This window comes from Cnephaeus nilssonii, assembly GCF_951640355.1.
Source record: "Cnephaeus nilssonii genome assembly, chromosome: 15".
Taxonomy (NCBI): domain Eukaryota; kingdom Metazoa; phylum Chordata; class Mammalia; order Chiroptera; family Vespertilionidae; genus Cnephaeus; species Cnephaeus nilssonii.
In genome coordinates, this window is record NC_137086.1 from 67538354 (window position 1) to 67610442 (window position 72089).

Sequence of the window (72089 nt, forward strand, 5' to 3'; positions counted from 1 at the left end):
AAAAAGTAGTACATTTACACAATTGTACCTTTTGCAACAGCATGGATATACCTAGAGAGTAGTATGTTAAGTGAAATAAGCCAGTTAGAGAAAAACAAATACCATATGATTTCATTTATATGTGGAATTTAATGAACATAATAAACTAAGAAACAAAATAGAAACAGACTCATGGATACAGAGAACAGAATGACAGCTGTCAGAGTGGTAGAGGTGGAGGGAGGTGGGTGGAAAGGGTGAAGGGATTAAGAAAAAAACACATCATAGACAAACAATATGGTGATTACCAGAGGGAAAGGGAGAGGGGAGGTAGGAGAGAGTAAGGAGGAATACATGGTGATGGAGGGAGACTTGACTTAGGGTGGTGAACACACAATACATATGCAGATAATGTATTATTGAATTGTACTCCTAAACCTATATAGTTTTATTTACTAACTAGAGACCTGGTGCATGAAATTCATGCACAGGTAGGGTCCCCAAACCTGGAAGGCAATCAGGGCCTATCAGGTTCCCCACCTCCACACCTAGCCACATCCTGGCTTCCTCATTCCCTTGCTCTCTTAGAGCCCCACCACCACCACTGGTCACCAGCCATGTTCCACACCACCCCCTGGTGGTCAGTGTATGTCATCATGAGCAATTGAACTCTCGGTCTCCCAGATAAACTCCCGAGGGGATAATTTGCATATTAGCCTTTTATTATATAGGTTGTAGCTCCAATAAATTAAATTTTAAAATGCATTTTTTAAAAGCACTAAAATTTCTCACAAAGATTCAACATCCACTATAGCAGCTATCTTCCTGTCACCAACAAAACAACAAAATAAATTACTCATTGTGTTGTGTGTTTTTTTTTTTTAATTTCTTGGTACAAAAGTGATTTGATCAACTTAAGACCCAACGAAAATGGCATTTTAATCTACTGCCTCCACTCTGCCTGTCAATGACATATGTGCATAGTGAAGAGGAAGACTTGCTTGGAGAACTCCAGCAGATAAAGACATTGACAGCACAAAGAAAACTGCCAGTAAGTACCCAGAGAAGAAATGACACAGCTGGACATAATGAAAGATATTATTCATGGAAATTTAAAAAACCCTCATCGATAATCATAAGCTAGACATTATAAAAGGAGTGTTTCAATCAAGGAGAATAATGGAGTTAACGTAAACAGAGGTGAGGATGAAAGATTCTATAAAGAAGTAGGAGAAAGCAGGCCAAGACAAAAGTGAACTAGAATTTAATATGCTGCATCATTGGAAATTTTGTTTTGACACAACTGGGAAAAATTACACATGAACGATGGACCCCAGGCAGGGGATTTTGGGAAAAATAAGAGCAGTAGGTACTGGATGAGCAAGGGAATGCGCAACCAAAACCAGAGAGAAGCTAGCTGGAATGTAAATCCTCAGAGTTGCCAAGAAATTTAATCAGAGGAATAGCTGAGGAGAGGAGTAGAGAGATACTTAGAGACTGAACGCTGAGGAGCCCTGTGGCTCTCCGTGTGTCTCCCCGGGGAAGTTAGAGGAAAGTAATGAGGTGTGGGCAGCGTAATTGAGAAGAGAGCAGGAGGGGACTGAGATACATGAATAACCAACGTAGGGTTAAGAGACCATTTGACAATTACGCTGTAGTAACTGGCTGGGGGTGATTGGAGCTGGGAAGAAAATGGGATGCATCGGGTATGTCCAGACGCAAAGCAAAGGAAACAGAAGAGGAGTAGAATTGGCATATGACAGATTTCAATTAAAATATATAATTAGGGTTTGTATTTTTATCAACTTTTTTATACCCCTAACAATTGTGTTCCTCCCGCTGAGTTAGATTTTAACTGTGAAATGCCATTCTGCTTCTTTGTGCTTTCATACACACTAGTACACACATGTGTATGTGTGCTCAGACTATGGACTCATATTGATATTCACATCCATGTGACATCTGTTCACTGTGTGGTTCAGTTCTAGCTCTGGGAATGAGATGATCTCTTCAAAAACACAGCTAGAAATATGGGTGCTTTTAAAGCAGCCTATCAAATAGGCCACTGTGTCCTGGTAATGCAAACAGAGTAATGAAGGAACATATAGAAGGGAAGCAATTAGTTTGCATGAACAGGAAATACCATACTGTTCCACTTAATTACATAATTTGTTTTAAAGGAGGTTGCTGTCTGTATCATTCCTGGGTTGTCATTTAAAGTAAGTTGAATATCTACAATGGTAGGTCCCGTCATTGCTGGTTCCACAGTGACTCCCCAGCTCATTTCTGTGAACCTGCCCCACGCTGAGGAGGAGGTCCCTTGGTGAACTCCCCCAGTCCCTCCTTTTGTGTGCGCCAGTGGTTTCCTGCCTAGAGTGGGAGTCCCACTAGCTTCCTCCTAATTTTGCAGTTAATGTGCCTCTCTTTGCCTTTTTTATTTAGAATTAAAGTATGATAGTATGATAGTAAGAGACAGGTTTTTTTTTTCTTTGCTAAAACTCCTATGATTTGTAGGAAGATTACAGGACAATTCAATTCACACACCTCATTAGATTGGGGAATGGCATAATTGCAAAGTTTGATCAAATTTTACTTTTTTATTTTATTTTATTTTGTGCTAGATAGCATTTGCATTGGAGAGGATTAAATAAAAAGTGCTGGATAAAAAGTAGAATTGCCTTCATTGTTCATGTGGCCTCCAATACATGAACTCTTATTAGTACTGTATATGCTTTTCCATTATTTTGATTATTTAGATTGCATTCAGTAGATTCTATATATTTAAATACACACACACACACACACACACACACACACACACATATATATATATATATATATATTATTTCAGAGAAGGGAGAGGGATAGAGAGATAGAAACATCAATGATGAGAGAGAATCTATGATCGGCTGTCTCCTGTACACCCACTACTAGGGATCGAGCCCGTAATCCAGGCATGTGCCCTGGTATGGAACTGTGACCTCCTGGTTCATAGTTGATGGTCAACCACTGAGCCATGCTGGCAAGGCAATACTATCGCTTTTTTAATTTAATTGGAAGTATATATATTTTTTACATTTAATTATTATTTTGCATTACTCTCGGGTGTACAGCATAGTGGTTAATAGATAGTCATATACTTTGCAAAGTGATCCCCCAATATTTCCAGTGCTCACCTGGAACTATGTATATAGTTATTACAATATTATTGACAATATTCCTTATGCTGTCTTTACATTACCATGACTGTTCAGTAACTACCAATCTGTACTTCTCCATCCCTTCCTTTCTCACCCAGTGGATAAAAAAGCTGTGGCAACATGGCTTTTGAATCGTTCCTTCGACATCTCAGGACAGAACTTTATGCAATAGGTGACTTCCCACTTAAAAGTGTCAGTTGATGATAAATTGATGCTTCTAACTACATTTTCTTCTGAAGCGAGCGTGGTGCTGCTACTTCAGGTGGTGGGTGTGAGGGAAGTTGTTGCACAAATAGGCAATGGGTTTAATATTAGCAACGCAAATTCCGCTTGAGCCATCTTACAAACAGAAGGGGCAAATGATGGGCTGCTCTCTCTGTGCAGCTGAACTAACCAGAAAACAAAACAAACCATTTATCTTGTTTGGTCAATAAACTTTGTACCTTTTAAAGGGTAGTGTCATTGGGACATTTTGTCCTCCTGGACTTATAACCATTACAAAAGCTACTCGGTAAGTGATGACATGGCCCAGCACCCCACCTCTTTGTATGTGCTGTGTCCCACAGACATGGGGACAGTGTTGGGCAAGAGGACCGAGCTCAAGGATGGCATGTCAATTGCCTTAAAACAACAGCTGCTAAGAAATAAGTTCCCATGTGACTGGGAAAAATACTTCTTATTTATCTGTGTATGGTTGTTTTCCATTACACATCCTATCTAATAAAAGAGTAATATGCAAATTAACCATCACTCTGCTACACCCACAAGCCATGCCCACAAGCCAATCAGGAGAGATTATGCAAATTAACCCAACCAAGATGGCTGCAGCCATGGAGTGAGCAGGAGGCTTGGGTTTCCCCAGCAATGGAGGAAGCCAAGCTTTCCGCATACCCTGGCAGGCCCAGGCCTCAACTCCAGGCTACAAAGTTTCAATTACAGAAGATAAATAAATCCCAACAAAAATGGCTGCCTCCATGGAACGAGCAGAAGGCTTGGCTCTGCTCAAGGCTACAAAGTTTCAATTATAGAAGATAAATAAATCGCAGATACCAGGGCCTCCACTTGGGTCGCCGGGGGGCGTGGCCAGCCTGCAAACCACCATAGGCACCTCGCCCAGGCCACCCCACACTCCAAGGGGACCCCCACCCTGATCTGGGACACCCTTCAGGGCAAACCAGCCGGCTCCCACCCGTACACCAGGCCTCTATCCTATCTAATAAAAGAGTAATATGCAAATTGACCATCACTCCAACACACAAGATGGCTGCCCCTAAGTGGTCAAAGATCCTGCCCCCATGTGGACACAAGATGGCTGCCACAAGATGGCCAGCAGGGTAAGGCAGTTGGGAGGGACCAGGCCCACCAGGGAGGGCAGTTGTGGGTGATCAGGCCAGCAGGGGAGGGCAGTTGGGGGCAATCAAGCCTGCAGGGGAGGGCAGTTAGGGGCAATCAGGCTGGCAGGGGAGAAGTTAGGCATCAATCAGGCTGTCAGGGGAGTGGTTAGAGGGTGATCAGGCTGGCAGGCAGAAGCGGTTAGGGGCAATCAGGAAGGCAGGCAGGCGAGCAGTTGGGAGCCAGCACTCCTGGATTGTGAGAGGGATGTCCAACTGCCTGCTTAGGCCCGATCGCACTGGGGGAATTGGGCCTAAACAGGCAGTTGGACATCCCTCGAGGGGTCCCAGATTGGAGAGGGTGCAGGTTGGGCTGAGGGACACCCCTCCCCATGCACGAATTTTGTGCAATGGGCCTCTAGTAGGTAGATATAATAGAAAAATAATTTGGATAGATGATGTTTAAATGTATTAAGCCATATTACACATTAAAAATATTTTCCTTTGCTAATTGAAAGAGAAATGGGACAAATGTGTTGAAGAAGAGAATGGAGTGCACAGCCACAGATGTGTGTGTAGTTTCTGGGCCTCCCACCACTGGGTGTCCCACAGACTGGGCTGGTGAGGCTCGGGCCTGGAGCCTTGCTTTCAGCTGTCATCCTTGCCTCCTGGGCTTGGGCAGGCCAGGCCAGCCCTCTGCAGCCTGGCTTCCTCTTTGCAAAGTGGACAGATGTCTGCCCAGTCTACACTGCTGGCTGGTGAGGACTGAGCAGGGACACTCTCAAGGGAACACTTGGAAACTGTGGCCACGCTGCCAGGCTCTGACTCCAGGACTCACCAGGGGACTTTCCTGGACCTAATTTCTTGATCTGGAAACTCACGACAGTAAAGTCACCTACTTAAAGGGCTATTATGAGGGTAATAAGAGATAATGTGTGTGAAGCATTTAGCAAGCTATTTAATCTATTGCCATAACCTGACAAATTTTTCTGTTATTAATCCTTTTGTATAAGCGTTTAAAGTTACTAGGAAAGTAGTGTAAGTGAATTGCAACCATTTGTGTTTCTTTGAAATGCACATTGTACACACTGGGATGGCTTTTATGGGTCTTACAATGTTTCTGCAGTTAAGTCACATATTTCAGCAAAGATGATCCTCATTCTTCAGGGTGTTACTTGGCAAGTACTGTTTTTCTTTACAGATGGAGAGCTCGCTGCCTTGATACACTGCCGTTCACCTGACTTAGATGACTTCATGTTTCAAAAAGGCATTACAGAAGCAGCAAGCACCTTCTCGCTTCCTTGTTGCCTTTGTTACACTCTCTCTGACTCTTGGCTAACTCAGGCAGCCTCCTATCCATGCCAAGGCGAAAACTGTGGTGAAGATGTAAAACAAGTATCTGCTCAATTTTTAACCAGATTTCCTCCATTTAAAAATTATGATTTATGGTTACAAGTGCTCAGTTTAATATGCATTAAGAATTCAAATGCTGTTGCAATAATTTTTTAGTAAAAGCTGCTTTTTAGGACTACCTTTGCACATTTTCTTCACAAGCCGTAATTCTTCATCTACGGAGTAATTTATTTCTTCTGGTTTTAATATGTTACAGATGAATGGCTGTACGTCTTTCCTGTTAGAGCCTTGCAGGACAGGCCACATTCGCACTCGGCTGGGGCGACAGCAGATACCTGTGGTGCTCTTCATGGTTCACGTGCTGCTAATTTAAATGGGAAGTCGCACATATTTCATGGAAACACTTGGTAAAGCCAGTGTTCACAGAAGGGTGCAAATGATGGACTGTTCTCTGCGTGCAGCTGAACTGCTTTAAATGTGTCAGAGAGGGTTATGGATCATTTCACTCACCCATCAACGCTGGTCCACTGTGTGTACAAATCACAGCACAGTGTCATCCAACAGAACATTCCTGACAACACTAGAACATTTATAGTGCTGCCATTTTAATTGGAGTTCTGCAGCCTGTTTAAACAGCACCACTTCTTTAACACTTTCCTTCCAGAACTGTTTCTAGAGCTGTGGGCTGAGGTTGTGGGTTGCCGGGATGCGGGATCACTATTCAGCCATGGGGGAGGGTGTTAGGGAAGATCTCACTTCCTTTCGTGTGAGAGCCACTCATGTTCAGTGCTGTGTGTATGTCTCTCTATATCAAATAGATTGGATCTTGGACACAATCACCCATAACATTTCAAATAGGCAGCATTGGTGCCCAATAAATAAATTGGACAAGTTGGCTAGAAATGTTCTTTGATTACTAAATTTCTTTTCCTTCTGCCTTTGACTACTTTTAACTAAGAAAACTTAAGAATTTAGTTACTATAAAATTCTGTTTCTGCTTCTGAGATTCCATAGTTGTTAATTTTTACCTTCCATTATATTTTTTCTTGTTAATGGATTTATTGGGGTGACACTGCTTAACAAATTTATAAGGTTTCAGGTGTACAATTCTACAGCACATCATCTATACACTGTATTAGATGTATTCACCACCCAAAGTCAAGTCTCTTTCACCATCTATCCCCCCTATATATTTGTTAATTTTATTTAATCAGAATGAAGTGATTTAGGAGCTACTGAAAATAACTGTATTGGGGTCTGTTTCCCCAGTTTCAATTATATGTGTATTTCTGGACAACATGACTTATTACTTACGTTTATTTCAACTGGTTGCCTAGTGATACTAGTAGTTGCTTTATATTGAAGTTGGTTAAAGGTTGTGGCTTACAAATTAAAGCTCATTGTTAATGCTAGAATCCAAGTCAAGTTGAAAATAAATTTTCATTACAAATTTACACTAAAAAGTCCATGTACAATAAATTGGCAGCCTTCTTGGGATTCTACACAAACCTTAATCCAGATCTTGAAACATACTATTTTGTTGGGATAAATTGAGTCAGAAGTAAAAATACAAATGTTGAGAGATTAAATGCTATGTAATATTAAATGCTATGTAATTCTCAAAACCAGAAATCACCTCCTCAGGCAAAAAGTAAAAGTAAGCAACGGGCATCTTTCCTCATTCTTTGAAGTTATCTTTGTCTTAGCCACTGTGTTATTTACTGGAATAAACAAGAGGAAAATAAGCTTAAGAGTGTTTTATTTGTATAATATCTTTATCAAATTTGATGTTTACTGAATAGAAAATATGTAAACTGATGATTAGTATTTTCCTGTTTTCTTTTGGTATGACTATTCAGCATTAACATGCCAATAATATTAATATGATAAAAATTAGAAAAGTAATGCCATTCTGCAGCCTCAAGAGAGATTCTGGTGGCATGAGATCTGAAATGCACAGGGTTTTTGTTTTTTTGTTTTGTTTTTTAATTGATTTTTTTTAAGAGAAAGAGGAAGGGTGAGGGAGAGAGAAATAGAAACATTAATGAGAAACATCAACATGGATCACTGCCTATCGCATGCCCCTTGCTGGGGATAGAGCCCGCAACCTGGACATGTGCCCTGACCAGGAATCCAACAGACGACCTCTTGGTACATGGGTCCACACTCAACCACTGAGCCACACCAGCTGAGCTGCACAAGTTCTTTAAATGAGATGCAAATAAATGGATTCATCATGAAGGAGAGACAAGAGCCCTGAAACAAAACATTAGGACATGTCCACCAGTTAACAAAATGTTAAGTTAAAAATACTCTGCTATTGCCTAGCCAGTTTTGCTCAATGGTCAAATGTCAACCTATAAACCATGGTCATGGTTTGGTTCCAAGTCACGGCACATCCCCAGGTGAGAGCTCGATCCCCAGTGGAGGCTGTGCAGGAGGCAGCCAATCAATGATTCTCTCTCATCATTAATGTTTCTATATCTCTCTCTCCCTTCCTCTCTAAAATAAATAAAAAATATGTTTTAAAAATACTTTGCTACATGAAATATGAAAAAGAAATAGTTTCTTGTGTGATTAAAATAATTAGGATAAATACTGATTTTTTAAACAATTTTTGTTTTAGACAAATGGTACAATAATTTAGTATAGCTTAGAGTCAAAAGACAACTATTCTCAAACCTATCTAAAGAACACATTCTCCCAAATACATGAGAACTCAACTGTTAGTGCCACAAAAGTATCAGGGACATTAGCACTTAGTATTCTCTTACTGACTTGAATCAGCAGGGTCCTGAAGTAAAGAGGATTCCTCAGAGGTAGCTGAGATGAGGAGAGTATATGACGTGTAGGTGGGATCCAGGGAACGAAGGATGGATTTGCTGCCCTTGATCTGCTCTCTCCCCTCGGGGCCAGAAAAAGAAAGAGGCTCACACTGTGGGAGCTTGTGCAGGAGGCTGCTCCCAACCACTCCAGGGCCAGGCTCTGCTTCCACCCCTCCAGTCCAACTGGTGCCTCCCTTTTGCAGCACCTCACTGCAAGCCAGAAACTGTCCATAAAGGTTGGCTTCTAACACAATTCAAGGCAAGCGTGAGGTACAGGTCTGTCAGGAGAGAGAAGGGGCTCGGGAAATAATAAACCCCATAGCAAAGCAACATAGTTTGATTATTTCTGGTACATAAACCAAATAAGAAAAACCAAAGCAATATTACATTCAGGTTTTTGTTATCTGTCTATCTGCTTTTATCCCCCAAACAAGTAACAAAACCCCACTTGGACAGTGGGCACATCAGAGCCTATGTCGTTTCACACCTGGAGTTCCTCATCCGCACCATAGAACACACAATTAACTTTAGGTCATTTTCTCAAGCCTCCTGAGGCACATAACTGATAACATCTAAAGGAATGGGAGGGAAAATTATTTATTACATATGATGGATGCTGTAGGCATTAAGACTTGATTTGCTGAGAGAACCCAGGGGAGAAATGCCAGAGATCCCATGATGTTCTCTGGTCTTCTTGGTGGAGCCCTAATATGTAGATGACTCCCTCATTGAGAGAGGTCCCCTCCTCGCACTACCAGAGTCTCTCATTGATGAAAACACACCATGGCTTTGCCACATCTTGTGAAATAAATGTTTTCCATAGGAAGACCTTACTCCCTTATGTCCAGTACATAGCAAAGGGCAGCATGTATTTGATGGATGAGTAAATGAGTGAATGAATTAAGACATTGACACCTGGGATGGTTAAGTTACTTAATAAGGCAACTCTCATCTGTACAGTGTAAGCAATCTGAAAGAAAACTTTGTACAATTAACTTGTTTTAAAGATTTACTAAGTCAATCTGGGAAGGTATTTAAAACTTCAAGTGGAGCAGCACAACCTCTCTTCAACACCATTCCCCTCATGTGTTTTCAGGCTTCTTTTCCTGTTCTGCATTCCATTTATTTCCTTCCTGTGTCTTGAGTCAATTATTTTTCTTAAATTTCCTAACTTTGAGTGTCATTTGAACTCATATATATGGGCCACTTTCCAAATCCTTCTAAACATAAGGGGTCAAATTTAATAAAATGCATGGCCCCATCTGTGTTTTCATATCAGACTTCTGGGGAAATTGACATGTGAAGTAATGGCTGTCGGGAAACATGTTCCTGTTAGGGTGAGAAACGGAGAGGACCATGTGAGGGGACCAAGGCCTAGCAGTCGGTGTGTTCCTGTTGGGCTCTCCTCTTTGGATGGCCCTGTGGAGGTGCTCAAAGGCAGCTAACCCTCCCCATTGAATCAGAAAAGGGCATAAATTCAAGCCCTGCATGTGTAGACTGCATTGTACCCTTTCTGTGAGCATCTCTGAATGCTACTCTATTGTAAGCATTTAATTTCATTCTGTAATTCAGTTGCCAAAGTCTTTGTCCTTGCTTCCTAGCATATGCCCCAGAGGCCTGTTTCATGCACCCAGATGCCATTAAATATGTTTATTACACTTAAACATAGAAATTACTACCTAAACCTGCATAGATGCTGTAATACAGTTTAAAATTTAATAAGCTACTCCCTTAAGGAAGCACTGTGTTGGTTTCTCCAGGACATCAAGTCCTAGGCTCCATGATGTCAAGAACTAATTAAGCAGACAGAAAGTAGCACCTGTAGCTTAATCCTGTGATAAATCTGCATGAACCTCAGACACTGGGCATCTCTCTTTGAATTCACATTGGCATGACAAAACAAGTTCTGAAAGAAATGCTTATTGTACAACTGTAGTTTAAATACAGATACTAAAATCACTATTTCAATAAACAGAAGTTGCAGATAACTCATGCAAGTATAAGAAAAGAAAGGTCTGTGAACTATAAAACTGTGAATGTTATTCTGAGAAAGAATGTGCAATAAGCAGATTAGAACTGGCGGAATTCCTAAGCAGTGAGAAAATCTCTCACTTGTTTCCCATTGATATGCCACAAAAGAACCAAACTTGGAAAGCAGTGTGGTTTGGGGGAAATGACTGAATAGAACCCCGGGGGCATGCTGTCTTTAGGAGTTGGCATGTTGTTCAGGTTTGTCCAATTATCAATAAGTGAGAGGGATTAGCTGTTGGTAATAGTGCAATGGATAAAAGGCTTGGGTCATAAGCAGTGAATTTAGAAAAGCGACAATGCACTTAGGGGGTGGGGGGAAGCTTTTCCAAATTAGCAATAAATTGAGCTGATTAGGTTAACTGTTTAGTTTCTAAAGTAGATAAATCTTAGTGATATAAATCATGCCCTGAGTGGTATGTCAAGGTTCATCTAACTTTCATTTCCAAATTGAAAAATAATCATTTAGGCCTTCATCTAACAGGCAACAAAAAACCCCTGGTAAAACTTAAAATGCCCTTGGAAATGGCAGAAAATGACCTTGAGGAAAGAAAAGGAAAAGGACGAAAGTAGAAAAGTAAATCTCTGAATGGATAATTGAAAGTTTAGATTCAGATTAATGATTTTCTTTGTTTAGATGCCAGTGCTTGTATTCACATGAAAATCTGTCCTTAAAAGTACAGTTACAACACATCAATCCCTAAGTGCTGCATACCAGAGATAAATGAAAACTCATTGTGCCAAAAAATGTTGATTTATGGCTGGCTGGAGCTGACCACTAGCTTTTCTATCACCATGTTGGGGTATCAGTTTAACAAGAAAAAATGTGCAAAGATAATTAAGAAAACCAGAAAATTGTGCATTTAGAATCATTTTGAGATGTTTCTAATCATTCTTTATATTCAATCCCATTAACAAAACATTAAAGGGGAAAAAAAGTAAAGAAAATTTTGCTTTATTCCTGTCATTTAAAATTAACCTGTATTCACAGTACTTCAAGGGATCATATTAGCTTCTTGGAGATGATTCAAACTTGATTTTGGGGGGCATGCTCAAAAGCCCTCTAACTTCATTGATGTCCAAAATTATATCTAAAAGATAGTCTACTGAACAATCTAGATACCTAAGGCTATCCAAGAAATGTTACTTTTTTAGAGATGTCTAAATGCTCAGAGAAAGCGCACAGCTAATATTTGTAAAAGCTGAGCAATAGAAAAGCCAACTATATCACATTATGTGAGACCTGACATCATGTGTTTATAATTAACCAGTAAAGTCCACCAGGCATTCTCTCTTTTGTACTGTGTAAGACATAACAGTAGTTGAAAATCCAATTCACAAGCTGCCTGAATAAGTAATTTGTGGGAGGACTGAGTAGAAAAATGTTAGTATTATAATATATTTTTATTTAAAAATGCCAACTTTTCTGCAAGCTGGCCCCTTGGCAAAGCTAGTTTCACTTCAGTACGTAGGAAATGATATTTCATGTTAAGTTAAATCTCCAAATGACACCACAGTATGGAAATGTTTAATGGATCTTTTGTTGGTAAAAGTGGTGGGTTTAGTCAGCTGCCTCTTAACTCATCTTTTTTTATTGTGTCTGTGATGAGTGTGCCTAGTAGGAAGATAAAAAAGATACTTTGGTCTACTTTGTCTATGAGATTTGATCTTAAAAAAAAAAAAGCAAAGTAAGGCAGATGGGGATTCTGTTTTATGGATAATCTTCTGGTGTCACACAGTTTCAGTATGTTGAAATTCAGTATATTTGTGCTAGAAAAAGAAATACATATTAATCAACCTGATATCAAAAATTATGCCCCCACACACATTTCACCTTACCTTTAGTAAAATAACCACTTTTTTGCATGTTATTTTTTATTGGACAATCTCCTTTTGACCATCTCAGCTATAACTAAGCTTTTTTTGGAAAGAGTAGATAATTATCCTATCTAATAAAGAGGGAATATGCTAATTGACTGCCACACCCTCAAAGATGGCGGCACTCAGTCCCCTCAGCCCTCCTCCCCGGGGCGGCAGGCCCTCTGCACGACCGGGCCCACCCCTAGATAGGTCTGGTCGCTCCGTGTGCCTGCCTCTGGAGTACCCCAGTCATCTCAGCACCCCAGCCACCCAGGGCTGGCCCGAGGCACAGGCAAGCCTCGGATGTCAGCTGCCCAGCAGTCCAGGGCCGCCCGAGGCTCAGGTAACCAGGGCCAGCTGAGGCTTGTGCTGCTGGCCGTGGCAGCAGCAGAGGTGTGATGGGGGCGTCACCTTTCCCTGATCACCGGGTCACCTCCCATACCTGAGGGCTCCAGCACTGTGAGAGGGGCAGGCCGGGCTGAGGGACCCCCCCCCCCTCCAGTGCATGAATTTTTATGCACCGGGCCTCTAGTATGTATATAAAGTTTGAAATTTGAGCTAATGGTTTAGTATATTTTAGTTATATAGTTTGGGATATGGCAAGCATTGGCTAACACCTCATGTTTATTAGCAAGCATTTTATGAATAGAATGAGACTTCCACAAATATAATGGAAGTCTTATAAATTCTCTTATAAAACAAATAGATATTTGGTATTGGGATAAACAAACTTAAAGTAATGGAATCATTTTTTCTATGTGAAAATTCTCCACCCAAACACTGAAGCCAATTGTTCCAGAAGCAATGCAAAGTCCACACATTTAAGAACTCACCTGTGTATTCAACAGGCATTTTTGTGGGCCAGGTGCATGGTGAGCATGAGGTGACCTGATGCATGAACCCTGAAACCCCATGGACCATGATTCTGCTAATTAAATGACAACTATGTGCCATGCGTAGCACTAGACACAACACACATTATCTAAGCCTCATAGGTACCCTATAAAAAAGGTACAACTGAGGTCTAGAAAGCTCAAGTAACTTGCCTATGTTCAAAGTTATTAATAAAAAATGCTGCGGAACTATGACCAAGCTCATATGCTTTTTTACTACCACTGAAGAATAAGACAAAATCCCTGGTTTCACGAAGGGGGAACAGAAGTGTCAAAGATGGCTCAGAGCCACGTGAAGATTGCTCTAACCGCAGATAGTCCTAGGGCTTCCTGGTAATAGCATGATGCAGGGAGAGACTGAAGAGGGTGTTCGGACTGAGAGCTGAAGAATGTGTAGGACTTTTCCAGGAGTGAGAAGCTAGGAGACATCCTTACAGATATACCAGCAAGTGTGAAGGTGTTGGTTTCTCTGAGATGCAGACATTATTACAGGAAAACAATTTAGTTAAGACATACCTTCTGAGAGGTCAGATAATATCATGACTTTTGTTTACATAATCTCCCACAATAAAAATCCATTTCAAAATAAATACTGCTCATGTGAGATAAGTAGATATACATGCATTGCAACTTCACTCTCGCATACTTCTATCCCTATTTTTATTTCTGAGATACATAAAATTACACATAAGTAAATTCTCCTTTCCATATGTGATATATCCAGTATCTTTTCATGAGTTTAGAGAGCTCACTTAAGCAGTTTTTGTTGTTGCTGCATATTATTTTAAGAAACATTATTATTATTTACTAAGAAATGGTAATATAGTTTAAGATAGTCTATGAGCCTTATAAGCTAAGGATTCACACCCACTAAATTAAATCTGAATAATCTGGGTTATATTAATATCATTACTCGTCTCACCTTATGAATAAACTAATTTTGTTTCAAAGGTTCAGCTCTTCTGAAGAACTTGACAATCACAGTCCTCTTTATTTCATTTCCTTTTTTGGCAGGATGTGTGTAATTGTGATTGCTTACACATGTGAACAAATAGAGGCCCTCCTTTTCTATATGATGCTTGGGATGTGTAACAGAAACAACCCAAACAGGATTCCTTAAAAATTAAGTTTAGCTTTCCATTAAAGATTAATATAGAAACAATCACAGATCATAAATAAAGAGCTCAGTGAGTTTTCACAAAGTGGGAGGGCCATCCATCTGAGGACAAAGAGCACTGCCAACACCCTGGAAGCCCCGCATGCACCCTCCACATTTCTATCTCCAAAGATACCTTCTCTTACCCATGTTTTCTTTGTCAGTTTTTATACTTCATGTAAATGGAATCATACAACATGTAATCTTTGTGGTTTCCTCAACCCTATAGCATGTGTTGTTTATGAACATTTTAAAGATAAAAATTGAAATATGAGAAACACCAATCAGAAAGGATATATGCACCCCTATGTTCATAGCAGCACATAAGTGTCCATCAGCAATTGAGTGGATTAAAAAACTGTGGTACATCTACACAATGGAATACTATGCTGCTGTAAAAAGCAAGGAACTCCTACCATTTGCAACAGCATGGATGGACTTGGAGAGCATTATGCTAAGTGAAATAAGTCAGTCAGAGAAAGATAAATACCACATTATCTCACTCATTTGAGGAATATAATGAACAACATAAACTGATGAACAAAAATAGATCCAGAGGGAAGGTAGGGGAGGGTGGTGGTAAGGGGGAGAGATCAGCCAAAGGACTTTTATGCATGTATATAAGCATAACCAATGGACACAGACCCTAGGGGGGCGAGGGCATGAGCAGGGGTGGGGGGCAAGGGAGGGATAAGGACACATATGTAATACCTTAATCAATAAAGAAAATTAAAAAAATTGAAATATGTGCAATAACAAATGAAACAACATAAATGAATCCTCATGTTCTCATCACCCAGCTATTAATTTCAACAATTAAAATGAATTGTCAGTCTTGTGTCTCTCATACCTATTCTCATTACCCTTTTCCACATGATTTTAAAAAATCATACATATTTTAATGAAACAATATTTTGCATATTTTACTAAAAACTTATTTAAAATATTTATTGAGTTTATTGGAGTGACATTGGTTAATAAAATTATATAGTTTTCTTTTTTATTGATTTTAAAGAGAGAAGAAGGGAGAGAGAAAGATACAGAGAGAAGGAAACACGGGTTTGTTGTTGCACTTTATGCATTCATTGGTTGGATTCTTCTGTGTGCCCTCACAGGGGATCAAACCCAAAATCTAGCTTCTTAGGACAATGCTCCAATCACTGAGCTTAGGACAATGCTCTAACCACTTAGCAAGCTGGCCAGGGCCTACAATTACATAGGCTTGAAGTCTACAATTATATAATCGATCATATGTATACTGTACTGTGTGTTCACCACCCAAACTGAAGTCTCCTACCATCAGCATTTATCTTCCCTTTACACTCTTCTATGTCCTCCAACCCCACTTTCCCACATATTATCACCATACTGTTTGTGTCCATGAGGTTGTGTGTTTTGTGTATTTGTTTTTTTTTTTCACATAATTCCTTTGCCTTTTTCACAAAACAACCCAAACTCTCATCCCTTCTGTCAGTCTGGTTTTTGTATCTATGAGTCTGTTTCTATTTCATTTGTTTGTTTATTTTGTTCATTATATTCCACAAATAAGTGAAATCATATGATATTTTTCTTTCTCTGACTTCCTTATTTCACTTAGCACAGTACTCTCCAGGTCCAACCATGCTGTAGCATAAGGTAAGCTGTCCTTCATTTTTATAGCCAAGTAGTATTCCATTGTGTAAATGTGCCACAGCTTTTTGATCCACTCATCTTGTGATGGGCCCTTGGGTTACTTCCAAATCTTGGCTATCGTAAATAATGCTGAAGTAAACATAGGTGTGTATATATTCTTTTCAGTTAATATTTCAGGTTTCTTTGGATATATTCCCAAAAGTGGAATTACTGGGTCATAAAGCAGTTTCAATTTTAATTTTTTGAAGAAACTCCATATTGTTTTCCAAAGTGGCTGCATCAATCTGCATTTCCACCCACAGGGAATGAAGGTTCCCTTTTCTCACATCCTTGCCAAAATTGTTGCTTGTTGATGTATTGATGAGAGCCAATCTGACAGGTGTGAGGTGATATAACATTGCATTTTTTGAAATCTTTATTGTTGAGAGTATTACAGATGTTCCCCTTTTTACCCATATTGCCCCCCTCAACACAGTTCCCACCCCACCCAAGGCCTTCACCACCCCCTATTATCTCTGTATATAGGTAATTTATATCTATATATATATATATAAAAGCCTAAGTGAAAGTCTGACCGTTCAACCATCCGACCAGTAGCTATGATGCGCAATGACCACCAGGAGGCAGACACTCAATGCAGAAGCTGCCAAGCTGTGGTGACTTGGCAGCTGCAGTTCTCAGGTGAGGCACCCAGAACCAGAGAAGAGGGAGCCCAATTCTGGGGTGCGTCACCCAAGAACCACCCTCTCACAATCCAGGACACCTTGGGAGATGTTGGAGAACTGGTTTTGGCCCGATTCCCGCAGGCAAGGCTGAGGAACCCCACTGGTGCACGAATCCGTGCACCGGGCCTCTAGTTTATATATGTAAAAGCCTAAGCAACCCGCCAGTAGCTATGACACACACTGACCACCAGGGAACAGACACTCAATGCAGGAGCTGCCGAGTAACAGCAACTTTGCAGAGTGCCCTCTTGCACTCCTGGACCCCTCAGGGGATGTCAGACTGCTGGTTTTGGCCCGATCTCCACAGGCCAGGCTGAAAGACTCCACCAGTGCACAAATCCATGCAGATAATCCCTCTCACTGGTAATCTATCTATACTAATAAAAGGGTAATAAGCCAATTAGGGCAGACATCTTCTGGACGTCCTTCCAGACAAAGCCACAGTGACTGTGAGGGCCAAGGCATGGCTGCAAAGGGCCGAGGCTCAGGCTGGCAGTGGCAGCAACAGCAGGGAAATGGGGATGCCGCCTTCCCCTGATCCGCCAGGTCACCTCCCGCAGAGGGAGGCCAGACTGCAGCAGAGGCAGTTAGGGGCAATCAGGCCAGCAGGGGAGCAAATTAGGGGCGATCAGGCAGTCAGGCAGAGAGGTTAGGGGTGATCAGGCAGGCAGGCAGGTGAGCAGTTAGGAGCCAGCGGTTCTGGATTGGGAGAGGGATGTCCAATTGCTGGTTTAAGCCCAATCCCATGGTTTACACCCGACAGGGATCTGGCTTAAACTGACAGTCATACATCCCCCAAGGGGTCCCAGATTGGAGAGGGTGCAGGCAAGGCTGAGGGACCCCACCCCCCGTGCACAAATTTTGTGCACCGGGCCTCTAGTATCCTACTTAATAAAAGAGTAATATGCAAATTAACCATCACTCCACTATGCCCAACAGCCACGCCCACCAGCCAATCAGTACAAGTATGCAAATTAACCCCAACCAAGATGGCTACAGCCACAGAGAGCAGGAGGGAGGCTTGGGTTTCCCCAGCAATAGAGGAAGCCAAGCTTTCCGCCTGCCCTTGCTGGCCTAAGCCTCCACTCAAGGCTACAAAGTTTCAATTATAGAAGATAAATCCCAAGAAAAATGGCGGCAGCCACAGAGCTGGAGAGAGCAGGCTAGGGTTGCCCCAGGCGACCGAGGAAGCCAAGCTTTCAACCTGCCCTGGCCAGCCCAGGCCTCCGCTTAAGGCTACAAAGTTTCAATTATAGAAGGTAAACAAATCCAAACAGAAATGGCGGCAGCCACGGAGCGAGCAGAAGGCTTGGCTTTGCTCCAGGCTACAAAGTTTCAATTGTAGAAAATAAATATATCTCAGATACCAGGGCCTCCGCTTGGGTCACCGGGGGGCATGGTAAGCCTGCAAACCACCACAGGCCCTGCGCCCAGGCTGCCTCATTCCCCAAGGGAACCCCCACCCTGATCCGGGACACCCTTCAGGGCAAACCAGCTGGCCCCCACCCATGCACCAGGCCTCTATCCTATCTAATAAAAGAGTAATATGTAGATTGACCATCACTCCAACACAAAAGATCAAGATAGCTGCCCCCATGTGGTCAAAGATCCTGCCCTCATGTGGACACAAGATGGCCACCACAAGATTGCCAGCAGGGGAGGGCATTTGGGAGGGACCAGGCCTGCAATGGAGGGCAGTTGTGGTCAATCAATCATGCAGGGGAGGGCAGTTATGGGTGACCAGGTCAGCAGAGGAGGGAAGTTGGGGGCAAACAGGCTGGCAGGGGAGCAGTTAGACATCAATCAGGCTGGCAGGGCAGTGGTTAGGGGATGATCAGGCTGGCAGGCAAAAGTGGTTAGGGGAAATCAGGAAGGCAGGCAGGTGAGCAGTTGGGAGCCAGCAGTCCTGGATTGTGAGACGGATGTCCCACAGCCCTACATGGGCAGTGGGACATCCCTTGAGGGGTCCCCTGATTGGAGAGGGTGCAGGCCGGGCTGAGGGACACCTCCCCTCGTGCACTAATTTCGTGCACCGGGACTCTAGTATATATATAAAAGGCTAAGTGTCCATTTGTCCCACCGGTAGCTATGACGTGCACTGACCTCCAGGGGACAGATGCTCAACACAGGAGTTGCCATGATGCGCACTGGCCATTTAAAAATAAAAGGCAACACAGACCTGGCACCAGCATACCAACACTTAGCTTCCCCCAAGTGGGACACAGGCCTCACCACCACCCCAGAATGACACCCCACCAAATCGCAGCCAACTCTGCCAAGACCCCATGACACAAAACGCGGGCCACATCCCATCCCAGCCTGGAAATGGTCGCTGTGGGTGCTGGGTAATGATGTCACATAGCAACACCTAGCTTCCTCTCCCTAGCAACTAGCCTCCTTGGAGTTTCTTCATTCAACCCAGGAACCCGACTTGCTTTATAGACAGGTGCAAACATTTTACAGTTTAACCAAATGTTTGTGAAGTGTTTTCTCATGCCTCATCTCATTTGATCCTCACAGAAGTCCTAGAGTAGGTAGATAGGAGACTCAATAGAATCCTATTTTTTTTTTCATTAGCAAGATGCGAATACCAATATTAAAATATTTCTTCTAATTAATTTTCTTTCAATGTGCACTAAAACATGCACCGGGACACTAGTATGCATATAAGATCTTTGGTTAATCTCTTTCTGAATGCCCCTCACCCTTTCCCTCTGAGATTCATAACTCTGTTCCATGTTTTCATGCCTCTGATTCTATGCTATTGGTTTATTTTGTTCAATGGATTTCTTGTTCATTTATTTTAATTTTTATATTCAATTGTTGATAGATATGTATTTATTGTTCATATTTTTTTATCTTTTTCTTCTTTTTTCTCTTCTTAAAGAATACCCTTTAACATTTCATATAATATTGGTTTGGTGGTGATGAACTCCTTTAAGCGTTTTCTTGTCCGTGAAGCTCTTTATCTGACCTTCAATTCTAAATTATAGCATTGCAGGGTAGAGTAATTTTGGTTGTACGTTCTTGCTATTCATCACTCTGAATATGTCTTGCCACTCCCTTCTGACCTGCAAAGTTTCTGTTGAGAAATCAGCTGATAGTCATATGGGTGCCCCCTTGTAGGTAAATAACTGCTTTCTCTTGCTGCTTTTAAAATTCTCTCTTTGTCTTTAACCCTTGACATTTTAATTATGATGTGTTTTGATGTGGGGCGCTTTGAGTTCCACTTGTTTGGGACTCTTTGCACATCCTGGACTTTGTAAGTCTATTTATTTCACCAGGTAGGGGAAGTTTTCTGTCATTATTTCTTCAAAAAGGATTTCAATATCTTGATCTCTCTTCTCCTTCTGGCATCCCTATAATGTGAATGTTGGTATGCTTGAAGTTATTCAGAGGTTCCTTATACTATCTTCATAATTTTGTGTTCTTTTTTCTTTTTGCACTTCTGATTGGATGTTTTTTGCTTCCTCATATTCCAAATCATTGATTTGATTTTCAAAATCCTTTCCTCTACTGTTCATTCTATATAAGTTATTCTTTATTTCAGTTAGTGTATGCTTAATTTCTGACTGATTTTTTTTTAATGTCTTTGACATGCTCATTAAGATCCTTGAAAGTCTCACTAATTCCCTTTAAGCTCTCATTAAGTCCCTTGAAGCTCTCATTAAGATCCTTGAGTAGCCTGCCTTAGCTGATTTGGCTCAGGATAGAGTGATGGCCTGTGGAGAAAAACGTCCTAAGTTCCATTCCATTTCAGGGCACATGCCCTGTTGTGGGCTTGATAACTATTGTGGGGCATGCAAGAGGCAGCTGATCAATGAATCTCTATCATCATTGATGTTTCTCTCTCTCTTTCCCTCTCTCTTCCTCTCTGAAATCAATAAAAATATTTTTAAAAAAATCCTTGCCAAGCTGGTTTGGCTCAGTTGATAGAGCATTGGCCTTCAGACTGAAGAGTACCAGGTTCAATTCCAGTCAAGGGCACATGCCCAAGTTGCAGGCTTGATCCCAAGTAGGGTGCATGCAAGAGGCAGCTGATCAATGATTCTCTCTCATCATTGATGTTTCCATCTCTCTCTCCCTCTCCCTTTCTCTCTGAAATCAATTAAAATATATATTTTAAAAATCCTTGAATGACATTATATCCATAGTTTTTAACTCTGCATCTAGTAGTTTGCTTGCTTCCATTTCTTTAATTTGTGACATGTTTCTTTGTCTCTGCATTTTAGCTGCTTCCCTGTGTTTGTTTCTATGTATTTGGTAGAGCTGTTATGTCTCCTGGAATTGGCAGAGTGGTCTTGTGTAGTAGGTGTCCTGTAGGGCCCATTGGCTCAGCCTCCCAAGTCACTTGTGCTTGGCACTCTAGGTGTGCCATGGTGTGGGCTGTGTTCACAATTTTATTGTAGTTGAGCCTTGATGACTATTGGTATCACGGAGAGGAATTGACCCCCAGGCCAATTAGCTGTGGGGACCAGCTATGTCTACAGTAGAAGAGTTTCTGTGCAGGATATACTCCTATGGAACAGGACTTGTTTCAGTGGGGCTTTGGTGCTCACCGAGTCTGCCCCTTGAGTGTGTTGCTTATGGATGTGTAGAGTTGTAATCTGGTGTGGTCTGAAACTGTCCACTGGATGCATTGGCTCTTGGGCCTCCTGGGAAGTACAAAATCAATCACTGCCTGGGGCCACCTGTCAGGAGCTACAGAGAGAGCTGCAGATGTCTGCTACTTCTACTGGGCTAGGAAATGCCCAGGTGAGGCCCAGCTGTGATCAAGACAGGCTGGTGCTAGTTCTAGGACTTGAGCCTCTTATTGATAGGTTTGAGTCATGTTGATGCTAGCTTCTGCTTGTTTGAGAGATTTTAGCAAAGTCTGTACCCTGAACTAGGATAGGCCATTCATATGGAAAACCTCTGCAAACAGCTTGGGTGGGGCTGCAAATTGGATGGGGCAGAGCCTCAGGGAATCAACCAGGGCAGAGTAAACAGAGTGGGCCATGTTGATGGAAACTCAGATATATCTGCCAGTCAGCTCTGGGATGGGGGAGGTCCTAGCACAGGAACAGTGACACCCTGTGAGCACCCCTCTCTGAGAGAAAGCTGCCCCAAGTTCCTTCCCTAATGCCAAATAGTCCAATTCCTCCCCATATGTCCCTGGATTCCCTCAAAGCTACTGCCTAATGCTGGAGCTCAGAGAAAGTGGGACCATAGAAGTTCATGTGTGGGCCCTTTAAGAGCAACACCTAGAATTTCAGCAGCCTCTATGTCATTCAGCCATAATCCCCAAGTTGAAGTTAAAGGACTTCTCATCCAAGCTCTGGAACTCTGGGCTGAGGGTCTGGTGTGGGGCTGCGACCCCCTTCTTCTCACAGGAGGCCTTGGAGGTAGCCCTCCCAATTAAAAAAATGAGACACATGGGTGTTGGACCAGCCTGTTCCACACCGTCGCCCCCCTCTTCCAGTCTCAAGGTGCTTTCTCTTTACTTCTCTAGTTTTAGGACTTCCATTCAGCCAGATTTCAAGTGGTTCTGAATGATGGTTTTTCTATAGTTTAGCTGTAATTTTAATGTGGTTGTGGGAGGTGGCGAGTACCAGCATTTACCTATGCCACCATCTTGGTTCTATTTTGCACATTGTGGTTTCAATTTGCATTTTCCTGATAATTAGTGACACTGAGCATCTTTTCATATGTCTATTGTCCATCTGTACTGGTATTCCTCTTTGGAGAGTGTCTGTTCAGATCCATTGTCCATTTTTTAATTGGATTGCTTGTGTTTTTTGGTTACATTATACTAGTGACCTGGTGCACATTTTGTGCACATTAAAAGAAAATTAATGAGAAGGTGGCTGGTAGGGTGGGCCAGACACACCCTGGAGCCAACCTCCTGTGGCCCCACCCCAGCCGGCCACACCTGGGCAGCACCGCGGCTCAAAGGGTGTCTGAGGAGTGAGTGGGGTCCCTCCAGCAGGTGGGGTCCCTCGGCCTGGCCTGTGGGGATCAGGCTGAAACAGGCTCTCTGACATCCCATGAGGGGTCCTGGGTTGTGAGAGCTCCCTCCTCTCTGGTTGAGGGGTGCATCACTGGAGAACCAGCTCTGCCAAGTCAAGGCAGCTCGGCAGCTCCTGCGTTGAGCATCTGCCCCCTGATGGTCAGTGCATGTCACAACTACCGGCTGTTCATACAATCAGATGATCACTTAGCCTTTTTTTATATATATAGATCATTTTTGGAATTATATAAGTAATTTATAAATTTTGGAAATTAAACTTTTATTAGATATATCATTGGCAAATACATTTTCCTATTCAGTGTGTTTCTTATTCAGTATTCAGACATTTTGTTTACTGTGCAAAACCTTTTTGTTGGATGTAGTTCTATTTGTTTATTTTCCCTTTTGATTCCCTTGCCTGAGGAGACATAACAGAAAAAAGGTATGTTACAAGAAATGTCAGAGATTTTACTGCCTATAATTTCTTCTAAGAGTATTATGCTTTCAAATATTATATTTATGTCTTTAATCCATTTCAAATTTATTTTTGTGCATGGTGAAAATGGTGGTCTAATTTCATTTTTTACACATAAAGGTCCAATTTTCCCAATGCCATTTATTAAATAGATTGTCTTTACCCCATGGTATATTTCTGCCTCCTTTGTCACCTATGAATTGATCATAAAGGTATGGGCTTATTTCTGGGCTCCCTGTTCTATTCCATTGATCCATATGTCTGTTCTTATGCCAGTACCATACTATTTTGATTACTATGGCATTGTAGTATGGTTTAATATTAGGTAGCATGATCCCTCCAACTTTGTTCTTTTTTCTCAAGATTGCTGTGACTATTCAGGGTCTTTTGTGATTTTATGTAAAGTTTTGGATTATTTGTTCTAGTTCTCTGAAACATGTCATTGGTGTCTTGATAGGAATTGGATTGAATCTTTAAATTGCTTTGGGTAGTATGAACATTTTAATGATGTTAATTCTTTCTATCCATAAACAAGGTATATGCTTTACTTATTTGTATCTTCTTCAATTTCTCTCTTCAGAGTCTTTTAATTTTCTGAGCAAGGGACTTTTACCTCCTTGGTTAAATTTATCCCTACTTACTTTAATTTTTGTTATTGCAATTGTAAATGAAATTGCTTTCTGAGTTTCCCTTTCTGATAGTTCACTATCTATATAAGAGAGGCCCAATGCACAAAATTCGTGCAAGGCGCTTGATTCTTGCAGCGGTGGCAGCTTGCCTAGGCCCTCACAGCCCCAGCTTCGTCCAGAAGGTCATCCAGAAGGATGTCTGGAAGGTCATTTGGCTGTCTGGTCTAATTATCATATTACACTTCTATTATTATAGACTAGGAACCCAGTGCATGAATTCCTGTACCTTGAAAGGAACTGTGGGCTGCAAGGCTGCAGTGGGCACAGGGGTGGGTATTGGCCCATCCTTTGTTCCCCTCCCAGCCCCTCCTGCCATGGCCCCCGGTACCCTGTCTGTCAGCAGCCCCTCTCCCACCACCTCTGCTCCCATGCACTGATGGTGCCGGCCCCACTTGCACCCACTGATGGCACCGAGCAGTCGGGACCAGTGCCAGGTGCCAGCAGCAGGTGCAAGCGGCAGCTCCAGTGCCAGCTGCGGGTGCAAGTGGGGCTGGCACTGGCAGTGGGTGTGAGCAGTGGTTCTGGTGCCAGCAGCAGGTGTGAGAGGCGGCTGCTGGCTCCAATCGCCCCTCAGCAGCAGGGGGAGGTGGAGAAGCCCTGAGGGGCGATGGGGCCAGCAGCCTCTGCTTGCACCCGCTGATGTTGCTGAGCAATCAGGGCTGGTGCTGGGCACTGGCAGCGGGTGCGAGCGGTGTATCTGGTGCTGGTACTGGGTGTGAGTGGGGCTGGCACCTGCAGCAGGTGCGAACACTGGGCAGGACCGTGGCACACAAAAGCAAAGAATTCTCAGTAACCACCAGCGGCTTGCCCTGATGACAGCAACAGGTACCCCACCTTGGTCTGGCACCCCCACTCACCTGCTCTACCATCCCACTGAGGCCAACGCCCACCATGTTCAGCGCCCACCCCCTGGTGATCAGCGCACATCATAGCGACTGCTTGTTCAGTTGTTCCACCTTTCAGTCTATTTGCATATTAGCCTTTTATTATCCTACTAGGGACCCAGTGCACAAATTCGTGCACCTTGAAAGGAACTGTGGGCCACGAGGCTGCAGGGGGCACAGGGGCTGTCTCAGCCCATCCTCCACACCCCCGACCAGCCCCTTCCACTGTGGCCCCCAGTTCCCTGTTTGCTGGCAGCCCTGCTACTGCTGCCGCCACCACTCCCATGCTCTACCAGCACCGGCTCTGCTCACATCTGCTGATAGCATGGAGCGATTGGGGCCGGTGCTATCTTGGGTGCAAGTGGCAGCTGCTGCACCGATTGCCCCTCAAGGAGAGGGGGAGGGAGAGACCAAGATGGCAGCATAGGGCGGATGCCTGATTGTTGCTTACCACAACAATTTTGAAACTACAACTGGAAAACAGAGCAGACACCCTCCAGAACCACTGGAGGGCTGGCTGAGCAGATGCTCTACAACTAGAATAAAAGAGAGGGGGACACGGGATGATGCTGATGCCGGTGAGCCACAGATCACACCTTAAGAACTACGGTTCTGGCGACACAATGGTGGCCTGGAACGTGCTCGGCGCGGTTCCCCCAGCGGTCTCCGGCTGAGGGGACGGCTCCACTCGCTGCCGAGCACAGACAGATGAGCCACTGGGGGACATGGGGTGGGAGACACTGTGCTTGCTGACCTCTGAGTCCTTCGAGAATCTCTGCGCCCCAGAAGTGGCCAGGTGCGCACGCCCGGCAACCGGCTGCCGCTGCAGACCCGAGCGCTGTCGCAGCAACCTCGGACCAGCCCGCTGCCACGCACTGGGCACACCGGAGCCTCGCCGAGCCCGCCACCCAGCGAGTTCCGCGGCAGCCACCCTGGAGCTTTGAGAAAATGGCCGGAGGAATTGCTGAGAAGGAATTGACAGATGGGAGTTGGGATCAAGAAGACGAAGCCCCTCTGGGTCCTGGATCCAGGTGCACTCGCCCAGCGACTGGTTGCAGCTGCAGACCCGAGTGCCGCCACAGCGACCTCGGACCAGCCCGCTGCCACGCACCGGGCGACCGGAGCTTCGCCGAGCCCGCCGCCCAGCGAGTTCCGCGGAAGCCACCCTGGAGCTTTGAGAAAATGGCCGAAGGAATTGCTGAGAGGGAATTGACCGACAGGAATTGGGATCAAGAAGACGAAGCCCCGCTGGATCCCGGGTCCGGGTGAGGTCGCGCGCCCCTGGGTCCGGGCGAGGCCACACGCCCCTGGGTCCAGGTGAGGCTGGGTACCGCGTCCGGGTGAGGCCGCACACCCTTGGGTCCAGGTGATGCCGCAACCCTGGGTCTGGGGGAGGCTGCGCGCCCCTGGGTCCGGGTGAGGCTGTATCACACGCCCCTGGGTTCGGGTGAGGCTGGGTACCGGGTCTGGGTGAGGCCACACACCCCTGGGTCCGGATGAGGCCACGCGCCCCTGGGTCCGGGTGAGGCTGGGTACCGGGTCCGGGTGAGGCCGCACACCCCAAGGTCCGGGTGAGGCCACGCGACCCTGGGTCTGGGGGAGGCCGCGCCCCTGGGTCCGGGCGAGACCAAACCAGAGGGAGTCGGACCTGCATTACCACCATTTGTCCACCATCCAGACTGAGAAGTCAGTGCTGACATGTACACATAAGGAACTGGTGGACATTGAAATTGGGTCTCAAAAGAACTGTTGGTCCAGAAAGAAACTCACTACAGACTGATTCATTTGCCTGTCAGCATAACTATTATTGCTCGCCTCACATTCGGTTCTTATAAGTATATTTCTAGTAACACATGATCTCACTCATCTAGGGGAAATGATGAACAACATAGACTGATGAACAAGAACAGACCCAGAAACAAGGAGGCATCGATCGGACTGTCGGGCCTCAGAGGGAGGGTAGGTGAGGGTGGAGGTAGGGGGAGAGATCAACCAAAGGACTTGTGTGCATGCATATGAGCCTAACCAATGGTTAAGGACAACAGGGAAGTGGGGGCATCCGTGGGGAGGGGTGTGGGATGGGAATGGGGGGATGAGGACAAATATGTGACACCTTAATCAATAAAAAAATTTAATAAAAAAAAAAAAGGAGAGGGGGAGGTGAAGTCCTCAGGGGAAATTAGGGCTGGTAGCCACCACTCTCACCCACTGACAGCACCAAGCACTCGGAACCGGAACCAAGCACTTGGGACTGGCGCCGAGCGCTGTCAGTGGGTGTGGGCAGGGCCAGCATTAGCAGCCGGTGCGAGCACCCAGTGGGACTATGGCATGCAGGAGCAAAGAATTTTCAAAGAACTACTAGAGGCTTATCCCAAAGACAGCAACCGGTACCCCACCTTGATCTGGTGCCCCCACTCACCTGCTCCACCATCATGCTTCAGCCGATGCCCACCATGTTCTGCATTCTGCTGCCTGCCACTTACGCCATCCATGTTCCACACATGCCCCCTGGTGGTCAGCACATGTCATATCAACCAGTTATTCGGTTCTTTGTTTGTTCAGTTGTTCTGCCATTCAGTCTATTTGCATATTAGGGTTTTATATATATTAGATATAATAAAAGGCTAATATGCAAATCGACCAAATGTGGAACAACTGCTTTCTATGATGTGCACTGATCACCAGGGGGCAGACACTCAATGCAGGAGCTGCCCCTGGTGGTCAATGTGCTCCCACAGGGCAAGCACCACTCAGCCAGAAGCCCGGCTCATGGCTGGTGAGCACAGTGGTGGTTGCGGGAGCCTCTCCTGCCTCTGCAGCACTGCTAATGATATCTCACTGATGGCTTAAGCCCGCTCCTCCTGGACTGCAAAAGGGTGCAGGCTGAGCTGAGGGACCTCCCCACCCCCAAGTGCACAAATTTTGTGCACCAGGCTTCTAGTATAGGCTATAAAAGCCTAAGCCACCAAACAACCGAATGACTGAACGACCGGTCGCTATGACACACACTGACCACCAGGGAGCAGACTCTCAATGCAATATCTACCCCCTGGTGGTCAGTGCACTCCCATAGCCAACTTCCTGAAGCCCTTCCCCCAAGTCAGCTGGCCCCAATGGCCCCAATTGGACCGGTGGGCCAACCTCCCATGGCCCCTCCCACCTGCCAACTTTCCATGGCCCAAATCAGCCCCTATCACCGGCCAGCCTGATGGACCCCACCCATGCATGCATTTGTGCACAGGGCTTTTAGTTGATGTATAAAAATGTAACTGATTTCTGGATATTTATTTTGTATTCTGCTACTTTACTGAAATCACTTATCAGTGCTAGTAGTTTTTTTATGGAGTCTTTAGGGTTCTCTATTTACAGTATCATGTTGTCTGCAAATAATGTCATTTTTATTTCTTCCGTTCCTATTTGGATGCCTCTTATTTTTTCTTTTTTTTGTTTGATTGCTGTGGCTAGGACTTCCAGTACTATGCTGAATAAGGTGGTGAAAGCATGCATTCCTATTTTGTTCCCAATCTAAGAGGAGACACTTTTAGTTTTTGCCCATTGAGTATGATGTTTACTGTAGGTTTGTCATATATAGCTTTCATTACATTGATGTATGTTCCCTTTATTCCCAATTTGCTGAGAATTATTATCATAAATTGTTTCTGGGTTTTATCAAATGCTTTTTCTGCATCTATTGTTATGGTGAATCACATTTACTGATTTGTGGATATTGTATCAAACCAGTATCCCCAGAATAAATCCCACTTGACCATGGTGTGTGATCTTTTTAACATATTGATGGATTCGCTTCATTGATATTTTCTTGAGGATTTCAACATCTATATTCATCAGTGATATTGGCCTATAATATTATTTTTTTGTATAATATTTCTCTGATTTTGGAATTTGGATAATTCAGGCATCATAAAATGAGCAAGGGAGTATTTCCTCCTCTTGAATTTTTGGAATACTTTGAGAAGGATATGTGTTAGTGATTCTTTGAATGCTTTGCAAAATTCTCCTGTAATGCCATTGGTCCAAGACTTTATTTTTGGGAATTTTTTAAATTACTGCTTTGATTTCATTAGTTGTAATCAGTATATTCAGGTTTTCTGATTCTCCCTGATTGAGTTATGGAAGGTATTTTTGCATATAAAATTCTAGGTTTGTGCTTTTTCTTTCAAAATTGTACACATTTAACCCTCCCTGCTTTCTTTTTGGTTGCATAATTTCTGGTGAGAAATCTATACTAATGCAAATTGGTCATGATGCCCTCACAGTAACAACTGAACAGCAGGTTGTGTGGGGCGACCAGGCTGGCTGGGAGGTTAGCGAGGGACGACCAAACGACTGAACAGCAGACTGCGTGGGGTGACCAGGCCAGCAGGGTATGCAGTGAGGGGTGACCAGGACAGCATAGGGGAGCAGTGAGGGGGGACCAGCCTGGCAGAGGGTGCACTTGGGGTGAACAGGCCAGAGGGGGGTCAGTTGGGGACGACCAGGCTGGCAGTGGGGGCAATTAGGGGTGACCAGGCAGAGGGGGAAGTGAGGGGCAACCAGGCTAGGAGGGGGGGCAGGTGGGGGTGACCAGGCTGGCAGAGGGAGGCAGTTGGAGGCAACCAAGCTGGCAGGGGGGCACTAAGGGGTGACCAAGCTGGTGGGGGGCAGTTGGGGGTGACCAGGCCAGGAGGGGGGCAGTTAGGGGTAATCAGGTAGGCAGGCAGGTGAGCAGTTAAGAGCCAGTGGTCCCGGATTATAAGAGGGATGTCGCAGATTGGAGAAGGTGCAGGCTGGGCTGAGGGGACCCCCTCCCCACATGCATGAATTTTGTGCACCAGGCCTCTAGTCTATTATAATTTTGATCTTTTTTGTTGTTTTTTGGCTTCTGTCATGGTTTTTCTCTTTCATTTTCTGCAGTTTGAAAAGTATACACCTAGTTACAAAATTTTTAATATTTATCCTGCACAGTATTTTCTGAAAAACCTAGATTGGTGGATATTTTTCTGTCAGTTTGGAAATTTTTAGTCATTATTAATTAAAATATTTGCATCTATTATGGGTATACCTGTAGAAATTGTCTCACACTTCTTGGTTATTCTGTTCTGTCTGTCATTCCTTTTTTTCTCTGCATTTGATGTGGGAGAGCTTCTATTGACCTATCTTCAAGCTCGCTGATTCTTTCCTCATGTGTCAGGTTTACTAATATGCCCATCAAGGAGATTCTTCAATTTTGTCATAGTGTTTTTGATTTACATCATTTTCATTTGATTCTTTCTCCAAATTTCTATCTCGCTGCTTACATTAACCATCTGTTCTTGTATGCTGTCTACTTTTTCCTTCAGAATCCTTAACCTATTAATCATAGTTATTTGAAATTTCCTGTTCAATAATTTCAACATCTGGGTCATATTTGATGCTAGTTCTGATTATTACTTTGTCTCTTCAAATTGTGCTATTTTCCCTTGCCTTTTTGCATGACTTATAATTATTTTGTTGAAAACTGGATATTTTATGTTCAGAAGCAAAACAGGCAAATAGAACATTAGTGTGAGAATTTATGCTCATCTGTCTGGAAAAGGGGGCTGGGCTTAATGTATAATATACCTATACACATAAGAGATTTTATTTTCTTTTAGTGCCTTTGTTTTGTCTCCCCTCTTGACTTTGAGCTTCCCTAGTACTCCTCTTCAGTCTCTATCATGCAGTGTTCCTAGTTGCAAACCATTGTTCTTACATGGGTAGTGAAGTGTAGAGGGGTTAGAGGAAGGGATTATTGTGTAATCTCTGATTAAATCTCAGTCTTTTAGTGGACCTGTCACCTTCTAGCTTGGGAGGCTGCCACCTTCTAGCTTGGATTTTGCAGGTGTACTTTTTTAAAATTATTATTATTATTATTATTATTATTATTATTATTATTTTGCTTCACCTATTCCCTTCCCTGGCTATAGAGATCCCAATCAATTGCCTTGATGTTCTAATTTCCATTAACTGTGTTTTTCTCCTTTAGGTGAGACAGGAAGGCTAGAGAAGGTCACAGGGGAGAGAAGGCCCTTCTCAGCTGGAATAACACTCTGGTATCTTTTCTCCCTAAACAGTAGGCCTTCGCTATCTAGAAGGTCTTGGGAGTATCTCAAAAGCAGTATGTTTCTCCTCAATCTGCTGGAGCCATGGGAAATTGCTTAGGTCCTCACCATGAAAACCTGATGAGATTCCTTGGGATAAAGCCCTAAAAACTGTGGTCACCCATCAGAATGCTGCCCCTAGAAGTTCCTGACTTCACGGTAATCAATACACTGCCTCCAGCAATTTGTCAAAATTACCATGTAAGTGTTCCTACCAGTTTATGCCTCAAGCAGCTCCTATTCCAGATAAGCAACCTAGACTGCACATGCCTGTCTAGATTCTTTGGTGGTTATTGGTGAGTATATGAAAATCTTTGATGTTCAGCCACCCCTGGTGCAGCTCAGTGGTTGACCATCAACCTATGAACCATGAGGTCATGGTTCCATTCCTAGTCAAGGCATATGCACAGGTTGTGGGCTCAATTCCCAGTAGGGGGCATGCAAGAGGCAGCCAATTAGTGATGTTCTCTCATCATTGATATTTCTATCTCTCTCTCCCTCTCCTTTCCTCTCTGAAATCAATACAAATATATTTTAAAACATTAAAAGAAAACTCATTGATTTTCAAGTTCTCCAGCTCTTTCTTTTTATAAGAGGAATGGAAAATTCCAACCTTTTAAAATGTTGAAATCCAAAAGAGTCTAGTCTTTTTAATTTATTTTATTGAGTGACTTTTTTAAATTAACATATAATTCTAAGATTTTATCCTTAGGCTCTTTTGAATTTTCTTTCTTTGCTTGCCTTTTTCATTTGTTGCCTTTTAATTTTGTTGTGTTCTGTTTAGGTGATCTTTGCATAATCCAAAGTCAACAAGATTTTCTATGTACACATAAATATAGTCTGTGAATAATGACATTTTCTTTTTTAATCCATGTAATTGCATTTTTATTTTTTTATTAAATACAGTGGTTCAGATTTCCCAGTACAGCACTGAAACAAAGCGGTACTGGGGATGTTCCTTTCTTCTTACTGTTCTCATCAGGAAAATTCAATACTTCAGTCAGCATGATGTTTATAGTAGATTGTCTTAGACACTTTTATATTTCTAATTTGCTAAAAGTTTCTCTTTCTTAATAATAAAATATATTTAATTTTGTTAAAGTCTTTTTCTAAATTTATTAGGATGATAATATGTTATGTTCTTGTTTTACATTAATACAGTGAATCCCATTGATTATTTTTTGAATGCCATGTCAATCTTTCATTTCTAGAATAAAACTGACTTAATTTTCGTATGTTACCTTGTTTATACAAATTGTATTTGGTTTGACAATATTTAATTTAGGGCTTAAAAAATTGATATTGAAGAAAGATGTGGCCAGTTGTTTTTCTTCCTTACCATGCCTTTTTGGGGTTTTGATATCAGATTATCCTGGCCTCATAGAAGTTAATTCTTTTTCCTATATATATATATTTTTATTGTTGAGAAGATTCTGTGTCTAATTGGTGGTGATCCTCCCTGAAATATCTACTAATAGAAGTATGTAAAATCTTCTAGTATATTTAGATCATATGTAGTGCACATTTTTTTCTGTCAATTTTTACTTTATATATTTTTGAGGCTATGATATTAGGAGTAAACAAACTTAGAACCTGTATACTTTCCTGATGTATTATCCTTTTTTATTATGAGATATTCTTATTTTTCTCTGTTAAATGCTTCATCCATGAAAAACTGCTTTAATATTGGTATAGCTAGATAAGCTATACTATATATCAGTTTGTGATTACCTGGTATATTATATTTTTTCTTTTATTTTTAAACTTTTGATGTATTTACTCTAAGCCAAATAAGTTTGCTTTATTTACATGAATATCTTTTGTTTTTAAACATAGACTTTATTATAATTGCATCTAATCTTATTACTGGTATACATGTGTTTACACTGTCTGCTTTATATTTCTCCTACTTGTTCAATAATTATGTACTCTGTTGCATTATTTCAATTGATAAAGTATGTTATACCCTATATGAGCTTATTACCCTATATGAGCTTCTTAGGTTAATGTTTTAAACTACTATTTTAGAGTTTACACTAGATATTGGAGTATATATATCAATATAAATTTATAAATTGACTATTTCTTGGTTGAGAAAAGAACATTAGAAGTATTCAACTTGTATTATCCCTTAAAGTTACATATTTAAATGTATAGGACATTATTCTAAGTATTTTATGCAGTTAATATTAACTTAAGGATAGTCACATATTTATCCTTTCTGCAACTCATGGCCACATTTCCATCCTGGGATTATAATCCTTCAATCTGAAGAAATGATTTTTAAGTGTTTTTTTTTTCTTTCTAAAATTTATATGCTAGTTATAATTTTTCAATATTTTTTCAAGTCTGTAATATCTATATTTTTTATATCTCTCAGTAAAGAATTTTAGATTGGAAACACCTTAATAATCCTCTGCAACTGATATCAGACTTTCATTGCTTTTTTAGTTACTCAACTCATTATTATTAGTAGTAGAGGCCCGATGCATGAAATTCATGCAAGAGTAGGCCTTCCTTCCCCCCAGCTACCAGCACCGTCTTCCCTCTGGCACCTGGGACTCTGGCTTCCCTCACAGCCCAGGTTTTGTCCGGAAGGTCATCTGGCAGTATGTCCAGTCTAATTAGCATATTACACTTTTATTATTATAGATTTTTTGTAACACAATGTGGGGTTTTTTCTTGTCCTGGCAATATTTATGATTTCTGACTTTTGACAATTTTACAATGAAATGCCAAATGGCTTTCTATGTATTATCTTAAATGGGATGTTTTTGGTTTTTATAATTTGTCGTTTGATGTCTTTCTTATGTTGTTTAATAATTTTTAGCCAATATTTTTTTCAAATAATACTTCAGTACTATTATATTTTTCTTCTTTTACTTTGGTTGCAATTACACCTGATTCAGCTTTTGTACTGTGTCATGCATATGTTTTATACTTTTTTTTCAGGATGTGTCTTTTGTTGTGTGAATCTGTCTTTCAATCTATACATTTTTACTTAGCTGTATTCCAGACGAAGATTTATCTCTTTATCAATGCCTGATCTGCCCTTAAACACCATTGTTGAGTCCTTACTTTCTGTTACTATATATATTTTTTTAAAATATATTTTATTGATTTTTACAGAGAGGAAGGAAGAGGGAGAGAACATTAGAAACATCCATGAGAGAGAAACATCGATCAGCTGCCTCCTGCACACTCCCTATTGGGGATCGAGCCCGCAACCAAGGTACATGCCCTTGACAGGAATCAAACCTGGAGCCATTCTTCAGTCCTCGGGCTGACACTCTATTCACTGAGCCAGACCGGTTAGGGCCTGTTACTATATTTTTAAGTCATTCATCCACAAGGCAATGAACTTGGCCAACAACCTGAATGAACTTAGAAGAAGACTCTTTCCCAACTGAGACTCCTGATGAAAATATAGCTTATGTGCAACAGTGATTACAGCCTGTGATCCCCCGAGCAGGGGGCCCAGCCAAACTGCCTGGACTCCTGATGCATGGAAAATGAGAAAATAAAAGTGTCTTATTTTAAGCCACTACCTGTGGTAGTTTGTTACACAGCAATAGAAATTCATAGAAGTCACTAGTTATATTGTTCATATTGTCATCTATGTTCTGGCATATGTAAACCAATTATTCTGAAGACTGTGTATGATGATCCTAGTAGCTTGATTGACTGTTGGTATAATTCCTTGTTATGCATCCTAGAATACCCACTGATTTTTTAATGAATAACAGAAATTTGTATTAAAAACATGTATAATCTCTGGGTGAAACAATATCTTCTTACAGACCACTAGAAAACTAGCAAATCATCTTAATCCAATCAAAGGCTAAGCTATTTCAGGGCTAGGTTTCCATTTTGGTAAGGACTTCATTTACTTCTCATTCACTCTAACTCAGGTCTCCTTTCACATATCTCAACTGAAAATCTGCAGAGTTTCCCAGGATCCCTTGAAGATCTATGAACTCAATTTGTATCTCATCAGCCTTTGGAGACAACCAACAGCTGTATTTAGCTCCTCCGTTACTTGGTTTTCAGCCTTTCACTTTTTATTGGTTCCTTATGACCCTAAGGAGAATGCCTTGAACTGAAAAGCAGGTCAGACTGTCAGGCTCACTTCTCTCTGACTCTCTTTTCTAAGGAAGCTTAACATGGCTCTCTCCCTGCCCCAACGTGCACACAAGTCCGGCTGCCTAGATAGATCTAAAGTTGAGATCTATTTTGTGAGATTCCCAAAAGTTGAATACAGATGTTATGCTTAGCATCCACTTACTGGGGGTTTTCTGGGCTCTTTGGTGCACTGGACGGAGCAGACACTTTGAAAGAATAGGGCTGTGCAAGTTAGGTTCACTAAATGAGTTTCCATTTCTCTCTAGAAGATTGGCCCCTGAATTTCTAATCGCCTTGATAGTTTCCTGATTGCTTCAGGCAAAAAGTTTTTTGTATGTATCTGGCCTTTCTAATTTTTCTGGGGGTATGCTAGTTGGCTGCTATCATGGCAGATGGAACTCATGCACTCCTGCTCTGTCACGGTCAGTGATGTGCTGGAGTAGGTTTGCACTGATTTGCAAGCATGGGATGTGCATCTTTGTCTCCACTCCATGCAGGAACTTGAATGTGGGCTTGAGAGAGGATCTGTAATGTGGGTATTGGCAAAATCCACAGATCAAGGTGCTTATTTCTTTTTAAAAAAACTGATTTACCTTCATATCACTTATGTGGTATGTTGTTTTAAGTTTAAGGAAAACTTGACCAATTGAATGGGTTAAATGGATCACGAATTTTTGTGCAGGAAAGAATCTACTGTGAACATTAAAATTTATTTTCCTGAACTCATCCCTGGACATCCTGACCTCCGACTTTAGACATAGTCCAGAAATCTCTTTGCTGTTATTAGCATATTTGTGAGTCTGAGTCATGTGATTAAACTACAAGAAGCACTGGCCTAGGCCTTCTGTAGTCAGGTAGGCAAGAGCTTGCCACTTTCTAACTTCTTTCTTTAGTATCCTTTTTCTTTTCCTGTTTTGTTTGTAGCTATCTTGTCCATTGGTCTATATACATGGTTTTCTCCCACTACAGAGTGAGATAGAGATTTCCTTGTGGTATTCTCCTGTTTAAATTCCCTCTTTCTCCCTTCCTAATAGATTTTCAAAATAAATCGATAAATAGATTTTCAAATAAATTTCAAAATAAATAAAATAAAACAGTTTTCAAATGTGTTATTACTTATTTTCCTAACATGGAAAAACATTTGCATTCTCAAAGGGACCATTTGAAATATTCATATAGGTATATCTATACTAATAGAAGCCTAGGTGGCCCTCACGTCCTTGCGCGATGCCCTCAAGTCATGGCAAGATGGCCACCCCCACATAGCATAGCTACAAGATGGTTGCCCCCACATCATCACAAGATGGCCACACCACGTCATCACAAGATGGCCACCACAAGATGGCTGGTAGGGAAGGGCAATTGTGGGCAAACAGGCCAGCAGGGGAGGGCAGGTGGGGGTGACCAGGCCTGCAGGGGAGGGCAGTTAGGCATCAATTAGGTCAGCAGGGGAACAGTTAGGGGGTGATCAGGCCAGCAGGGGAGCAGTTAGACGTCAATCAGAATGGCAGGGGAGCGGTTAGGGGGTGATCAGGCTGGCAGGCAGGTAAGCGGTTAGGAGCCAGCAGTCCTGGATTTGTGAGAAGGATGTCTGATCTGGTTTAGGCCCTATCCCACAGGGATCAGACCTAAACCAGCAGTCAAACATCACCTGTGGGGTCCCAAATTGGAAAGGTTGCAGGCCAGGCTGAGGGACACGCCCTCCTGTGCACGAATTTCATGCAACAAGCCTATAGTAAAATTATAAAACTCTGATGTTTAGATAATAATTCCTTTTGAAACTCAGGTGATTTCCAATTTTTTGTTTGTTTGTTTTCAGTAAAACTTAAGAAAGATAATCTAGTAGGTAGTTGATCGAGCTCTCAAAATAAGTTTTCATGACAGAACACTATAGGATATTTGGCCAAGAACAGGGAAGGACTGCAAAGGAGCAACATCAATCATCATGACAAAACATTTTCTTATTTTCTGAACAAGTTTTCTCATAGTTTACTGTGGTAGAAATAGAAAAAAAATGAATAAATAAATAAATAATAGAATAGAGTTGAATTCATGCTTATTCCAGCAAAAAGTAACATTTATCCCTACATCCAGGAAGTAATTGAAACAAAAAACAGCTCCATCCATCTTATTAAAATATATTTCTGTGAAATTTTTATTTTTACATTTAAAATGTTGATAAGGTAATATATTTTATTTCCATCTATTGATATTAAATACAACTTAATCTATAATAATATTTTTAACATTAGAGCCTATGGTCACAGTAGATAAATTAATTTAAACTTTTATTCACATTTTTATGGTAGAAAAAGATGAAGTGTTAAAAAATACTTCTAAGAATAAAATATATAATAATATGATACAATATGAAAAACAAGCGAATGAAATTGCAAACTTAAGAAGAAAAAATTTAAATTTCTAACCAAAGAAGTTCATCCTTTGTTTTTAATTGATTGTATGATTGTGAACTTTAAAAACTTTGGAAATATAATAGAGTATTGTAAAAGTTTTATTTTAAAATGAGAATATTGTGTAATATTAGGAATCTTATATCAGTTAATTATTATTTCTTTTAACCTGAGAATTTGATTACTCATTACTTTTTATTCATGCTGCAGCCTCCTAAGCCCACTACTCAACTCAGTTAAAAATCTGTGATGCTCCCTCGCTCTCTGAAGTCCATCCCCCTGAACCCCCACAAGGTCACTAGTCTCCTGAGCCTTAAGTTTCTCATCTTCTTAATTTTTAAAACATGTAGTTTTATTTTATTTGTATAACGGCAATAATATCCATGTACCTACTTAAGACCAATGTGTGGTAGGCAGTTAGATAGACATGAGCAGAGCAAGGACAATGGGCCAAGTACAGAAGGTCACCAGGGTGGAAAGTCCCAGATGCTGAGCAAAGGACAATTGTAGGTTGGGACCTCATCCCCAGAGTGGCCTTTCCACCCCTAGCATATTGCTGGTCATGCGGTTTGGACCCCCTGACCTCTCATATTACTGGTCATTTAGTTTAGATTTACTAACGTTTCCTCCCTAGAGATAACATCGAGAGTTCAGTGTCAGCTCCAGGCCCAGAAAAACAGCAAAACCAGAGAAGCAAGACTATGGCTTACCTCAGGACCAGCCCTGGTGCCAGCCAATCAATCAAAGGAGACCCTGACCTTGAAAGGACACACCTGAAAAGCTGCTGAATATTCTATTGAGACCTTCCCCTGGGACCGCCCCTAAAATCTCCACCCTTAAGACAGAGGATGGAGAACCGGGCACACTCTCCCTCCTGAGAGCATGCCTGCCCATGCATCTCCTCCCCCACCTCAAGTTGTCTTTACCTTCCTCACTCCCAAGCTCCAAGGGCCATTCCTTTGCCTCTATAACTTGTTTCCTCAGCCTATCTCCTTTACAAATTACTTCTTCTACCTCTGTGATTTTAAAAATAAATGTTCTTATAGTTTGAGTCTTAGCTCTGATGTTTTTCCTAGCCAGAACTCAAGTATTGAGGTTGCTGAACTCAGGTCTGGTCTGACCCCACCCATCACATACCTGGTGCTGTCACCCTGCCCCCAACAAATCGGGCATTAGAAAAAAAAAATTCAGGGCTGCTGAGAGGAAAAGATCCTCTCTTCCCACAAGAACTGTTGAAAATACCCATTCTCTTCCTCAAAGGAGATTTGCGAGAAAGCCAGTAAAATCATAAGAGAAGTTAACCTCAGTGTTAGTCTCTTGAAGACAAGGTTGAGGGGAAGAAAAAAGAAAGAAGTAGTTAATGCCCACTAAGCTGTTGGAAAATACCAGGTCTGCAGTGCCCCGTAGTCTCCCTGTGCGTGTGTTGGTTTATGTACTTGAATCAATACACTTCAGGACCTCCGTTTTCCCCTTCAGTTTGAGTTAGTTTGAGGTTTCTGTAACAAAAACTGTGTGTAGTTAGTTACTAAATGTGGGATCTGTCAAGTCCTGGTAAAGATGTGCCCCTGCAATTTCATACTGCCAAAGTATGTACAGATAAAAGTTTACTCTTTTCAGGAAAGGGAACCCTAGTTCACCACTGGTGGGAATGCAGACGGGTGCAGGCATTATGGAAAACAGTATGGAGTTTCCTCAAAATATTAAATATGTATCTGCCATTTGACCCAATGATCACACTTCTAGGAATATATCCTAAGAAACCCAAAGCACCAATCAGAAAGAACATATGCACCCCTATGTTCATAGCAGCGCTATTTATAATAACTAAGATCTGGAAACAGCCCGAGTGCCCATCGGTAGACGAGTGGATAAAGAAGCTGTGTACATTTACACCATCGAATACTTACGCAGCAGAATAAAAAGAAGTTTCTCTTGCCCTATTGACCCCTTCTAGCCAACCCCTGTGTTAATGGGTTACACATGGATGGACCTGGAGAGTGGTATGTTGAGCAAAATAAGCCAGAGAAAGACAATTCACTCACATGTGGAATCTAATGAACAAAATAAACTGTTGAACAAAATAGATCAGAGACATAGAAGCATGGAACAAACTGTCGAATCTCAGAGGGGAGGTGGGGATGGGTGGGTGAGAAATATCAGCCTAAGAACGTGTGTGCATAACCCTAGGACACAGAAAATAGGGTGGTGAAGGCCAGGGATGGGGGACAGGAACTGGCTAGAAGGGGTCAATGGGGGGAAAAAAATGGGACATATATAATGCCTTCACCAATAAAGATTTAAAAAAATAAATAAGTGTACTCCTTTTCAACCTCTCCCTCACCTTCCTGATCATTCCCTACTCTGAACTCTGCCTCCCTGTCTCATCTTTGATGCAGGTGTGTCTATTTCAATAACAAAGAGTCAAAATAAGACACTCACCCTTGAGCCGAAGGCTGTGGGCAGAGAAGGCTGTTTTTCTGAGAGAAAATGCCACAGGGTGTTAACTGCATTGACCATTGTTCCCCAGTCACCACGATGAGGTTTCGTGTTCCCTGTGTTCTTAGAGGGATTCAGGGATCCTAAAAGCATGGACTGTACCGGAATTGTTGCTAATCCCTGTCCTTTCTGTGCCTATCATTGCAGCTATCATGCCCATGTGTAGGGTACAGGGAATCCATCATCCAAAATGGAATACTTTTAAGAGGTAAAGGGAAGGGGACTATTAATAATTATTCCAGATCTACAAGTCAAAACGAAGTCAGTCCCAAGAAACCTGGAATGAATGGTCACTCTACCCAAGAGTGTTCCAGAGAAGATGAGGAAGAAGACTAGGATCCCACCAGCACTCCTCCTACCAGCGTTCTACCTCTATTCTTCTTTAAAAGACAGTGGACCTTTTGATTTCCATAATATCTCACTTCTAATACATTGTCTCTCCACACAAGAGGGTTAATATTATTATTATTTATAAATGAGCAAATTGAAATTCTAAATGGGAAAATACAAATAACTGTTGTATAAATGGAAGTGAGACAGTAGGGTGAGGAGGTGGGGGGACTGAAAGCAAGGCCGATTTTGCTGGCTAATTAGACACCTTGCTCTGTCCACAATACACGCAGAAGCTAGGTGTGAAGCAGGGGAGCCATATGATTCAGGGTGGGGCACAGGCCATCGGTACCCCTGGTTCAAAATGCAGGAAAGAAATGCCGGGAAGGGTCCTGAACTATAGAGCTCTCCCTTTGCCCTTGGTCTCTCTCTCAGCCTGTCATGGTGGTTTTTATTTAGACTCAAGAAAACTTTTGCATTTGAAGAATTTATTTTAGGTGCCAATCATGGATAAACACAAATATTAGTTAAGTATTTCAGGAGAAGCATTACATTTTATTTTAACAGTTCTTGAGTTTAAAAAGCAAAATGATGCATACGGTTTTATGGACAGCTTCAACTGCTTTCCTTTTTTCAGTTAGAAAGGTAATCTTGATAAGAACACTGATAAAATAGCTCATTGCTCACCATTTGATTCATTTTTCAGACATCAATAAGCAAAACAGGACTTTGCACTATAAATTCGTTCATCAGAATTACGGAGGGCAGAGTTCACTGACAGGTAGAAGTCTGCATATATATCAAGGTCATAAGGGACGTTGTAAGAGAGTACCAGCAGGGTTAAGTCTGTGCACCTGACCCTGTGAAGGTGGGGCCGTAAGTAGAAGTAGGGGAAGTGAATGAGTAAGTTGGTGTTTGAAAAACAAAAATAAAACCAGATCCTGATTTTTCCCCATGCTCCTACCCTTGACTAGAAATGAGTACATCTTTATCCTACACTTCACTTCCTGGGGTGATATAACAATGAGAACAGAAGTAGAAATAGATGGAAATTAAAATGCAGTGGGAATCAAGATGCATTCATAGCAAGACCAACATGTAAATATACATATCCTGTGTGTGTCCAATTTTTTTTCTTTCCATAGCCTAAATTTCAGCATTCCTACTGCACGTGATGTAAAGACTACTGCCTCATCTCAATTCTACAAGGAAAACAAAAGCAGACAGGACTGCAGAACTGAAATTGGAGAGGCGCTTTAAAGCCACATTCAGTTTGATAAAGTTGCAAACACCTAGGACACTGAGACACTTTACAGTTTGTGCTATATTTCTAAGGTGTTTGTGGAGGAAGTTTACTTAGGTTTAATTCAGCAGCTATCAAACAAGGCAATGTTTATTTGTACCCATCCATTTCAGCACACAAATAAAACTCGCGCCTGGCCGCCAAGCTGTAACCCACTTCTAAAACCATAAGCACATGGCCACAGAGAATGTTGTTAGAAGGCTGGTTGTGATCCAGCTGCTCATGGATGGGGCTGGGAACCCTTTCTTCGGAAGAGCAGAGAGCATGGTGAAGCTGCTCATCCTGGAGCCATACTTGGCGCTGCAAGGCCCTGAAAGGCACAGATGTAAGAACCCTGTAAACTCAAAAGGAGTCACATAAAAGGGTTGCAAATGGTAGTTTCTTCAGAAAATTCAGCCTGGGGAGGTTCCTGGACCCGACCTAGCATGACACTTTGCTCCACATTTTCTTTCAGCCGTGGTGAGAAGGAAGCTCTTCTATTTCTCATCATCAGTTTTCCTGCAAAAGCAAACTTTTCCTCAGAGAAATGTTTGGCTATTGGTATGAGCAATAGTAAATGACATAATAGAGGCGACTTTTAAATAAAATATAGAATAGATGCAAAAATATCCTTCAAATAACTACTTATTATTACTTTCTTGCTCTATGTTCAAAAATAAGACTTGCGTTCTCATTCCCTCTCTCTCTTTTCCTTATAGGTTTGTTTCCATCATATCCCTAGTTCTGGGAGAACTGCATCCCCTCTTGACCCTCCCGTCCCAGTCTCCTTTCACTAACCATGTAGAAAACCCTGCTCTTTTCCTGATCCCTTCCATGGAGCTAAGATAAAGTCACTGACATTCCCTCAGGTAATTTGATCTGCTAACACATCAATGGATGATAAATGCTAGATAATATCTATAGGTAATGAACATATATCCCTGGAACTATTCTAACTGCTTCACATATATTAACTAATTTAATTTTAACACAACCTTGTGAAGTAAGCCTTATTACTCTCATTTTCATGATGGGGAAATCCAGGCACAAAGACATTAGCTGACTTGTCCAAGGTCACACAGTGCTGGGATCTGAGAGCCTTGCCCTAGAGTCCTCACCTCCAAGTTCTCTATTGCTATGGTAACAAGAGATCTACACCATTGAGGACTAAGTGTGTGGGCCTGTCACTCTGCATGAAGGGTCTGTGAGATGTATTGTCTGGGTTCTCTTCATAAAAACCTCTAGGGCTCACCTGGTACCCTCGTGTCCTCATTTCTAATTCCAATTATGATCTGGTGAGTAATGCTGTGAAGACTTTTGATGGGTTTATGCATCCAGTGACACACCTCAGCTGGCCACATCTATTGCTGCCTGCCCAGTTGCTTTGACAGCCCTGTTTATACTTATACTAGTAGCCCAGTATGCAAAATTTGTGCACATTAAAAGGGAATTAATTAAAGGAAATATTTTAATATTGCTATTCATGTCCCCTGGCCCAGTGCTGTGTGGGAAGGCAGCCTCACGTCGGGCTGGGAGGCAGCCTCTTGTCCCAGGCTGATGCAAGTCCCTGCCCACCTGCACCTGCCTCACACCCAGCCTCCTGCTGTTCGGTCATTATGGTGTCATGGCATGATGGCCATTTGTATATTAGCCTTTTATTATTATGACTAGGGGCCTGGTGCACAAAATTCGTGCACTGGGGGGGATGGTCTCCTCAGCCCAGCCTGCCCCCTCTCACATACCGGGAGCCCTCAGGGGATGTCCTACTGACGGCTTAGGCCCGCTCCCCATAAGGAGCAGGCCTAAGGCACAGTCTGGCCTCCCTTTGTGAGAGACAACCAGGATGATCAGGGAAAGGCACCAGCCCCATCACCCCGCTGCTGGAGCCACTGTCAGTCGCCGCAGCCACCAAGGTATTTTCATCAACACGGACTCCAGTCCCTTCACCAAGAAAAAATGACAACTTTCTTTAGGCATTTTCAAGATGTGTCTTTCATAGGATATGACATTTTTTTTTTAATCCTCACCTGAGTATATGTTTCCATTGACTTTTAGAGAATGTGAAAGAGAAAGGGAAAGACAGAGAGAAACATCAAAGTGAGAGGAATACTTAGATTGCTTGCCTCCTTCATGAGCCCTGACCTGGGCCCCAGCCAGGGAGGAGCCTGCAACTTAGGTACATGCCCTTGATCAGAATCTAATCTGGACTCTGCAGTTGGCAAACCTAGGCATTATCCACTGAGCCAAACCTTGTAGGGCAGGTTATGACATTTCTTAGCCCTCCAGCAGCGGACCTTCGTTTTTTCCCCCAGGAGTGTGGTGGAAAAGCCCTAGATCACCTTTTTGGATTCTTATACCCAAGTTACTAAGAATATTACCAGTGTCATACAGGGAGCTTAGCCAATGAGCGGTCAGAAAAGGTATTTTCTCTGCAGTTCACACCTATCTCCTGTGCTGTCCGGCTCCGCCCCTGCCAAGGCCTAAAGCCTCCAGCCCTTGGCAGGGGACCCCCAGCTGGCTCAATTGCCAGGCTCTGCCCCTGGCCAAGGCCTCAAGCCTCTGTTTGAGGCTCAGGCCCTGGGCAGGGACCCCCAGCTGGCTCCACCCCCAGCCAAGGCCACAAGCCTTCTGTTTGAGGCTCTGGCCCTGGGCAGGGACCCCCAGCTGGATCTGATCGCCCTGCTCTACCCCCAGCCAAGGCCGCAAGCCTCTGTTTGAGGCTCGGGCCCTGGGCAGGGAACCCCAGCTGGTTCCGATCGCCCGCAGGGACCCACAGCTGGTGCAATCGCCCGGCTCCACCCACGGCCAAGGCCGCAAGCCTCTGGCAGAGGCTTGGGCTCTGGGCAGGGACCCCCAGCTGGCTCTGATCACCCGCAGGGGACCCCATCTGGCTCTATCGCCCGGCTCCACCCATGGCCAAGGCTGCAAGCCTCTAGACTTGGGCTCTGGGCAGGGACCCCCCAGCTGGCTCCGATCGCCCGCAGGGGATGCCAGCTTGCTCTGATCACCAGGCTCCGCCCCCAGCCAAGGCAGCAAGCCTCTGGCAGAGGCTTGGGCTCTGGGCAGGGACCCCCAGCTGGCTCCAATCGCCTGCAGGGACCCCCAGCTGGCTCCGATCGCCCTCAGGGGACCCCAGCTGGCTCCGATCGCCCAGCTCCGCCCCAACGGCTAAGGCTGCAAGCCTCTGGCCAACGCTTGGGCTCTGGGCAGGACCCCCAGCTGGCTCTGATCACCCTGCTCCGCCCCCAGCCAATGCCGCAAGCCTCTGTTTGAGGCTCGGGCCCTGGGCAGGGACCCCCAGCTGGCTCTATCCCCTACTCCATCCAAGGCCAAGGCCTCAAGCTTCTGTTTGAGGCTCGGGCTCTTGGCAGGGACCCCCAGCTGTCTCCCATCATGGGGCTCCACCCCCAGCCAAGGCTGCAAGCCTCTGGCTGAGGCTCGGGCCCTGGGCAGGGACCCCCAGCTGGCTCTGATCGCCTGCAGAGGACCCCAGCTGGCTCTGATCACCTGTGGGGGAACCCCCTGGCTCCGATCTTCCCCTCTGATCTTCGGCTCCAATATCCCAGTTCCAACAACTGCCGCTCTCCGAGGCTGCAGCCATCTTGGTTAGGTGTATTTGCATATCCGCTTTCTGATTGGCTGGTGGGCATGGCTGGTGGGCGTGGCTGGTGGGCGTGGCTTGTGAGTGTAGCGGAGTGATGATTTGCATATTACTGTTTTATTAGATAGGATATGTGCAGTCTGGAGGTGCAAAGCCCTTCATGCCTCTGAGACAGCTTAGACCAATGAGGCAGAGTGAGAGCTAGTGGATAAGTCTGCCCGTCCCTCCCAGGTGGACAAGTCTGAGAAGATCCTATCAGCAAACACTTATCTCAATATGTTCTCAGGAGACCACAGCTAAGAAATCTCTATCTCATGCTATGAAAAGCTGCTTCCTCAGCATAAACTTAAGCCTGGTCTTGGCCTTATAGTCTTCTAGTATTTGTTTTTTAAAAATTTAGAAATGTGGGTGTCCACCATTTTGGCTTTTTGTTGATAGATGATATAAAATACTGAGTCACTTCAAATATTTATGCTTAAATATTTGATTTGTGACTGGATTCTTTTAGAAGAATAATGTAGTGCCTTAAAGACTTAGCTGGGGATCTAGCAAGATGGCGACTGGCAGGACAGAGTGGAGAGAGAGGAAGTGAGTGAGTGAGGAAGGAGAGTGTGTGGTTGTGCATGGAGTATGTGTGAGTGAGTGAGGGAAAGTTAAATCTCTCAGGAGCAGCAGGCAATGGCAGAAAGCCTCTCCTTGACAAGGAGAGACTACCACTGCTGCCGGCACTCCTGGGACGGCGGGACCCCAGCAGAGAGGGAGCCCACGCCATCTTGAGTGTAGAACGGCCTTACATAGAAACTCATCAACAGCACCAACAAGACAGGCCTTGGAACTGCCCCGCTACACAGCACCCACTCCAGCCAATATCCTGCTACCCCAGCTGCAGACTCGTGGAACCTGGGACCTCCACCTCCAAAGACACAGCTTTCCGCAGCTGTAAGTGCAACTCTCCCTCCCCTACAGCAGAACCCCTGGTTTCTGCCCATGCGCGCGCACGCACGTGCACGAACACACACTTGTGTGGTCTCATCCCCAGAACACTTCACTCTGGGTTTGCACCCGAGAGTGAGATTCTGTGCAGACAGGGCCCCTGGCCCCGCAGTGGAAATCCCCCTCTCCCTTCTTCCTGGAGGGTTGCCGACATTAACCCCAGCTGCGCATGCACTCGCGCACTCTCAGCCCCAGGTCACTTTGCTCAGGGTTTGCACCCAAGCGTGTGAGTCTGCGCAGATGAGGGCACGCGGCCCCTTAGTGGAAATTCTGAATTCCTCCTTTCTGGAGGGTTGCCCACATTAACCCCAGCTATTCAACAATAGTGCCAGGACCCCGCGGAGTGCATCAGAACTCTACACCCAGAGAGCACACCTCCACAGATACTAACACACTGAGACCAACCAACCACAGGGCGCTAGAGGGAGCCACTGTAAGCTCTCCTTGGGTGTGATCTTGAACAAGCAGGGGGCGCATGCCCCTCCAGCAGTAGAAGCTTTGAATTCACTTATCCTGGATACCGACCCACAGGCACCCCAATTACCCGGCTACACTGCCAGGGCCCTTCAGACCCCTTCAGTGTGCCTCACTGGCAAAAGTACCGAGGGTGCTCCTGTAAAACACGGCTGGGAGTAAGCACCTATCCACCACAGGTCTAACAGAAAAAGCTGGGTCTGCTCACCCCATGACTGCAGATCTCAGGGCAACACAGCCACGCCTTTCCAAAGACCAGGTCCCATGAGCCCCAACACCCCAACAGACGGTACCTGGGGGCCATTGTGAGTCCCTGCTGCGCATGTGTGATTACAATTAAGGGTGCAAGACAGCAAAAATTGGGACACTCCCACCCACAGCTGCTGACCTCTAGACGCCGCAGTTGTGCCTCTCAAGCTCATAAACCTACATCAAGAGAACCCAAATAGCTCGAGTAGGAGCTACACTAGATTAACAAACCCAGGAAAACTGAGATTAATCCAGTAGCACCATCCCCAAAAGAACCTGGGCAGCAAAGCAACTGGATCTACAATGAAAACATTACAGGAAAACATGGGGAGACAAAAAGGATATTCCCAAAGGAAAGAAAAAGAGGAATCAACAGAAAGGGAGTTAAATGAACTTGAGGCTAGCAGCTTAACAGAGAAAGCATTCAGAGTATCCGTTATAAGGATGTTTAAATGGATGGATGACAAATAAACACAACTAAATGAGAACTATAAGGAGCTGAATGAAAATGTCACCAACATGAAAAGAAACCAAGAGGAGATGAAGAATGACATAGCTGCAATAAAGAACACAATGGAAGGCCTAAAGAGTAGAGTAGAAGAGGCTGAGGACCACATCAGTGAATTAGAAGACAAGGTAGGAAAAAACACACAAACACAGCAGCAATTGGAAAGAAGAATTAAAAAGCAAGAGGAGAGCCTAAGGGAGCTATGTGACTACACAAAACAAAACAACATTTGAACAATAGGGATAAAAGAAGGAGAGGAAGAGAAGCAAGGAATAGAAAACCTGTTTGAAGAAATAATGACAGAAAACTTTCCTGATATTGGCAAGAAAAAAACTATCCAAGTCCAAGAAGTCCACAGAGTCCCAAACAAATTTAACCCCAAAAGACCGACACCAAGACACATCATAATTAAATTGACAAACACCAACGACAAAGCAAGAATCTTAAAGGCTGCAAGAGAGAGACAGAAAGTAACGTATAAGGGATTTCCTATTAGAATATCAACTGATTTCTCAACAGAAACACACCAGGCCAGAAGGGAATGGAATGAAATATACAAAGTGATGCAAAACAAGGGACTGAATCCAAGAATACTATACCCAGCAAGGCTATCATTCAAAATTGAAGGGGGAATCAGAAGCTTCACAGATAAAAAAAGGGCTACGAGAGTTCATCACTACCAAGCCAGCAATGCAAGAAATGCTAAAGGGACTGCTGTAAAAAGAAGAAAGAGAAAGGCAAGAAGAAAAACAAACACTAAGAAAAAATATGACAAAAAACAGGTACTTATCAATAATAACATTAAACATAAATGGATTAAATGCACCAATCAAAAGACATAGGGTAGCTGAGTGGATAAGAAAACATGACCCATGTATTTGCTGTCTACAAGAGACCCACCTTAGAGCAAAGGATTCACACAGACTGAGAGTGAAGGGATGGAAAAATATTTTTCAGGCAAATGGAAATGAGAAAAAAGCTGGGGTTGCGATACATATATCAGATAAAATAGACCTCAAAGTAAAGGCCATAATAAGAGATAAGGAAGGCCACTACATAATACTAAAGGGAGCAATTCAACAAGAAGATATAACTCTGGTAAATGTTTATGCACCCAATGCAGGAGCACCCAAATACATAAAAAATCTCCTGGAAGATACCAAGGGAGACATCGACATCAATACAATCATAGTAGGGGACTTTAATACACCACTGACATCAATGGATAAATCCTCTGGACAAAAAATCAGCAAAGAAACAGCAATTCTAAATGACACACTAGGTCACATGGACCTAATTGACATCTTCAGAGTATTTCACCCCAAGGCCATGGAATATACGTTCTTCTCAAGTGCACATGGGACATTCTCAAAAATAGACCACATATTGGGTAACAAGCAAAGTCTCCCCAAATTCAAAAAGATTGAAATCATATCAAGCATTTTCTCAGACAACAATGGCATAATATTAGAAATAAACTACAATAAAAACACTCCAAAAAATTCAAACACTTGGAAACTGAATAGCATGCTACTAAACAATGATTGGGTTATCAATGAGATCTAAGAAGAAATTAAAAACATCCTGGAGACTAATGACAATAAAAACACAACATTGCAAATCCTATGGGACACAATGAAAGCAGTCCTGAGAGGGAAGTGTATAGATCTACAGGCCTACCTCAAAAAAAACAAGAAAAAATGGTAATAGATCATCTAACTCAACAACTCAAAGAATTAGAAAGGGAGCAACAAGAAAAGCCCACAGTGAGCAGAAGAAAGGAAATAATAAAGATCAGAGCAGAAATGAATGACATAGAGACCAAAAAAACAATATACAAGATCAACAAAACCAAGAGCTGGTTCTTTGAAAGGATAAACAAGATTGATGAACCTCTAGCCAGGCTCACCAAGAAGCAAAGAGAGAGGACCCAAATAAACAAAATCAGAAATGAAAGAGGTGAAATAACAACAGACCCCACAGAAATACAAAGGATTGTAAAAAAATACTATGAACGACTCTATTCCAACAAACTAGACAACCTGGAGGAAATGGACACATTCCTAGAAAAACACAATCTTCCAAAACTTACTCAGGAAGAGACTAAAAATCTCAATCGGCTGATAACTATGGAAGAAATTGAAGCAGTCATCAAAAAGCTTCCAGCAAACAAAAGCCCGGGGCCAGATGGCTTCACAGGGGAGTTTTACAAAACATTCAAGGAAGGGCTAAAACCTATCCTCCTTAGACTATTCCATAAAATTCAAGAAGAAGGAACACTTCCAAGCTCCTTCTATGAAGCCAGCATCACCCTAATACCAAAACCAGATAAAGACCACACAATGAAAGAGAATTACAGACCAATATCCCTCATGAACATAGATGCCAAAATCCTCAACAAAATTCTAGCAAATCGAATCCAGCAGTACATCAGAAAGATCATACACCACAACCAAGTAGGATTTATCCCTGGGATGCAAGGATGGTACAATATTCGCAAATCAATAAACGTGATACATCACATAAACAAATTAAGAGATAAAAACCATATAGTCATATCAATTGATGCAGAAAAAGCATTTTACAAAATCCAACACCCTTTCTTGGTAAAAACTCTCAGCAAGCAGGGAATAGAAGGATCATACCTCAACATAATTAAATATAACAAACCCACAGCCAACATCATACTCAATGGGCAAAAACTAAAACCATTTCCCCTAAGAACAGGAACAAGACAGGGATGCCCACTCTCACCACTCCTGTACGACATAGTGCTGGAAGTACTAGCCATTGCAATCAGTCAAGAAGAAGAAATAAAAGGCACCCAAATTGGAAAAGAAGAAGTAAAACTGTCCTTATTCCCAGATGACATGATACTGTACATAGAAAACCCTAAACACTCCATAAAAAAATTATTAGACTTAATAAATGAATTCGGCAAGGTAGCAGGATACAAAATCAACGCCAAGAAATCTATGGCATTTCTATACACCAATAATGAACTTAGAGAAAGAGAGACTAAAAAAGCAATCCCATTTACCATCGCACCAAAAAAATTAAGATACCTAGGAATAAACTTAACTAAGGAGGTAAAAGACCTATTCGTGGAAAACTACACGACACTGTAAAAAGAGATAGAGGAAGATGTAAACAGATGGAAGAACATACCATGTTCATGGATTGGTAGAATCAACATCATCAAAATGTCCATACTACCCAAAGCAATCTATAGATTCAATGCACTACCTATTAAAATACCAACGGCATATTTCACAGACCTAGAAAGAACTCTCCAAAAATGCATCTGGAATAAAAAAAGACCCCGAATAGCCACAGCAATCCTGAGAAAGAAGAATAAAGTAGGAGGGATCTCAACACCAGACTTCAAGTTGTATTACAAAGCCTCTGTTCTCAAAACAGCCTGGTACTGGCACAAGAACAGACATAAAGACCAATGGAATAGAATTGAGAATCCAGATATCAATCCAAACCGCTATGCCCAATTAATATTTGACAAAGGAGGCATGAACATACAATGGAGTCAAGACAGTCTCTTCAACAAATTGTGTTGGGAAAATTGGACAGATACATGCAAAAAAATGAAACTAGACCACCAACTTACACCATACATAAAAATAAACTCAAAATGGATACAGGACTTAAACATAAGATGGGAAACCATAAAAATACTAGAGGAATCCACAGGCAGCAAAATCTCAGACATATGCCAAAAGAACTTCTTCACTGATATTGCTCCTAGGGCAATGGAAGCTAAAGGGAAAATAAACAAATGGGACTACATCAAAATAAAAAGCTTTTTCACAGCAAAGGAAACCATCAATAAAACAAGAAAGCCCACTGCATGGGAGAACATATTTGCCAACAATATCAATGATAAGGGTTTAATCTCCAACATCTACAGAGAACTCACACAACTTAACAAAAAGAAGACAAACAACCCAATAAAAAAATGGGCAACTGATCTAAATAGACACTTTTCGAAAGAAGACAGAAGGAAGGCCAAGAGGCATATGAAAACATGCTCAAAGTCACTAATCATCAGAGAGATGCAAATAAAAGCAACAATGCGGTACCATCTTACACCAGTCAGAATAGCTATCATCAACAAATCAGAAAACGACAAGTGTTGGCGAGGATGTGGAGAAAAAGGAACTCTCTTACACTGCTGGTGGGAATGCAGACTGGTGCAGCCACTGTGGAGAACAGTATGAAGATTCCTTAAAAAAATAAAAATGGAACTCCCATTTGACCCAGTGATCCCTCTTTTAGGAATATATCCCAAGAAAATAGAAACACCAATCAGAAAGGATATATGCACCCCTATGTTCATAGCAGCACAATTCACCATAGGTAAGATTTGGAAACAGCTTAAATGCCCGTCAGCAGATGAGTGGATTAAAAAACTGTGGTACATCTACACAATGGAATACTATGCTGTGCTTAAAAAGAAGGAGTTCCTACCATTTGCAACAACATGGATGGAGATGGAGAGCATTATGCTAAGTGAAATAAGCCAGGCAGAGAAAGATAAACACCACATGATCTCACTCATTTGTGGAATATAATGAATGGCATAGACTGATAAACAAGAACAAACCCAGAGACTGAGTAACATCAATCAGAACCTCAAACCTCAGGGAAGGAGGGGGTTCGTGGGAGTAAGGGGGACAGATCAACCAAGGGACTTGTGTGCATACATACGAGCCTAATCAATGGACACAGATAACAGGGGGGCGGGTTATGGGTGGAGGGTAGGGGTAATGGGGGGATAAGGACACATATGTAAAATAATAACAATAATAATAATAATAATAATAATAATAAAATAAATTAAAAGGAAGTGTGAGATAACCAGAACCACGAGAACACCTGAGGACGTCTTTCCTGCCAGGTTAGCAGTCATCAGCAAGACGGTAAGATTAACTGGGGCTAATGGGGAAGTATTTTGGATTTTGTTCCTAACCCTTCAGGGGTGGGAACCCTTATGTGGGTTGACCCCTCCACCTAATGTAGTCACCGATGATACCAAACATCTTTGTCATCCAGGAGGACAATGGGTGGGGCAAGGAAGTATAATTACACAGAGGTTACCACCCAGCTTCCCTTCAGTATATCGCAAATTCAAACCACTACTCCTTTATGTATAAAATTAAAGACAGGTTTCTGGCTTGCGTGGACACCAAAGGATGGGACTATCACTACTTGCTCCTGGGAGTGGTGCAGAAAATGTAACTAAGACCTTGTCTATACAAAAAGAAATTGACAGCCAGTTTGAAATGGAATTGCCATAGCCTAGAGCAAAGAATATCCTTACATGATATTATTCTACAATGTCATTATAATTTTCCCAAGATTTGTGTTACCCCCATGATGTATAATAGTACCTCACACCCTTGGGAATAAATAAAAAATAATCTCTTTGGTGCTCGGAGATAAAGGTAACACATCCCTTGATATTTTAGAATTACAACAGCAAAATGTACAATTATCCCAAACAAACTTACAAACCAATTCTTTGAATGTCTGGCAGCAATTTAAAAACGACATGAAAGGATTGAATCCCTTCCACTGTGTAGATGGCCCCCTGGGAAGGCATCTGAGCAGGCTACAATGGCCCCTATGGCCCTTTTGTCCAAGAGGGACCCTCTTCTCACGGTCCAGTTGCCCACAGCTGTTGCCTGAGTTTTCAGTTCATGCTGAGGTTAAAGCATCATGGTGGCTGGTACCATGGATATATCACTCGCCCAGTGAGGTGAGCTGGGCCATCCCTGGAGAAGAAACCTGGGTTCCCCAAGATATGTGATCAGTGCCGGAGCCTCGCCAGCAGGCAAGAGGATCCCAAGGCAGGTCCTGGGCATGGAGGCCACGGGGGCATAGACTACCAAGGAGACAGAACTGAACCTCACATCACCCTTCTTGGCCCCGGAGGATGGCTGGTTAACCAGAGACGGGTAAGATTCCTCAGGGAAGGAACAACCTAAGACAGGCACAGTCGCAGAGGGACCATCAGGAGAAAACTCGGGGGTCAACAGAGGTGGGGCACAGACCCTTACCCCCGCCCCCCGCAACTTTGCAGGGGCCTGAACCTTCACCCCTTCTGAGGGAGGTCTCCTGCCCCCATGACTGCTTCGCTTCCCAAGCACAGCTCAAATAGGGACCCAGGCAACAGACAGAGACTTGGCCAACAGCAGCTGTCCTCTCACTGCAACAAGACTTATTGGTGATGCCTTGTACCCATAGTGAGGGGAAGCGGGTTTTTGATATCCAAATCCAGCCTTTTACCAGGAATGCTCAGGGCCTACTCAAGAAGGCAAACAATCCTTTCCACTAATATACACAGGGTAAAATAAGATTGTTGGTAGAGTGTTGAGTTTGACAGTAGAATAGTAGTCAAGTTTTCAGAGTAATTTAAATTGGCTAATTGAAATAAGCAAATATTCTAGAAAGATTGAATGTAATGTACAAAATGCTGTTCCTAAAGTATTAACAAAAATATTTATTGGCAGTTCATCTCATTGTAAAATTGCATAACATGTAATGAACCTAAAGCAGTCATATTTTAGCACAAAAAATTAAAATGTAAAAGCTATCAAGACTACATTATAAATTTCCAAAAGCCTCCTAATATTTAAATAAAAAAGGGGGGGTGATAGTAGAAGAATATCATGTAAGGAAAAATATCCTGTAAGTAAATTACATCTAGAAAATTTGTACTTTAGAAAACTAACTTTCATTTGTAATGCTAACAGCAAGACACCCATGAAAAACACACATGGTGTCAAAACAAGCCAGAGGGAAATCATTTGGGTAAAAAATGAAAAAGGATCCCAAGTCAAGGTTATGGAAAATATTCCTTTATTAACTTTTGGATGAGAATATGTTTGTATATTTTCAGAGAACAACTCCAGGACCATGTGGATTCCTGCAACAGAGAGGAATTGACAGGACTGCTCCAGCCATGAAGACAGAGGAGAGACAGTCCAGAGATGGAAGACGCTGACGACGCCTTGACATGATAGCAGATAGCAGCTGTGCATTGCTGAAGGATGCCCAAGACCAAACCAGAGACGGACAGACCTGCATCACCACCATTTGTCCACCATCCAGAACTGAAATATCAATGCTGACATCTACACATAAGGAACTGTTTGACACTGAAATAAGGACTCAAGGGAACTGTTGGCCCAGAGGGGAAACTCACTACAGACTGATTCATTTTCCTGTCAGCGTAACCATTATGGCTGGTCTCATTTTCGATTCTTACAAGTGTATTTTTGTATCGCATGATCTCACGCATCTAGAGGAAATAATGAGCAACATAAACAGATGAACAAAAACAGACCCGGAGACAGGGAAGCGTCGATCAGACTCTTAAACCTCAGAGGGAAGGTAGGGGAGGGGAGGGGAAAAGGGGAGAGATCAACCAAAGGACTTGTATGCATGCATATAAGCCTAACCAGGGGTCACGGACAACAGAGGGGTGGGGGCATACATGGGGAGGGGTTTGGGTTGGGAATGGGGGATGAGGACAATTATGTGATACCATAATAAAAAAATAAAAAAATAAAGCAATGGAAAAAATAAATAAATAAAGATTTTAAATTAAAAAAAAAAGACTTAGTTGGTAGAGAAAGGTCATCTGGTTCTATTTACAGGAAATTATAATATGCTTCCTTGTCTTCTGATTAGAGTGTCCCCTTCAGCCTTTACAAGTCTATTAAGATGCTACCATTTGGTTAATTTTTCAGGAGGGAAAGTCAACTTATTGATTTAACTAAAACAGAAACTCTAATTCAACAGAAGTGAAAAAAGTACAGCTTTGTCACAATGATAAACTACAGTTAATGCATATCAATTGTCATAGATGGAAATCTGACTGGAGGTGAATTGGTGATCCTTATTTATGCCCAAATATTTCAGTTTTTTATTATTAATTAATGTAAATATGAACATTTTAATCTTTTTTTATTATCAATGTTTCTGATAAATTATTTGCCTCCATTTCATTTAGCTTTTTTTTTTATATTCCTCCTTTTCTTTCATTTGTGTCCTGTTTCTTTGTTTCCTCATTTCTTATTTTTCTTTGTGTTTGATTCTATATATTGGACAGTACTATTGTGACTCCCAGTTTTGGAGGGGAGGCCTTCTACAGTGGGTGTCTTTTGGGACCCAGTAATGTAGTCTCTTTAATCTTCTGCACCAGGTGCTCTATGTGCTCCCTTGTGTGTGTCATTTGGATCCTGTTGTATTCGGTTCTCGGTTGCTGTTGTCCCATTCATGTGGGCCCAGCCCTAGGGCTGGCTGACGGTGAGGTTCACCCCCCACCCACATCAAGTCAACTGATATACTGGTGCTAACAAAAGAAAACAAGACTAAACTGAAAACAACATGTAAAAGAACAAACCCCACCAACAACGAAAATAACAGCAACAACAAGAATTTAAAAAGAAAAGAATACTGAAAGACAAGAGACCAAACGTATTAGAGAAGAAAAAAAGAATTGAAAAAAAGAGACTATGAACAGAATGAAGGAAGAGATTAATAATAAGAAGGAAATGAAAAAAAGAAATAATAATAATTTTATAGTAAGAATAATGAATAAAATATAGAACAGGAACAGATAAAGGAAAATTAAAATCAAATAAAAATATAAAAGAGAAATAGAAAAATAGAATAAAAGGAAAGAGAAAATAAGAGATATGTAAGAAAAAAGAGAAGAAAGAAAAACAAAAAAATATGCAATACAGAAGAAAAAAATAAAGAAATGTTAAAAAACAAACAAACACATAATTGCAGTTTGTTTTTGCAGAGTTCTGTGCCTGCTGTGATTACCCTTTGGATCTGCTATTTATGGAGCTCCCTGAATTTTGCTCCAATGTTGTCCAAATCTGGTGTGTCCCTTCCCTAAGCCTAACCTTGGCCTTAACCCTAATCCTAACCCTATATAACAGCAACAACAACAAGCACAAGCAGGGCAGAGCTCCAGGTAGACTGATGGGCGACCCTCCGTAGCCCAGAGCCTGAGTCTGCCTCATGGCTCACACATTGACTATCCCTCCCTGAGCCACTCTCCTTTCCCCACAGAACCGGGCTCTGCGGGGGTACCCAGGACCTGGCTGGGGTGGTTTAAACAGACTCCTGTTGGGGTGGTGCCCTGGCTGCTAGGAGACCCGCCAGGTGCTTCCTCTCCTTCCCTAGGCTGCGCTGGCTGAACTCACTCTGGTTCCCCATAATGAAGGGCAGACAGAAGCCCACCCCACAGGCACATTGCAAGGCTTCAGTCCTGCCTGGCTTCTGGGCAACCCCTCCCCTCCACACCAAGTAGGACGGAATAAAAATTAAAAAAACAATAAAATCATCCTGACTTGGCATGCCAATCTTTCATTATGCGCCACCTGCCCCCACCCCGCGTCACTCTACCCCTCCATCCTCCCATCCCCCACCTGCGCAGGGCCTCTGACCAGGCTCCTATCTGGCCAAATGTCCGGTTCTCCGGCCATCAGACCTAGCCAAACAGGCGCAGATTCCATCCCAGGGCCATTCCCCTTTGCCTGGGGGTGCAGCAGGACAGGTAGCCCCCGTTGTTGTGTAGGTGGGGGAAGGGGTGCTGCCCTTTTTTTTCCTCGATGTGGGCAAGACCGGTCTTCTTTTCCCAAGCCACAGGGGCTAGCCCCTTCCAGCTCTCTGCCCAAAGTTCTTCCACAGCAACAAGGGCCCCTCTGATTCAGGGCGGGGTTCATGATCTGCCCCTCTGCCAGCCCAGCTTTGCTGCATGGCCCCCACAGACACAGACTGGAGTGGGCTTCCCAGGCTGGGTTGTAACAGAAATCCTTCTTTGCCTGGATGGTGCAGGCTGTCTCCCAGATGGACTGAATCCCCATGGAGTCCCACCACGTGATGCTACTTGGGCTCTCCTTCCCTTCTCTGTTGCTCTGGTTTGGGGATCCCTGTGTGCGGTGAGACCCCAAGCTCCCAGGACGGACGCGGGCTGCACAGCCGCATTTCCTCTCTGCCTGCTCAGCCATGCAGGTGCTGGAGTTGGCTCACGCTCTCTGCATCTCTTGCCATCCTTTCTCTGCGTCTCTTCTCCTCCTGTCCTTTCTTGCATTACTGCTGTCATACCTCACATCAGCCACACTTCCTCTGTTTTTCCAAGCCAAAGCTCTGCACTTTACTGCAAGTCCCGGCGGTGTTGTGAGCAGCTATTCTCCAGCCCTTAGAATCCGCTTTCTCCTTCTTGAATGATTTTTTTTGTTATGTGTAGGTTTTTTTTTTTGGCTCAGCATTCAATTTTTTTCTGTAGTTGCTGACATTTTATTTTTAGTGTGTTTTATTTTGTACCTTATTGTTTTATTCCAAATGTTTTATTTGCCTTTGTAATTGCCTACAAGTCACTGCATAATCTAGCCAGAACCTCACCTCACAGCACCTTCTTCCTTCAGGGATCTTGTTCAATTAGGGCAGTGATGGCGAACCTATGACACGCGTGTCAGCACTGACATGCGTAGCCATTTCTGATGACACGCGGCCGCTGAGGCGGCCGCATGCCGAGGATGAAACATTTGCTGCTCCTGAGGATGAAACATTTGCGAAATAATGTTTTTTCCTCAAAGTGACACACTACCCGAGTTATGCTCAGTTTTTTTGGCCAAGTTTGACACACCAAGCTCAAAAGGTTGCCCATCACTGAGTTAGGGCATGGTCCTATGTCCAGCTATCAGTTAGAAACTTCTCTTTGCTGTCATCCCGTTGGCTGTTTTCTCAGTTTGTTCCCCTCCTTCATCCTATTGAGCTTCCCTGATAGCATCCTAAGAAAGGGTATTCATGAACTAAGTCATTCTTGTGTGTTTAAACACTTTTTCTATCTTTATATCTCATTGACAATTTGACTAGACACAGGTCTCTAGGTGAACACCTTTTTTCCTTCATTATCTGAAGACTTGCTGCTGTCTTTGCTGCTGAATAGTCCAATGCCATCCCCATTATCCACTGGGTATATAGCTTTGATTTTCCTCCTCTCAGCAAGCTGATAGCTTCTTTTCTTTATCTCTGGTGTTCTAATAGTTCAGCATAATTACTTCTGATGTGGGCATTTATTTTTCATTTGTTTTGCTGTTAGACCTCTTCAACAATATATATTATCTCAGCAAATGTTCAAAATGAAAGTGACCATTATTATCCACTTTTTTAAGATGATGAAAAAGAATTTCAAGCAAGTTGTGAGAAATATCCGGACCACACAGCAGAAATAGCAGAGTTACTTCTAAAATCTGAACTTCAACCACACATCTAAGTACAGGTTTCCCTGATACCCCAACTTCTAGCTAAGTTTTACCTCCCACATTCCAGTGGTAGGGTTTTGGTTGATTGTTATTTTCATGAAACATTAATGGTAACCATTATTAAATCTGTAGAGTTAGTAAAAATGAAATGTCATCCTCTCCTTCTAATTTTACTAAATATGTTTGGATACTGATTGTGTCATTAGTTGCATTAATTATTACTTTTAGCTTGATACCTCCAAACATAATTAAAAAGGCATACATGTCCTTCGATGAGAATTTTCTCACACTCTTGGTAAGGTGTCATCTTGACCTTAGATTCAGACAAACCTGAGTTTGGAAACCAAATATTAAATGATTTCTTAACCTTCTAGAGCCTCCTGATCTAGAATTAGAAATATATATATATATATATATATATATACATATATATATATATATATATATATGTATCTATTTCAAAAATAATATCAAAATTAGCTGGTATAAGAAATGTAACAAATATTCAAAACATGGCTGTTTAGATTTTGGAAGGTAGTTGGTAAGCATTCATAAAAGACATACTAGAATTAAGGTATATTTTATATAGCATGGAGCAGAAAATAACCCTTTTCTCAAAATACTTAAAACTATAGAATGCAAAAAAATATATTAATATCATTATACTAGAGGCCCAATGCACAAAATTCGTGCAAGGTGCTCGGACCTCACAGCCCTGGCTTCATCCAGGAGGTTGTTTGGCTGTCCGGTCTAATGAGCATATTTTATTATTTACTAGAGGCCTGGTGCACAAAATTTGTGAATGGAGGGAGGGTGTCCCTCAGCCCAGCCTGCACCCTCTCCAATCTGGGACCCCTCGAGGGGTGTCCGACTGCCCATTTAGTCCCGATCCTGGGGGGATAGGGCCTAAACGGGCAGTCAGACATCCCTCTCACAATCCAGGACTGCTGGCTCTCAACTGCTCGCCTGCCTGCCTTTCTGATTGCCCCTAACCGCTTCTGCCTGCCAGCCTGATCACCCCTAACCACTCCCATGCCAGCCTGATTGATGTCTAACTGCTCCCCTGCCAGCCTGTTTGCCCCCAACTTCCTTCCCCTGCCGGCCTGGTCACACCTAACTGCCCTCCCCTGCAGGGTTGATCGCCTCCAACTACCCTCCCTTGCAGGCCTGGTCCCTCTCAACTGCCCTCCCTTACAGGCCTGGTGCCTCCCAACTGCCCTCCCCTGCTGGCCATCTTGTGGTGGCCATTTTGTGTCCACATGGGGGCAGGATCTTTGACCACATGGGGGCAGCCATCTTGTGTGTGGGAGTGATGGTCAACCTGCATATTACTCTTTTATTAGATAGGATTAGATAGGATAGAGGCCTGGTGCATGGGTGGGGGCCAGCTGGTTTGTCCTGAAGGGTGTCCTGGATCAGGGTGGGGGTTCCCTTGGGGTGTGGGGCAGCCTGGCGAGGGGCCTGTGGTGGTTTTCAGGCTGGCCACGCCCCATGGTGACCCAAGCAGAGGCCCTGGTATCTGGAATTTATTTACCTTCCACAATTGAAACTTTGTAGCCTGGAGCGGAGCCAAGCCTCCTGCTTGCTCCTTGGCTGGCAGCCATTTCTGTTGGAGTTAATTCACCTTCTATAATTGAAACTTTGTAGCCTGGAGTGGAAGCCTAGGCCAGCCAGGGCAGGTGGAAAGCTTGGCTTCCCTATGTTGCCAGGGGCAACCCTTGCCTCCTGCTCTTTCCAGCTCTGTAGATGTCGCCATTTCTATTTGGATTTGTTTACCTTCTATAATTGAAACTTTGTAGCCTTGAGTGAAGGCTTAGGCCAGCAAGGGCTGTTGCCTGGGAAACCCAAGCCTTCCTCCTGCTCTCTGTGGCTGTAGCCATCTTGGTTGGGTTTATTTGCATATTTGCTCCTGGTTGGCTGGTGGGCATGGCTGGTGGAGTGGCTTGTGGGTGTAGCAGAGTTAGGGTCAATTTGCATATTACTCTTTTATTAGGTAGGATTAGTTTTACAAATATAAAGATATACATATAATTATCCTATCAAATAAAAGGGTAATATGCAAATTAACCATCACTCCATAACAAATATGGCGGCGCCCATAGCCACAAAGATGGTAGTGTCTGCCAGAGCCACGGAGCCAGCAGAGTGGGCAGCAGGCTTGGTTTCCTTCGTCACTAGGTGATGAAGGAAGCCAAGCCTCCTGCACGCCCAGGCAGACCACTGAGGAAGACATGCAGGGAGTGCAGTGGGGACACATGCGGGGAGTGAGCGAGGTTCCCTGTCTGGGGTTTCCAAATCCGCCATTGGTTCCTTTCACCTCTGATTCCCCTCCTCACAGGTATCCTCTAGGCAAAAGCCGTTTTGTGCAAATATGTCATGTCTAATGGGTGAATCCTAAACCGAATGAGTGTCACATCTGGGCAACCTAACTCCTGTTAGAAAAAGGACCTGAAAGGAGGGATTTAGGAATCACGAAGCCATCGTGACCTGCTGGGTCTCCAGAACTGCTGTCAAACACAGGCAAACACCACCTGAGCTAAACCTGAGAACCAAGATATTTTCAAGGCCCAAAGTTGATGGGGGTAAGGAGGTAGGGGAGCAAAGCAAACAGAACAGCCAACTCAACCAAAGATGCAGGAGCCTGAGAAAACAGAAATGTCCTGGCCACCAATGCTCTACCACAGATGTAGTGCCCACACCCAGCTGGGGGAAAGGGGTGTGTACATGCAGAATTTAAGGCCACCAGCAAAAGGGAAAGTCGAAGCATGCCTAAGGATTTTTTGTACATGTCCCACAGTCGAGAAGTAGAGTCAGAATTAAGAAGCGAAGTCTTACCTCAGTGCTGGGGTTTTTAAAAGTATCTAAAAATAACAGTTCCATCGCTGAGTCCACTACCATGTTTGCCATGGATGGGAGGCACACAGAGGACTTTCAGGGCAGCCCTATAACCTCAGGAGTGACAGCGGCTCTGGAGAGGGAGCGACTGCAACCCTTTTGTGTCCAAAGAGCTAGCCCTGCAAACCTTGGTCTATCAGGAAGCTCAGTGCTGCTGGAAGTTGCTGACCCCGCCTTCTCCATCATGGTGGAGAAAGGCTGAGAGAGGAGAGGCAGATACGGTGGCTCCAGTGGTCCAAATCCTGTCGTCTCTATTACGTAGCCTCTGCGCCCTCCCGGACAGTCTCAGTACCAGTGCAGAGGAGGCTTTGGAGAGGGTAGTGGTGAAGAGAATGTTTCTGACTCTATATACCAGGGAAACTCCTGTCAAGAGCCTTTCTAGGGCTGGCAGGAAAATGCAGCAATGAGGGAAGAATAATGTCTCAAAATGAAGAGGTTGGTGTTTTTTTTCTCACCAGCAAAATGTGAATATTACCTAAACCACAGACTTTGCGAGAATTAATTGAAATAAAATTCCAGAAATTGTATAACAGCCAGGCTGAAGAGGATAGGTTGGTTGAGTGTGAACGTGGTACTGTACACGGGAAGGTTGCAGGTTCGATTCCAGGTCAGGGAACATACCTGGCACATACCTGGGTTTCAAGTTAGATCCCTGGTCAGGGCGCCCAAGGAAGGCGATTGAAGGGATGTTTCTTACATTGATGTTTCTCTTTATCTATCACTCTCCCTTCCACTCTCTCTAAAAATCAATGGAAAAATGAATTAATGCCATATCTACAAATGTGGATAATCTAAAAATAAAAAAAATTAAGTGGGGGGCCCTAACCAGTTTGGCTCAGTGGATAGAGCATTGGCCTGTGGACTGAAGGGTCCCAGATTCTATTCCGGTCAAGGGCATGTACCTTGGTTGCAGGCACATTCCCAGTTGGGGGTGTGCAGGAGGCAGCTGATTGATGTTTTTCTCTCATCCATGTTTCTAACTCTATTCCTCTCCCTTCCTCTCAGTGAAAAAAATCAATAAGATATATTATAAAAAAAATAAAAACAGGGTAAAAGAGGTTGAATATGTACTGTGTAATTTAAAGTGTGTAAAATAATATAACTTTTTAGGGGCATATATGTTATCTATACTAATAAAATACTAATAAAAGGGTAATATGCTAATTAGACGAGACATCTTTTGGACATCCATTCGGACATCCTTCTGGACAAAGCCACAGTGGTGGGGGCCGAGACAGAGGTCGTTAGGGGTAATCAGGCCGGCAGGGAAAAGCCCTTAGGGGTGACCAGACTGGCAGGAGAGGGCACTTAGGGGTGACCAGGTTGGCAGAGGAGCAGTTAGGCATCAATCAGGCTGTCAGGGGAGTGGTTAGGGGGTGATCAGGCTGGCAGGCAGGCAAGCAGTTGGGAGCCAGCAGTCCCAGATTGTGAGAGGGATGTCTGACTGCTAGTTTAGGGCCTAAGCTGGCAGTCGGACATCCCCCGAGGGGTCCCAGATTGAAGAGGGTTCAGGTTGGTCTGAATGACACCCCCCCCCCCCCGTGCATGAATTTCATGCACTGGGACTCTAGTATTAGTTATATTATTATTAATATAAATATTATATTAGTTATAAGAATCTTCATCTAAAGACACTAAATTTAACTTTCTTTCAAATTAAAGAATGACATCTACAATTTATAATACTAATCTTAATTACTATTTTGATTAGAGATAAATATATTTAACAAATTTTTCAAATTATTTGAGATTAGAATATTTAAAGCCTTAGACTCAGTATTTAAGTCAAGGAAACTCATTTGTGTGAATGTGAAAGGGTGTGGCAAATTCTATCTTGGGTATTACCTGTGTAATATCACTTCATTTTGGTGACATGTGGTTCTATTTAATTATTGCATATTATCTCAGTGATAATCTTGCATATTTATCTCTGGTGTTCTAATATAATATAAAATATATGTGTAAAATGTTTATATGCCTGTGTTTAGAGAAAGGGGGGTGCTGAATATTTTTTCCTATCTAGTTGCTGCTAAAGTTACATTTGAAATTTCATGTGTTTTTTTTTCATTTTTTATGTTAAATTAATGTATTTGGATAATGGCTTGTGAAAAGGATAATAAAAGTAACTATGAAAGTATTAGTTTGACATTGTTGAGGTTTATTAATATAGATAATATTAAAAGGCTCTGGTTTGCTTAGAAGAGACTATAATTTTCAGTAGAGTCAAAGAAAAATTTAACACTGAGACCACTATTACTGATATTTATTGGAAAAAAAATCAAGCCTTAGAGTCCTAATGTCTTATTGCCATTTCCTAAATGTTTTATCAAGCATGTTTATATAAATATACATACTTCACTGAATAACTTTGCACCCTGAAGAAGCTAATAGGAACATTTTATTGTTTTGATGGACACCTTTTCTTTCTCATTAATTTAATGAAGTTGACAAAATCTGTATTAAGTGTAGACACAATAAATACCAAAAGCAGAGTTGTGTGAGAAGCCAAGTGCAACTTCTGATTCATTGTACCTGCTATAAACTTTCTGAAATAGTAAAACTAACCTGCTCTGTTTGGAAATTACCTTTAATCTAGTTATGTAATAATAAGTTAGGTTTTCAAAAATGTTAAGAGACTATAATTTGTTAGCATAATATTACTAACCTTTTTCTCCTTTTTAGTAACTATTTTTATTGTTGCCCACCTGCAGTTATGTCTTCAGAATGATCAAGTGGGCAATGGCGCTGATTCAATCCTGAGGGCCATTTACCCTGGATCTGGCATGAGCGAGAGTATCCTTCTGACAAAATGGTCCCTGGCTTTTACAAACATCAAAATGAAGCTTAGGCTAACAATGATTTTCTGCTAGCAAAATTGTTGGATTGCTTCTCACAGTGCTATCTAAAAGATTTTCACTTTTTAAAATGAAATAGTTCATAGAAAGATTAGGGGGAAGAGTTGTTTAACAAGGCAAAAGGAAGAAAAACAAAATAAAAATCAAAGGAAATGTTCATTCCAGGTTGAAATTTCGACAACTTCTAAGAATTTCTCAAGCACATCAAGAACATTGTATGAGAATTAAATCAATGCCACAACGTGCATTCTGATGTGAAACAATCAAAAATAATGCACTGAGAAGAAAATTAAGTCTCTTTTTTTCATATATATGTCATATATATACAGATATTTCTATATATATGTATACATTTGAATATCTCTATATATACATATACTTGAAAAGTCACATTACTGTAAGGTTTAAAAACAGTGCCTCCATGAAGTGAAAATGAAATCCACTCCCCCTTCCTCCTCTGTGATTTTTAAGCTTTCAGTTTGCAGTAAGTAACCTAGAAGCATTTAGATCTGACTGTCTTTATGCTTAGAAAGGCAAAAGCTCTGTAAAGATATTGATTGCTTTCATGGGCATATTAAAGATGAAGCCAAGTCTCTGGAGAGAGGTTGCCATCACCTTGACCTTGGGTCAGTGTTAGACCACTGACCTTTGGACCTAAGGCCTATCTACCAAATTCCATGCCACCTGAGCTAGTCAGCAGGGGACACATGTCGATGTGGCTCTTGCCAAATCAGAATTGACTGGCCAGTAGGAAGCCTGCTAGCAGTGGGAAATGTGGGTTAAAGTATGTCAATAATGTTTCAGAAGAACGATTTCTCCCAAGAATTGTAGCTGTTGGAATGTTTTGACATTTATTCGGTAGAGAAACGTAGCATGTTTTGTGAAGCACTTCAAGGGAGCTGCTGCTAACTGCTGTGGTCTATTGATCTTCCTGTTAAATTGCATGGGCACACTTGGGAGATCATTGAGATTCAGGCAACAGGACAGAAAGGATCGGCTGCACACGATGGTCACTAATGGTAATTGGTTTCGATCCTTGCACTTGAAGAAGCTATGATTTACTTGATTCACTGATAAATTGTAGACACTAAATATTTTGAAAAGAAAAAAAATACAATTTTTTTTTAACATTTATATGGCAGCACCTCCATTCCTGAATGTTATCTATATTAGCAATGTAAAAATATACCAAGTCGTATTGTTTAAAATTCTGATTTTTCTGTTAGTGTTGCTATTTTTAAATTCCATTATTTATTTGTTTGTTCATTGGTTTGTTTCTCAACTTGCTCATAAATAAATTTAAGACAATCTACTCTCTTTGTGTGTTTTCACTTAAGCTTTGTTTTATCATTAAAAAACAAATATATTCTCATGGTAGCGGGGAAAAAACAAATACAAAAGTACATAAGAGTGCTTGGCATGGTGTGGCTCAGTGGTTGAGCATCAACCTATGAACCAGGAGGTCATGGTTCGATTCCCAGGTGGTTGGGACACATCCTTGGCTGTGGGCTCAATCCCCAGTGGAGGGTGTGCAGCTGATCAATGATTCTGTCTCATCACTGATGTTTCTATATCTTTCTTTTTCTTCCTTCCTCTCTGAAATAAATAAAAAATGCACTTTTTAAAAAGTACATAAGAGTGTAAAGTGGAAACCAAATGAATTCTTCTCCACTCAGTTGTGTACTTTTTTAAAAATTTTGCTCCACTGTGGAACTTTTAACCTTGTTACAATGCACATGTTAAAACATATACCAATATAATTTATAGGGTGATTATGTGCTAAATAATAGTATAGTGTACATTTTGACCAAGATTAAGTTTACTGCTAGGCATTTTTTTCGCTAGCAAAATGATCTAAAATATATCCACATATTCTGATATTTTTGAGTACCGATACCCGTTTATTCAGAGCACATTCCCAAAAAATGTAGACATTTTAATCATAATAAATACTAGAGGCCCGGTGCACGAAATTCGTGCACTGGGGAGGGTGTCCCTCAGCCCAGCTTGCACCCTCTCTAATATGGGACCCCTCGGGGGATGTCCTACTGCAGGTTTAGGCCCGATCCCTGTGGAATCGGGCCTAAACCTGCAGTTGGACATCCCTCTCACACGGATCGCCCCAGGCACCCCCAGGGAGCGGCCACGCCCCCATGCCACGCCCCCTGGGGTGCCGATCGCCCCAGGCACCCCCGGGGAGCGGCGGCACAGGCGCGGCCACGCCCCCCCGGGGTGCCGATCTCCCCAGGCAACCCCAGGGAGCAATGGCAGGGGCGTGGCCACGCCCCCCGGGGTGCCGATCGCCCCAGGCACCCCCGGGGAGCGGCCACGCCCCCTTGCCATGCCCCCAGGGGGTGCCGATCGCCCCAGGCACCCCCGGGGAGCAATGGCAGGGGCGTGGCCACGCCCCCCCCAGGGTGCCGATCGCCCCAGGCACCCCTGGGGAGCGGCCACGCCCCTATGCCACGCCCCCCCGGGGGTGCCCATCGCCCCAGGCACCCCTGGGGAGCGGCCACGCCCCCATGCCACGCCCCCCGAGGTGCCGATCTCCCCAGGCACCCCCGGGGAGCGGCGGCACGGGCGCGGCCACGCCCCCCCGGGGTGCCGATCACCCTAGGCACCCCCGGGGAGCAGCTGCACGGGCGTGGTCACGCCCCCCCCAGGGTGCCAATGGCCCCAGGCACCCCTGGGGAGCAGCGGCACGGGCGCGGCCACACCCCCCCGGGGTGCCGATCACCCCAGGCACCCCCGGGGAGCGGCAGCACGGGCGCGGCCACGCCCCCCGGGGTGCCGATCACCCTAGGCACCCCCGGGGAGCGGTCACAGGCGCGGCCACGCCCCCCGGGGTGCCGATCACCCCAGGCACCCCAGGGGAGCAGCGGCTCGGGCGCGGCCACTGGGCACCGCCATCTTGATTTTATCAACGGTCGACAGGCCACCTGGAGTCCCGCCCTCAGCCTCCGCTGGCCCAATCATGGGCATAGCGGAGGTGCGGTCAATTTGCATGTTTCTCTATTATAAGGTAAGATTGCCACATTTCATTTTCAAGTGATTGCACCATTTTATATGGTATTTCAGGCCTGTTTCTTAATTTTTCCTTATCATGTGTATGATCATAAGACAATAACTAAAATTTGAATAACTTTAGTAAGTCTAATATAATTCAGGGGTTGGGATATTAAATAAATATTAAAATTAATTGGAGAATAGAATTAATCCTATTTAATAAAAGAGTAATATGCAAATTAACCATACCTCCGCTACACCCACAAGCCATGCCCACCAGCCAATCAAGAGCAAGTATGCAAATTAACCCAAACAAGATGGCTGTGGCTACAGAGGGAGCAGGAGGCTTGGGTTTCCCCAGCAATGGAGGAAGCCAAGCTTCCCGCACACCCTGGCCGGCCCTGGACTTCACTCAAGGCTATAAAGTTTCAATTATAGAAGATAAATAAATCCCAACAAAAGTGGCAGCAGCCACAGAGCTGCAGAGAGCAGGAGGCTTGGGTTGCCCCCGGAGATGGAGGGAGCCAAGCTTACTGCCTGCCTTGGCCAGACCTGGCCTCCACTCAAGACTACAAAGTTTTAATTATAGAAGATAAATAAATCCCAGATACCAGGGCCTCTGCTTGGGTTGCTGAGGGGCATGGCCGGCCTGCAAACCACCACAGACCCCTCACCCAGGCCACCCCATGCCCCAAGGTAACCCCCACCCTGATCCTGGACAAACCAGCCAGCCCCCACCCATGCACCAGGCCTCTATCCTATCTAATCCTATCTAATAAAAGAGTAATATGCAAATTGACCATCACTCCAACACATAAGATGGGTTTCCCTCATGTGGACACAAATGGCCACCACAAGATGGCCAGCAGGGGAGGGGAGTTGGGAGGGACCAGGTCTGCAAGGAAGGGCAGTTGTGGGTGATCAGGCCAACAGGGGAGGGCAGTTGGGAGGGACCAGGCCTGCAAGGGATGGCAGTTGGAAGTGATCAAGCCTGCAGGGGAAGGCAGTTGGGGGGGACCCAGGCCTGCAGGGGAGGGCAGTTAGGGGCAATCAGGCTGGCAGGGCAGTAGTTAGGCATCAATCAGGCTGTCATGGGAGTGGTTAGAGGGTGATCAGACTGGCAGACTGAAGAGGTTAGGGGCAATCAGGAAGGCAGGCAGGGGAGCAGTTAGGAGCCAGCAGTCCTGGATTGTGAGAGGTATGTCCAACTGCCTGTTTAGGCCCGATTCTACCAGGATCGGGCCTAAACGAGCAGTCGGACATCCCTCGAGGGGTCCCAGATTGGGGAGGGTGCAGGCTGGGCTGAGGGACACACACCCCTGTGCACGAATTTTGTGCATCGGGCCTCTGGTAGAATTATAAACTTTATAAATCAATGAAAGACATAAAATTTTATTCACATTATACTGTCAAGTTGATCTGTTCTGTGTAGTCACACTCATATTTTGGAATTCATGATAATTTAATAAAGAAAAAAGCCCCTTTTATGTAAACTATGTTTCAATTTTGATTCAGGGTCTATTTTTTTAACCCACAGCTGTATGAGTCCAAGGTCTTCTAATTAGAAGCATAGAAAAAGAGAGAACTGCTTTTGGCCATTAAGCTTAAGGACACTTTACAAACATGTATTACACAGGAAATCACTTATGCATTTCATTGAACTACATCCATGAGGAGTACAAAGCCCGTGGTCTCCACTGTGTTAAAATGTAAAATGTGCACGAGGGCCCCTTGGGAGATTCAGCTATGAAGGGAAATGACATTATCACTTCTTCGGGGTCTCCTTTTCCACTTCTGGATGAAGATAATGATCATGAGAGCACTGGCAGGAGTCACAGTGTCAGACCTCTGTGACTGCTGCTGATGGGCACACATGGAATATGCCCCACAGGTACCACCAGTTCATTCACATGGGCAAGTATTTTGTTGCAGGCTGTGAATGCATGGATTTCAACTGTTTACCAAATCTGCTCATAATTTTGAATACCTATTTTTTGGGGGTTTTGGAAGAATATTTCAAATAAAATAGTTTCTGGTTTATTCTAATATCACCAATAGGGAAGAGTAGTTTTCTCCCACAATAATAGATTCAAGAGAAAGCAACATAAAACCAACTACCATACGGGGTGGTATACTGATTCCTCTTGTCCTAGTACTTCCCATTCAGGTTTTCTTTCAGTAGTTTTCTCATTCTCTGATATTCCCCACAGAATTATGTGTATGTATCCCTCCTTCTACTAGAGGTTTTCCAAATCTCATTCTCCAGGTGCCTTCTGAATTTTAGAGATATACAGCTAGATATAGATATACAGATACAGTCATGCATTGCTTAACAATGAAGATATGTTCTGAGAAATGTGTCATTTGGTGATTTTGTTGTGTGAACATCACAGAGTGCACTTAGACAAACTTAGAGGGTGTGGCCTATTATACATCCAGACTATATGGTATAGCCCATTGTTTCTCTATAGCACGCCACTGTACTGAATACTGTATATAATTATAAAACAAAGTAAGTATTTGCATATTTAAACATAGAAAAAGTATACTAAAAATATGACATAAAACAAAAAATGGTGCACCTCTATAGAGCACAGAGCCTTCGGGACTGGAAGTTGTTCTGGGTGAGTGGTGAGTGAGTGTGGAGGCCTGGACATCACTGTACACCACTGTAGGCTTTATAAGCACCATGCACTTAGGCTCTGCTAAAAGTATTAAAAGATGCACATTTTAATAATAAATTAACTTTAGCTCACTGTAACTTTTTTACTTTATAAACTCCTTTATTCTTTAGAGTCTTTTGACTCTACTAACACTTAGCTTAAAATGCAAACACATTGTACATCTGGATAAAATCATTTCCTATGATATCCTTATTCTATAAGCTCTTTTCTATTTTTTAGAACTAAAATGTTTTATTAAGGTAAAAGCATTACAGATCAAAATTTCTATTTACATTTATTGATTCAATGTTCACTTATGCATCAGACACAGAATGGGCACAGCAACAGGTGTGTATGCAAAGCAAAATGGACAAACACTGAGATCCACCTCTACAGATGATTCGAGTTATGTAAAAACTAGAGACCTGAGGCACAAAATTCGTGCAAAGGGCTCGGCCCTTGCAGCAGCCCCAGCTGCCACCTCAGCCGCAGCCCTGGCTGTCTCACAGCCCCTGCCCCCTGCCCATTGGTTGTTCTGGAAGGTCATTCCAGAAGGTCATTTTGCTGTCTGGACTAATTAGCATATTAGCTCTTTATTATATAGGATGTGGAGGAGAGACAACACATCTGTAATACTATAAACAATAAAAATATACAATATAATACAATAAAATATAATATAAAATAAAAAGAGAGAAATCTGCCTAGAAACTAAACTGGGAGAGATGTCAAGTGAACAAGCTGGAAAGTCACCCATCTTCAAAAAGGCACTTTCCGTTGTTCTAAAAGTGCTTAGAGCCTAAACACAAACCTTGTGCCTAGATTGTAATTTTCCCAAGAAAGCAAAAACTGCAAAGAATTGTAAATTCATATTAGTATCAATTTTCTATGCAAAATGATCAAGAACTTATTTGAAATAACTTACACCAGTGGTTGGCAAACCACAGCTCGCAAGCCACATGTGGCTCACGAGCCGAGGTTTGCCACTCTGTTGACTAATGAGTTTGCCAACCACTGCCTGACACTATGAAGTAAAATAAACTTTAATTAATTTGTTTCAGCTCTGAAACACTTTTTTTAAAAACTAAGACAAAAACATACATATTAGCCTGGGTCTACCCAAGGCCAGGATCATCTACATCACTTCTCCCACCTCCACATCTTGTCCCGCGGGGAGGTCTTCAGGGGCGGTAACACTCATGGAGCTGTTGTCTCCTATGACAACAAGGCCTCTTTCGGAACGTCTCCTGAAGGACCTGCCTGAGGCCCCTCTTAAGGAAGTGTCACTCTTTTTAGAAATGTGTCCCTGGAGGTTTGCTTGGTTGGTTATTTATTTCATCATAAATCTGCTTATAGCCAAAACCGGTTTGGCTTGGTGGATAGAGCGTCGGTCTGCGGACTGAAAGGTCCCAGGTTCGATTCCGGTCAAGGGCATGTACCTTGGTTGCGGGCACATCCCCGGTAGGGGATGTGCAGGAGGCAGTTGGTCGATGTTTCTCTCTCATCGATGTTTCTAGCTTTCTATCCCTCTCCCTTCCTCTCTGTAAAAAATCAATAAAATATATTTGAAAATAAATAAATAAATAAATAAATAAATCTGCTTGTAAACATAATGTTCCATAAACATTTCTCTCTATTCATGGCAACATTTTGGGGTCCATGTTTTCAAATATTTTAAGGAGCTCTTTGATGCCTAAAAAGCTTTTGCTTAACCTTCCACTGTGATATTATGGCAGTTCTTCATTTGCTCATCTTGTAATTTT